Here is a 72,089-nt window from a genome sequence, read left to right as displayed (position 1 = left end):
ATGTCTGAAGGTAGAAAGAAACCCTTCATAAATTTGCTGTTCTTTTTTATGACAGAACTTCTAGTAAAACGGAATCTATCAACACTGATTAAGAATTAACCATCACCAAAGGATTAATGAAGAATAGAAAAAACACAGGACACTTTAAACACTTAACTTTTACAAATAATAATGGAGCTGGAAAGGGGCTCTTGTGTCATTTTGTCAGCCACACTGAGTTGTGCCCCTCAGTTATTATGATTCTGGACCATGGTCAGGGAGTTGGATTGTGAGGATGAGGGCACTGTGTTGCATGTGGGAGTTACCTGAGTATTTGCCACATGAATAAGTAAATGTAGGTGCAATTCTCTGGATGCTAGTTCAGATATGTGAACACATCATGGCCAATCCCAGGGACCGTACTTTTTTTGAGTTCTCACATGAATTTTAATCAAATTTAATATATGAAATGCATCATTATGTTGTTTGACTGCTGACAGCTATTTAGCTTCAACTCTACCACTTTTCTTTTACCTGGCATCTGGGCAAATGGATAATAAAACCTGGGTGCTGCATTGCCACAAGTCATACTTCTTCAAACCTGCCTCAAAACACACACACACACACACAAAAAGAATTCAGTCTCCTATCTTTGCATTTTCAAACTTTTAGGTTTTTTTTTTTTTTTTTAGTCCTGGGGATTGAACTCTGAGCCTTATGCATGCAAGGCAAGCACTGTGCCAACTGAGCTAAATCCCCAGCCTTCTTAAGTTGTTTTTACATCAGGTTTTGTCTTGTTTGTTTGTATGTTTGGTACTGGGGATTGAACCCAGGGGTGCTTAGGTGCTTAACCCACTGAGTCTCATCCTTATCCTTTTTTTTTTTTTTTGTTTAGGGATTCACTAAATTGCTGACTGAACTTGCAGTCCTTCTGCCTCAGCCTCCCAAGCCCACGGATTACAGGTGTGCACCACTGTGCCCAGCATTTAGTTCAGTTTTGGGGAGTTTTTTTTTTTTTTTGATCTCAGATGTCTCCATATGTGAGTAATAAACTTCCTCAACTGTTTTTGATCATGTTGTCATCAGTCTCAAGATCTAGCTACATTTGGGGAGGGGAGGTATTCTTCCTTTTTCCTATGGCCATATACAGTCATGTCTATGACTTGCTGCATCTTGGTGTGGGTCTTGGGCTTCACTCAGTGCCTGCCCTTTTCTTAGGATTATTTGACCAGTTTTGCCTTAAGTTCTCATGAAATGTAGGTAATCTTCCAGAAAATTCGTTTTGCTGATGTTAATCATAGAATATATCATTTGTTTGTATCCAAAATACCTAATTGATATATGCAGATTTTGTTCTCCTCTCTTCTCACTGGTTTGATATTCTAAAAGAGACTTATTTACTTATTTCTAATCAAGAAGAACACATATACATGCTAATATGCATCATTTAAATTTTATTACTACACAATAGTGATAGTTGTTTTTATGTGTCCACTGGACTGGGTCACAGGATACCCAGATATTTAGATAAGAATTATTCTAGATGTGTCTGGGGGGTGGTTCTTGATGCGACTAACAATTGAATCTATAGATTGAACAAAGTAGATTGAGGGTGATTCACAGCCAACAAGCTGGGTACATTAATTTAAAAAAAATACTCCTACCTGACTGCCTTTGAAATGGAAAATTATTTTTTCCTTACTTTGAACTAAAACAGAAATATTAGCTACTCCTGAATTTCAAAACTCCTGGCCTCAGATTAGAAATATATGATCAATTATTCTGAGTCTTATGCTTTAGCATGTGAACTGGAAGTTATGAGTGGTTTATTGGATTGCTCTTCATCTTGACAACAATAGGTCTTGATACATCTAGCTCCCATGTAGTATAGCTAGTTCCTTACAATGAACACTTTCTATTTGTAGACATGTACATGCATGCACACACAAACACACACATACACTATTGTTTTGGCTCTAGAAGGTGCTAATTCCAAAGTTTAACTTCCATATTCAATGTTAATATTTTTCCCATTTTCATATTTACGTATGTCATATTTACTATGTTACTCTAAAAAATTAAAAGTATTAGAAATTGATTAAATTAGTATGAGTACAGATTGGCTACTGAAATCAGATTGTTTAGAGACCAAAATCAAGAGAATTAAAAATTGGGTAAATTAGTAGTATATTAAAACCATTTAACTACTTTAGAGTCTTGAAGGCACTATAATCAGGAATCTTCCATGTTTATGGAATAATATAGTTGGTTTCATGTGATATTCTATTTCAAGGTTTGCATTATATAATATCTACTGCATATTGTTTGTTCTACAAGAATATAGTTCCAAAAATATATTTGAAATTAAAAATGTAATTACTGTGTACTATTAACAATACTCATGGAATTGTGAATACTTAATCATGCTAACTCAATTGTAATATAAGTTAGTGTTTTGTTTCAAATTGATAAAGAGAGAAAAGATAAATGAATGCATTATGCATTCGGAATATGACAATTTTAACAACATACCAAGAGAAGGTTCTCAGGCTTTATTTATTTTTAATATATTTTTTTGTTGTAATTGGGCATTTTAAATTTTATTTTTATGTGGTGCTGAGGAATGAACCCAATGCCTTGTATATGCTAGACAAGCCATCTACTGCTGTGCTACAACCCCAGTTTCAATCTTTATATTTGATAAAGAAGCCATTCAACATATGATGGATTCATAAGATGAAACTTATAGTATCTTAGAACAAATTTATTTATTTTCTATTTCTTCCAAATTATGCCAAACAATTTCTGCATCATGCCCTTCACTATAGAGCTATGTTTTATGACAATATACAAAAATTATACACATTCTCAAGACATAATCTTCACAATCAAATCCAGCACATATGTTCTTAGGTATTAATGTCATAAGAAGTAATATTCCTCCTGTAGCACATTTTGAGAGTCAGACTATGATACACTTAGTCTCTGAAATATCAAAAACATATATCAAGTTTGGGATTTCCTCAATCACCAAGATTTGAAGAGTGCTTGTGAAGTAGACACCCACAACAAAAATGTGACTAATGAAGTGTTCAGGTGGGTTGTTAAAACTCAACCAATTGTAGATTATCTACTTGCTATACATATTTCTACTAAATCTCACAATTATATTATGACATGTTATCTCTAAATATAAAAATTAAATAGATCTTTTTTCTATTTTAAAAGAAGGTAAATAATATGTAACATCATATTTATATAATTTTTATTTATTCTGTAATAAAGTTGATAGAATAGTAGAACTACATCAAGGGAACAAGAGCTCAGGTAACTAAAATGTCTGCAGGAATCCCTTCACAGGGAAGACATATTTAAATTGGACCGAGGAAGATGACTTAATAGTGATCAGATAAAGTAGAATGGAAGGAACTTCAGAGAATATCAACAAACTCAATATTGTCAAAAGTAGGGTGTGTTCAGGTGATAAAATGCATAGGTGAGAAGAAAAAGAATATTAAGTGTAAGGTCATGGTGATGTATGAAACTTGACCACAGATGACTGTGCCATTTATTATGTCATTTATCTCTGGTTCCATATTTTAGTGGACATTTCTTAGAGCGAAACCTTACAATAAAAAACTATTATGAAGAATAACATCCTAAATCAGGAAATATAAGCCTACATTTTAATAATCAGGTATCTTTATGAGAATTTGTTTCTTTTAATTTTCCATTTTCATGTCAGTTGCTATTTTCCATTGAAAAACACTACGTTTTTACCCCTAAGTATTAAAAGTAAGTTTGTACATTGATACATATTTTTTTCCTAAACTTCAGGACTGAATGTGGCAATTCAGTTGAAAGCACTGAACGAATAAGTAATACCATAATTGCAAAAAAAGTAGTAAACTGAAAAATAGTAATTACACTGAGTAATTTGAAAGAAGAAAAAAAAATGCTGCACAAAATTTCAAATGAGGAAAGGTCTGATATTAGATTTGAAAAGTAATTTCAGAAATTTAAGAGGTCATTTTTTAATGTATCATAATTAAATCAAGATTTTAAAAACATTAAAATATGACATTTCTATACATATTTTATGCATGTAATTTTTTATTAAAACAAGATCAGAAAGACATTATAAGCAACATATCATCACACTAATACACAGGGACACACACACATTCACATACATAAAAAAATTTAAATGTATTTTTTAGTTGTAGTTGTAATTATTTATTTATTTTAAATGGTGCTGAGGATTGAACCCAGTGCCTTGCAGGTGCTATGAAATTGCTCTGCCATTGACCCACAACCCCAGCCCCCACAAGCCAAACTTTTAAAACATATTTGACAAAAATAAATACAGTTTTTTTTTCTAAAAAGAGAGATGATTCAGGAATACAAATAGACTTAAATATGCAGAGAATATATTTTTAAATTGAACTCTAATATAATTATTAATAGCATTAACACTATATATAAAATGAACATATTTTTAAATATACTGGAAAAATATAAGTTTCAAAGCTATTAATAAGATGTAAATATATGTCTTAATTAGGTTTTTAATTGCTGGTACCAAAAATATCTGATAAGAGCAACTTAAAAGAGGAAAACTTTATGTAGGACTGTGTCTGAGGTCAGTCAACAGATGATTGACTCACTTGCTCTGGACTTAAGGTGAGGAAGCATGTCATGGGGAAAGACCACACAGCAGAAAGCGACTCAGATCACGGAGGGTTAGAAAACAGAGACAGAAAAGGGAGGGAACAAAGGGGATTCAAGAAAGATGAGTCCTTCCAGGGCACATCTGCAGTGACACACCACCTCTAGCCATGCCCCACCTGCCTATATTAACACCCAGTCATTCACGCTAGAATGAATTTATTGTTACAGCTCTACCAATCCAACACTTTACCAGGAAACATTCCTACATTCATACAGGAGCTTTGGGCGAACACCTATTATCCAAACCAGAGTGTTCTAATGTAGTTAGTTTTATTGTACAGAATTAGGAGTATTTTTGATTAGATTATATTTATCAGAATTTATGTAATATCAGCAATAATATTAAAAAAGAAACAGTATAAATACTGAACTGATAAAGATAAATAGGAGCCCAAGCACAGAGACACCTACCTATAATTCCAGAAACCGGGAAGGCTGAGGCAGGAGTATCTCAAGTTGTAGTCTAGCCTTGACAACTTGGCATGACCCAATCTCAAAAACAAAAAAACAAACAAAATAGAGGTGTGGGCGGGGGAAGCTAAGGATTTAGCACAGTGATAATGTGCTCCTGGATTCAATACTTAATATTGGGGGAAAAAGATAATGGAATAATTTATCAAAACTCAGTATATTTAAAAGAAGGCAATAAATTATGTGTGTTTGTGTGTACTTAGATATATAGATCCATAGAAGAATGAATACTTTAAAAAGTAATCAAACTAAATTCCCCAAATAAAAGAAAGAAAATCTGTTAATAAGATTACAAAATAACAAAAAAAAGTGAAATCATGTAAATGGCCTTTACAAAAGAGATTTACTTGAAACACACATACAAAAAGTAGAAGGAAAATCTAAATTACAAAAAAATCTGCACATTAACTCGTTACAATGTCATTTAAAAATGCCACAGAAATATACCTGGGCAACAAGCAATACTAATTTCTCGACAAATGCTTATGCTTATAGCACTTACATTATGCCATGGACTCTTCTAAGTGCTTTATATATTGACTTGTTGTCTATGAAAGGAGAAGGTGGTTAAGGATTCAAGCTCCATTCATTTAACTGGTAGTTTCAGACCCAGGGTACTAGGGTAAGAATAGAAAATAATGACAACGGAAGAGACAAGGAAATGTGATGTGGTACTCTGCTGATTAACAACAACAACGAAAAAACTGTAGAGTAAATATAATGAATGAGCATTGGGTTACTCAGCAGGTATTTTGCTCAAAAAACAGGATTCTGCAGAAGGGCTACAGGGTTAACAAAACTGGGTGTGCGCAGTTATAGAGGGACAGAGGATGGCCTTTGTTGCGTTTGGTACAATGATGGAGAAGTTCAATTATTCAGAAGAGATTATAATTTTCCATATATATGGAACTAGTAATTAAACTTTAAAATTCATGATGCAAAATGTAGGAGAAAAGACAATGCAGAATAATAGCAGGAACTATCTCTCTGCACAACTGCTAGAATAAGAAAGTAAAGAATCAAGATAATATACCTGAATTAGAGCAACAATTTTATGAGCTTGCACTCAATTACATTAATAAAAAAATCAACACCCTAGCAATTACAAAGCAAATATTTTTCCTCCAAATTTCCATAGAAATTTCAATAGAAAAACAAAATACAACCCCGAAATACAAAATGATTGAAATTCTACAGATCTCTGACGACAACAGAATAAAATTAGATAAAATTGCAAATAAATTATGTAAACCCAGAGTTATTTAAAAATTTTAAAAAAAAAATTCTTCTAAAAAACCATTCTCTAAAGTGTTTTATCCAAGATCTTTACTGACTTAAAGATAAAACAAAAATCTCATGAAAATAATTAGGCAACTCATCCATATTTGTATATGGTCATATAGTCTGAGAATAAAAACAAAAGAAGAAATGTTGAAAACAATAATATTTAAGGTCGTAAAAAAAATTGGTACCTGCTATTGGTTAATCGATTCTACCAAAAAAAGATTGAACAAGTCAATAAAAATATTAACTAATGATAAAAATATGGAATAAGCTTAATATGTCCATAGAACCCTGCCACAGTTTGGCTGGGCACAAACCACGAGCCACTGAAGCAGGAACAAACTTTATTTTTTAACTCCACCAAAACCCTTCACACACGCTCCAGGGGAATTCTCCTGAATCCCATGTGGCTCATCCAGGAACCAGCAGCTGGAAATATCTCCTCTGGAAATCCCTCCTCCTGCACTTCCCCAACCAATGGGAACTCTCCGGGAATCCCCACGAGAATGCCAAAGTAACAGCCGAGGTGGAGAGTAATGCCTCGCCTGTCAATCAATACTATTGGCAAAATGCCAGGGGCCATTTTGACTAGGCTGTGGCTCTCAGCATCTCCCCCCTTCTGTTTAATTAAACCACAAGCAATGTGGCTTAGGGACCATGCCTGTTAGGTTGTCCAATACAATAAATGCTCCTTACCTGTCATTGGATGAGCTGGCCTCTTGGCATCAGCCTTCTGTCTTAAGTTGGTACCACTGCAATTGCATCATACCCGTCACTGACTACCAGTCCAGCATACAGCTATACTTGTGGATAGGCCTTTGCACCAGTGGGGGGATGAGGTTCTTGGCCTCACCTCTGTTGGCCCCCAAATTTGGCCTTGGTGCCAGTGGGGGATGAGGTTCTTTGCCTCACCTCTGTTGGCCCCCAAATTTTAGACCATCACTAGCAGAAGGGAGGAGGATACAGAAATGCCATGACACTAAGCCAACTGACGGCTCCTTTGAAAAAATGTACCTCCGGTGACACCATCAGCAAAGAAACGCCAGCATTACCACAATTCGCTGCACCAACAGATAGTTCACAATATACACAAGTGATACATAGTCCAGGCAAGTTCTACAAGCAGTTCAAAGCAGAGGAATCTATCAATATGTCCATTTCCTCCCAAAGTAAATTGACTCCTTGATTGAGCATTACTTGTTGAGTTATATTCATTGATGCATCAGTTTATACAGTTTACTGTGATAGCTATCAAAGAAGCTATAGTTTGGTTTTATCTTATCTTCACCAGCACTGGAATGAAGATAGGAATTCTGGCAATGATGGCTAAAAAAAAATTATGTAACATTCCAACAGGTACTAAGAAAACAATTTTCTGAACAATTTACCTAATCCTGAACAGAATAATTAAATATAATGAAAAGGAAAGGTGGAAGTAAACAAACAGATCTGTTAACCTCCTTATTTGTTCACATATTAAAACAATCCTCAACAGCTGTTTACCCAAATTAAATTAAACCATTTAAATCACGTGTATAAAAAAAAATTCAGATCCATTTTTTCATGAGCGCTCCTCATATATGATATATTGACATACGCACACACAGACATACAACTCAAAACACAAGTGTGCACACAAACGTACAACACATAAGACAATAGTAAAGGCCTTGTAGCTTTACACAGGTGAAATCTCCATTGCATTGTTTAAAACTCCACAGTCAAAAAATAAAACTGATCAGAAAAACATTAACCTAGGTCTGTATGAGCTCAAAAAATAAAATAGAACTTTATGATGTGGGAAAAGGCAATAATAAAATAGATATTGAAAAAAGCATCCTGGTTAATCACTGTCACAAATGTAAGAATAGCCAAGGTAGAGCTCTGGATATCAGCTGTTATGGATTTGAGTCAAATCATCTTCTTTTTGATCTGTAGAAATCTCTTTGGTTAGTCTCTCTGGAATTCAAATCGACTGTTGTTCTCCCTGTGGAAACACACAAACAGGACTCCTGACTCCTGACAATCACTGGGTCAGGACCTTTCCATTGTCCTGTTAGAATATTTTTCCAAAGTACCTTAGCCTTATATACATTTTTTGGACACATATGCCTTTCCGCAGCACTAAGCTCTGATGAATCCAAATTTAAAAAGTTTAGAGTAAATAGGATTATTTTAAGTTTATCTTTGGGGAATATATACCCTTTTCCAATTCCCTCTTTTTGCTTTAATAAGTACATTTTAATAGTTTGATGAGCTCTTTCAACTATGCCTTGTCCCTGTGGATTGTATGGGATTCCTGTTATGTGAGTAATGCCAAATGATGAGCAAAATTGTTTAAAAGAGGTAGAGGTATAGCCAGGACCATTATCTGTTTTTAACTATTTTGGAATGCCCACAATGGCAAAATTTTGTAAGCAATGAGCTATAATATCTTTAGTTTTTTCTCCGGCATGAAGGGAGCCCATCAAAAATCCGGAAGAAGTATCAACTGTAACATGCAAATATTTGAAATTTCCAAATTCTGGCAAGTGTGTGACATCCATCTGTCAAATATGGTCAGGTATCAATCCTCTAGGATTGACTCCAAGATTAACTTGTGGTAAAAAGGTCACACAATTTTGACATCGTTTTATTATTTGTCTAGCTTGTTCCTTAGTTATTTTAAAACACTTTAGTAAAGTATTAGGATTGACATGGAACCTTTTATGAAAATTTGTAGCTTGTTCTAGTGTAGAGAAAATATGTATGTCATGTAGAGAAAATATGTATGTCATGTGTGGTTTTATCTGCTAAATAATTGCCCAAACTAAGGGCTCCACGCAATAATGTATGTGCTCTGAAATGTCCTATAAAGAATGGATCTTTTCTGTCTCAGATTAGACTTTGTATAGTGGAAAACAAAGAGAAAACAGTAGAGGAAAAAGAAATCCTACCAGCGTCTTCAAGGGATACTATAGCATTAACTATATACTGACTGTCAGAAAATAAATTGAATACAGAATCTTTAAACATCACAAAAGCTTGTAATACTGCATTAAGCTCTACCTTTTGAGCTGATTGTTTGGGTACTAAAAATGTAAAAGTTTGATCAGGTGTAACTACTGCTGCTGTACCATTATTTGACCCATCAGTGAATACATTTGGAGCATTCATGATAGGTGTTTTTATTGTCATTTTTGGAAAAACTACAGGATGTGAAGACCAAAAGACAATAAATGATGAGATGGTAAGTGATTATCAAATGAAACATTAGATTTACACATGATTATAGCCCAAGTATTTAACTCATTAGCTAACTCATCAATTTGATCCATAGAATATGGAGTAATAATTTTACTGGGAGAAATTCCAAACATTCCCTTTGCTGCTTTTATTCCATTGAGTATTAATTGTCCTACAGCCTCAGGATACCTAGTAAGGATAGTGTTAGGAGAATAAGATAAATGTATTCACAATAATGGACCTTTTTCCCAAAATACTCCTGTAGGAATATTTTTTGTTGGTATTACAATAAATAATAAAGGTAAACATATCAATTCTATCCAAATGCATATTTTCCATATATGTTTCAATAATTTTTAATGCCTTTCTTGTTTCAGGTGTTAACATGTGGGGTGAATTTGGATCTGATGGACCTTTTAGGATATCAAATAAAGGTCCCAACTCTCCTGTTGGTATGCCTAGATAAGGCCTTATCCAATTTATGTCTCCCAATAACTTTTGAAAGTCATTAAGTGATTTGAGTTGATCTACTCATATTTGAATTTTTGGTGGACGGACCATGGTTGAGGATAATAGAACTCCTAAATAATTAATTGGAAAATTTAATTGTACTTTGTCTATTGCTATCTCTAGATTATAATTTTTTACTAAATTTGTAAGTGTGGCATATCATTCTAGCAATGTGTTTTTATCTTTATGTGCTAATAATACATCATCCAAAATATAGTGAAATATTTGTAGTTCAGGATTTTGATTTCTACGTGGCTGTATTGCTTTGTTAACATAAATTTGACACATAGTGGGGCTGTTAGCCATCCCTTCAGGGAGCACTTTCCATTCATATCTCTGATCCGGATCTTCATGATTCAGTGCAGGGATAGTAAATGCAAAATGTGGACTGTCCTCAGGATTAATTGGAATTGAAAAAAAAGAACAATCTTTAATATCTATTGCTAAAATATACCAGGTTTTTGTCAAAGCAGACAATTGAGGAATCCCTGATTGAGCAGGTCCCATAATAACCATCACATTATTAATGGCTCTTAAATCTTGCAATAATCTCCATTTACCAGATTTCTTTTTAATGACAAAAATGGGAGTATTATAGGGAGATACAGGGAGATACTGAAGGTTGTGTATGTCCCTCCGATAATTGTTGTTTGACCAGGTCATGGGCTGCTTGTATCTTTTCTTTAGTCAGGGGCACTGAGGAACCCATACTGGTCTTTCTGATTTCCAAGTAATTTTTATTGCCTCAGTGACCCCTTCTGAAAATCCAATCCATGTCTATTTATTCCTTGATCTATTTGAATTGGTGCTGCTATACCTTGTTCTTGTTCTCCTAATCTTTTTCCTTTCCTGAAACCTTGTCTAGCCCTAATAGTGGGCGCATTTGGATTGATATTATTTTTTTTTAAGAGAGAGGAGAGGGAGGGAGAGAGGGAGGGAGAGAAAGAGAGAGAGAGAGAGAGAGAGAGAGAGAGAGAGAGAGAGAGAGAGAAGGCGAATTTTTTTTTAATATTTATTTTTTTTTAATTTTGGACGGACACAGCATCTTTGTTTGTATGTGGTGCTGAGGATCTAACCTGGGCCGCACGCATGCCAGGTGAGTGCGCTACCACTTGAGCCACATCCCCAGCCCCTTGATGTTATTTATTAATTTCAAACCTAATTGATCTAGGACATCTTGTCCCAATAAATTTATAGGAAGATGATCCAATACATATGGTTGTATTGTTCCTTCACATCCTTCAGAATCCTTCCAATCTAATACCATTGCACCTCTCTGGGGATTAGTTGCCACTCCTAGGCCACGAAGCATTTGAGTGGCTTGTTGTAATGGCTAATGTTTTGGCCATTCTTGAGGAGATATGATGCTAAAGTCTGCACCTGTGTCCAGTAGCCCATTAAATTCATGTCCTTGAATATTTAGTTTTAGCATTTGGCGAGAATCTAAATTTAAAGACAGCATTGCCCAATCTACACTTGTGGAGCCTATCCCTTGGAACCTCTTTCTATACTACTACTGGAAAATTTATCATGTATGCTGGGTATTATTAATAACTGTGCTATTCTATCTCCTGGTGAAATTACTGATATACCCTTTGGAGAACTAGCTAAAATTTTTATTTCACCTTCATAATCGGGATAAATTACCCCAGGACTTATCTTAAGTCCTTTTAAAGTAGAAAAACTGTGTCCTAACAATAAGCCTACTCTTCCTTGGGGAAGAGGTCCTTTTACTCCTGTGGGAATGATTTGAACTCCCATCTCTGGAGTTAGTACTGCTATGGCAGAGGCACAGATCACAGATGTCCAACTCTGTGCTCCCTATGGTTCGTCTGATGAGAGATCTGATGGATAATGTGTCCTGGGCACTACCCTGATGGTGTTGCTGGGTTCCTCCATGGTGTTTCTCGGTTCCTCCAGTGCCCCGTATATTTTTGGTCATGGGCCCTGGAGCATTGGGCCCCCCTGTCCGTTTTTTGGTAATGAAGCCCGATGCCTTTCTCCACGGTATCGTGAGTAAACACCTGGTCCTTGCCCATGTTTTGATAATGGAGTACCCTCTATGGTGGGTTAAGAATGCATTCATTAGCCCAATGTCTCCCTCTACGGCAAATACCCGGTATTCTACTCCTGTGATACCTACCTTTGTTAAACCCTCCTCCTATGGGGCAACTCCTTTTAAAATGTCCTGTTTGTTCATAATTGTAGCATGTTTTTGCCCTGACATCTAAAGCCTGTTGTACTGCAGCTGCCATGACTTGCCCTTGTTCATTAATGTCTCTACAAAATTTAATATATGTTTTTTAAATCTCCATGTTTCCATGGTTTAATGACCTCTATGCACCAACGATTTTTTGGTCATAAACCAGTTGTTTAATTAGTGGCATTGCTTGTTCTGTATCCCCAAAAACTCTGCTAGCTTTTTGAATAAGCCTATCTACAAATTCAGTGTAAGGTTCATTAGCTCCCTGTATTATCTTAGATAATTGACCTTGTAAATCTTCATGTCCTTGTAAAGTCTTCCATGCCCTAACTGCATCTGCAGCATTTTGTGCATATATAGCAGGATCATATTCAATTTGTTGCCGTTGATCCTTATAAGGTCTTTTTCCTAACAACATATCTAGATTTCTTCGAGGGTAACCGGCTGCTGCATTTCGCCTAGCCGTCTCCATGCAAAATTCCTCATTGGCAACCTTCCATAACAAATATTGTCCTTCATTTAGCACAGATTTACACATGCTAGCCCAATCTGCTAGTGTCATGTCCAAGTTGGTAATGGATTCGACCATGCTTACAGTTTTGAAATCTAAAGCACAGTGAATTTGCTGCCCTCCTGCCTACTCAAGTACAGGGCATGCTAATCTTTGAGGCCCTGTCTCAGGATCCCATCTATCAGCTACGGGGGTTGAGGGAGACTCAGGTGTCTCCATAGGTGGAGCTGTTGGTTGAATTACGCCCTCTGGTGATCGAACGGTGTTAGTAGCAGCCTCCCATTGTAGCTTTTTCCCTAATAGCTGTTTCTCCTCTAAGCTTTCTTCCTTTAAATTTTCTTCCTCTGTCTGACTAGCTTGAGAGACCTTCTCTTTTACTTGATCTAAAATGTCTTTCTCCATGGTCTGAACCTCTAACAATTTACTTAACACTCTTTCAGTTTGTTTTTTACTAATTTCTAATCTACTATAAAGATAACGCAACACAATAAGATAACACAAAACAAAATCAAAACAGAATGAAACAAAAACGGAACAAAAAATCATTGTATCAATTTTTCTATTTTATTGACATGTGCATTTGTGGTCTATTTCTATCTCTTCCTCAGGGGCGAACAACTTCAAACCTTGAGCCAACAATTTTTCCCAGTTTGCCTGAGAAAGTTCTAGGGATAGGCAGGTTGAAACAAAAACAAAACAAATCAAAACAAGAATACATTGTTTTTTGAAATGGTCACCCACTCTCTCACCTTCCCTTAGTGGAGAGCAATTTCACTTACCCCCAAGATTCAGGTGTTCCCCGCATGGGCCGCCAAATGCCGCAGTCTGGCTGGGCACAAACCACAATCCACTGAAGCAGGAACAAACTTTATTTTTTAACTCCACCAAAACACTTCACACATGCTCCCAGGGAATTCTCCCAAATCCCATGCGGCTCATCCAGGAACCAGCAGCTGGAAATATTTCTTCCCTCAATCCCTCCTCCTGCACTTCCCCAACCATTGGGAACTCTCCAGGAATCCCCAGGAATCCCCACGAGAACTCCAAAGTAGCACAAGAACTCCAAAGTAGCAGTCAAGGTGGATAGTAATGCCTCACCTGTCAATGAATACTATTAGCAAAATGCCAGGGGCCATTTCAACTTGGCTGTGGCTCTCAGCAGAACCCTACTCTTACAAATCAGCAAATACAAACACACACATGAACAAAGATTAGAAATTAGGAATTTTCAACAAAAATTTCTACTTTAAAAATTTCTTTATTTCAAATATAAAAAGTCATTTGATACTTTATATAGAAGAGAACATTTCAAAACATTTTGTGAAATAAAAATAACTTAATATCCAAAACATCTAAAAAATTTAATTTATTTTTAAACAAAATGGTAGGAAGGTTGCATATAGTAACATGAAGAGAGAAAGTTTCTTTTTTTTCTCTTTTTCACTGAGTAATTATAAGCACAATTCACCATGTCTGTTGATTAAATTTTAAAAAAAATAAAAAAGGAACAGTTTTTAAATGTTGATAAATTTCAAAATACATCGTTTATCATATATTTAGCCATCTGGGAATGGGGGTAGGAGCCTCTTGTAATGGATACTTTCAAAAATTAATAGCTAACTTAGTAAAGAATGGTGTAATCATTTTGTTTAAAATCAAATATAAGGTATTATCAATGTTTTCACAATATATATGATTTCCCAGTTTTTACATTGGATAAGAAAAATAAATAAAATTCACACAAACAGGAAAGAGAAACAAAGTTCATTTTATTCACTAATAATAAGTTTTTTAAGGAAGAAAGAGAAGAAGAAAACCTATTAGAACTTATGAGATTGCAGCAGTGTTGCTAGACATTATTAGCTAGACTCTATAGCAAACAAACTCATTATTTTTGTTTATTATAGAGTGTGATATTAATATAAAATACTGAGGAATTAAGCTATTACTTTCTCTTTATGCCCAAAATAATAACATTGTATTGGAAGGTACTGAAGATTAAATTAATGGGAAAAGAGGTGGTGAATGCAAGCATGCAACAAAAAAAACAGACCTGCAAAAAATTAAGAAACAAATTTAGAAATAACTATAGTTGTATTGCATATCAGTGGGATAAGATGAATTAACATATCCTTACCTGGTGCAGGAACATAAAGTCATTCTTATGAGAGGGGAAAAAACAAATAATGATTTGCCTCATTCACATTCATTGAGTCCAAATAGAATGACAAAAAATAGATTAAAACTATAATTAGGAAACTACCAATTTTAATTTATATTATATAATTATGCAAGATTACAGAAGAATGACAATAAATGATGTTATTTTATTTTTATTACTGGTAAAGTTTATTGAATTTGTAAACATGATAACCAATGATCTGTGAACTTCCATTCACATTGCAAAGTGAATCTATATTTTAAAATACATGTATTCCATAACCATGAAGATGAAACAGAGAGAGCATAAGCTGCTCATAAAATGTTATCAATGTGACAACCTGCAACACTTTTTTGTCATCAGTAATGATCTTGTGCTCAACTATTCCATGCATAGAAATATACTCCTTATAAATTTACTAAATATGCACACAATTTAGCTTATACAGATTACTCCACAGATTACAAAGATGACTTGTATTGGCATTAATTTAATGCCAAAAAAATCTGTAAATAATTTAAATATGATCCATATTTATATAATTAAATATAAATATTTATTAAGTATGATTAAAGATTAAATATTTATTTTTAAATATAAGACCTAAACAAAATGAAATTCATTAGAGCAGTGAGATGGATTCATCTTGAATCTAAATATTCACATTGATAAATCTTCTAAAAATCATAGAAAATGTAAAAGGAAGTTCAAAAATAATATATTAACCCTATGATCTCCTTTATTAATCCAGTTATAAAATAAAGTTTTATATGTGTGTGTGTATATATATATATATATATATATATATATATATGTGTGTGTGTGTGTGTGTGTGTGTGTGTGTGTGTGTGTGTAAAGTAATCTACATTCTAGGGAAAAATATATATATATAAAGAGTAATATATTTTCTAAGAACATGTACATATGAAATTAACAATAAATGCAAAAATGCATATTTACATATATACACAAAGCAAATAAATAAAAAAGTTAAGATTTTTCACGTTCTTCTGGTTAAATGAGCAGAGAAAATGATGTATTTGTAACATTCAGAATATATGTTTATAATGGTTTATGTAACACATTAAAAAGTTTAATATTATGTGAACTCTATTTAAATAAATAAATATATGCATGCATAGATACATATTTTATATAAATAACACATCTGGGTTACAATATCTTTAAATTTTGTTTGATAACACTTTCATTATATGTGTATACACATTATATATTTCACACTACATTTTTCAAAAATACATCCCCACTAAATTTTTGTCTACAAATAAATGTGGAAATAAATAATTAGTGATTTTTCTCTACTTTTCAATAATTTTATAAATTCTAGTCTACCTAAATTAACCGACACATAGTCATCTGATACTTGATAAGGCATAAAAGACATACATTTGAGAAAGTATAGCCTTCATAATGAATGGTTTTGAGAAAACTGGATGTCTTTATATAGAAGAATAAAACTAGATTTTTCTTTCTCATCATGCAGAAATATCAATTCAAAACAGAACAAAGATATAGTGTTTAACAGAACTTTATTCTAGGTATTTCTAGAAACTATAGGGCCAATACTCCAACATATAGGTAAAAGAAATGACTTCCTCATTAGGAATCCTGCGGCTCACAAAATAATTCAAGAATTAATAAATGGAAAGGTAGGAAAATTAGAAAGCTTCTGAACAGCAAGGGAAACCAGATCATAAATAGCCTAAAAATTAGGATAATTTTTTTCTTATAACTTTCTGACAGAGGAGTAATATTCAGAATATATGAAAAACTCAGGGCTGGGGCTGGGGCTTAGTGGTAGAGTGCTCGCCTGGCATGTGTGAGGCTCTGGGTTGGATCTTCAGCACCAGATAAAAATACATAAATAAAATAAAGGCATTGTGTGCAACTACACTTAGATAAATGGATATTTTTTTTAAAAAGAATTCAAAAACAGTACCCAAAACAAATAACCTAATAAGTAAATAGGCAAATTAACTGAGCAGACATTTCTCAAAAGAAGAAATGTAAATTATGAAAAATAATTTAAAAAATTGGCATTTAAAAAAATATTTATTTTTTAGGTGTAGTTGGACACAATGCCTTTCTTTCTTTCTTTCTTTCTTTATTTATTTATTTATTTATTTATTTATTTAAATGTGGTGCTGAGGATCCAACCCAGGTACTTGCACGTGTTATGCGAGCACTCTACTCCTGAGCTACAACCCCAGACCCCCAAAATATTGGCTTTTGTAACCCATGAGAAAATGCAAATCAAAACTGTACTGAGATTTCTTCTCACTCTACTGAGAATCTCCATTAACAAGAATAAAATGACAAAAAGTGTATACAGGAATATGGAGCAAAGGAATTTTTGTTTACTGGTTGTGGTATTGTAACTGTACAAATATGAAAATCTATATTGAGTTTTTTAAAAAGACTAGGAATGAAATCATCATATGATCCAACTATAGCACTCCTCAATATTTATCCCAAAAAAATGATGTCACCATACTACACTGTTGCATGATAGACATTTTTATAGCAACATAATTTACAATATGCAATTTATGTAATCAACCTATGTGCCCAAAAATAGATGAATGAATAAAATGTGAAAAATACATTCAATGAAGTTTTCTTAAGCTATAAACAAGTTCCAGGAGCAAACCAAAAATATGTAATTTTCAGGAAAATGGATGGAGCTAAAGTGCATCATGCTAAACAAAATAAGACACTCTGAGAAACTATTAAGGGCCATATGTTTTCTCTATGAAAGTTGGAGAGAAAACAGGAGGAAAGCATAGAAGGGAAAAATTAGGTTTCTAGTGTTGAAGAATGAATTTTGGGGGAAGGTGAAAGAAAGAAAAAGGAGAGGTTCTGGGGAAGAAAAGTCATCCAATTTGTTATGTGCTTGTATGAATATGTCATAATGAGTACTACTATTATGTGTAATTATAATAAAAAATAAATATTTAAAAAATATAATACTGACTGTTTTCATTATGAAGATAATAATGCTTTCAAACTAGGCATGAAATTATCAACATTTAGGTAAAATTTTATGGGGTTTAATTATTCAACATATAGACATAAAAATAAAATGGTACTGGATTATTTTCAGGAGTATTAGTTGAATTTTTTTGTTGTTGTTGTTGTTTTTTGTATTGCTACAGATAAAACTGAGGGACTCAGGCACAAAAGGCAAACCACTACTGATCTCCATTCTCTGTCCAAATCTGTCCAAATATCCTCTATCTTAAAACCATTCATTATTTAGAGGAAAAAAACACAATATAATGTGTATAATATGTTTGTTTACTTCTTAAGAAAAATATTACATGCTTCTTGACAATAAATATTGCATTTATCATTATTTTAATTTTATTTCTTTTGGTATGATAAAATATTCAATCACAAATGTCTCTCATGATTATTAGAAATATATAAACATTGTCATAGAAAAATTAGTTTGTCCCTCTTAAACAGTAATATTGAATGTAAGTTTTTTTAAAAAAAATTTTTAATTGTCAATGGACCTTTATTTTATTTATTGAGGTGTGGTGCTGAGAATTGAACCCAGTGCTTCACATATACTAAGCAAGCACTCTGCCAGTGAGCCACAACCCCAGCCATGAATGTAAATTTTTAATGAGGAAAATTTTAAAAATATCAGACTCCTATATTTTTCATATAATTCTAAGACATCTAATTCAACTCAAACCATCCTAAATCAATAAGAAATATGTTGTTCACACAATTTACTCATGAATTTACAAAATATAAAACAATATGAAAGAAGAACAGGATAGACACTAGGGACATAAATGTGCAGTTCTGCAAATTTATTTAAAAATACAGATATTTGAACAGCATTTGGATTTGTTCCTTCTTTTGTAATTGGTTCTTTTTAGTTATACACAACAGTAGAATCTATTTAGACATAATTTTTCAAGCATGAAATATGTCTTTTTTGTAATTCAGTCCCAAGTACTTCTCCTTCACCTTTCTTCTCCCCATTCCTGGCTCCCTTCCCTCTATTGATCTTTCTGTCATTTAGGGGTTATTTTTTAGTTAATTTCTTCTAGATGCACATGATGGTTAACAATTAAGATGCAAACTGTGCTTTCAGCAGATTACTTGCAAGCTCCTCACCTCCATTTCATACAGAGCATATTTAACTTTTTTGAAATAGATAGTTCCATATTGATCTTTGAATAAAATAATTTTTAAGGAGAAATTTCATCATTAACACAAACACACAATAATAGTTTAAGAATCTGACTTCAAAGATGTTCCAGCTGCATTAACTATATCAGATAGATATGTGAAATATATGGATGTAATGTACATATTTATGGATATATGTATATATGCATATATATAAATGTTTGTATCTATAATTTACTTTTCAGGATAGCCAAAAAGAAAATCAATTTAAAAAGTAATAGATTCCACTTCTTAAATAATTGTGTCTATGTGTACATTACTTTATTCATTTATGAAATATACAGAAATGAAATATGAATATAAATATATGAATTCCTGAGACATATTCAAATTATCTTTAGGGATTTAACAATTATCTAATATTAATTATTGCCTTAAAATTTATGCTGTTATATTTTTCTTACAAACTGAGGTAATTTGCAATATATGTTTCAGATGAATAAAGTACATTGAATTATGTTTAATTTTCCTTCCATGAAAAAACAGAAATAATGTTTTGATATACATACCACACTATGAAGTTAATATATTTATCTGTTTTAAAATAGGGAAACTGAGATCAAGGGTAGAAACTTTAAACAGATTAAACATTGATTTAAAAAAAGGTACAGGAAATATAAAGAATCTTTGCATTCTAAACTTGTGATAAAGAATTAGAAGTCATTCTCTCATATTGGCATCTTTCACTTATCCTTTATTTAATTTAACCATTAAAATTCTTTCTATCCTTGTATTATAATTCTAATATTGCGTTACATAATAAGGGGTTGTTGATGAAAGGCAGTGTTTCATCTTCAAGAATGTAGCTTTCTACTGAGAAACAGTTTAATTCTATAGGGATTAAAATATGCAGTTATATAAATAGATAAAAAATAATAAGAAAGATATCTCAGACTAGTTAAAACTTCTATCAAGTCATGGAAAGTATTTAAGTGAATATCTAAAGAAGTATAACTGAACTAGGATTATCAAATTAACATGTGCACAGAAAAATGAGAAGGCTGGCAAGTGCATTAAATGACCATTATTTTCCAGTGTGCATTGCAAGAAGGAAGTCAGAAAAGAACCTGAAAGAGATGGGGGTGGGGTTGGAGTGATGAATTGGAGAGTTATTCAAATTCCCCACAGGTCATTACAGCATTTTGTTCACAGTGAATAAATTTGATTTTCATCTTGTAAAGCATAGAAGTAAATAGAAACAAGTATAAACTATTAAAATTAGTGTTCTGACCATGTGTGCACAGGTAGCAGTGCAAGGGGTGGTTTTGAGGGAGAAAAAAATAGTAAAGATAAGAAAGAGATGGGTAGAAAGTTTATAAATCAATTAACTGGAAAAAAATTACTGGGGAAATAAGGACAAAAGGAGCTAAGCATTTTGCAAACAGAATTAGAAGAGCTTTTTTTTTTCTTTTATGAGTGGAATAGCTCAAGAGGAGGAGAAAATCTATAGAGTCGTGTTTCTCAATTGGGCAAGAGACAAATGTAGCTATCATTCCTGTAATTATCACTTGGAGAAGAAGAGAGTGAAATAGATGCTGAGTTAAGTTTGGATTTTATTAAACTTAGGTTCTCATGAGATTATATATAATAAGTAAAGTAAGTAAAGCAATTTTGCAAGTTAGGAATCAAATTTTAGAAGGAGTTATAGATTTCACAGGCATGACATTACAAAACAGAACTGGAATTACATAGTTATCATTTTAGATTTCAGAAATTTCTTTTAAGAAATGGATTAAGAGAAAATGAAAACAAATATTTTACTAAAGTGGTAGGTAAATGGCACTGTTCCTAAAAATAGTTGGGCTTTAGGAAGAAACAAACAGTTAAAACATCATTCCATTTTTTTTTTGTCAAACTAAATGACCTAAGTGATAATTGTCTTTTTCAGAACTTGGCACATTATGGTCTGTAAGGTTGCTATCTATTTTCATAAATAAGTTTTGTTGAAACATTTACAAAACCATGTGTTTTTCAATGTTCCATGGATGCTTTTATGCTGTGGCAGTATAGTTGAATAGTTGTGATGGAGACCACATGGCACATGAACTTAATGTAGGGCTCTCTGCCCCTAGAAGAAATATTCCCTGGCCTGTTGTTTTTAACAACTTGTAAATAACTGCTTTTTAAGTTAAAGAATGAAAAATAACTTAGATTCCAATATATCAAGCCATTATGCATTGATTTATTTATATTTAAGTTCAATTTATTTTCAGTGACTCCTAAAATTATAAATATTAACTGGGTAACAGGTGACATTTCAACATATGTAGTGTTGTGCAATACTTAAATAAGGTTGAATGCATCTATTTTCATAAACGTTTATAGTGTGTTTATAGTGGAAACTTTAAAATTCCTTTCTTCTAGCCTGCTAAAATGTACCATGCATTATTGCCATCAGCAGTCACATAAGCATGCAATAGCATACCAGGAACTTAGTACCCGTTGGTTGACTTCCTCTCCTTCCATCCTCCTTATTCTTTCCTTGCTCTGATAACTACTATTCTATATTAAACTTCTATATATTTTTCAACTTTCACATATGAGTGAGATAAAGTTGTGCTTGTCATTCTGTGCCTGGTTTACTAAATTCAACATAATGTTCTCCTGTTTCATTCATAATAAATCACATGACATTATTTTTCAGCTAAATAAGAATTATTTGTGCATATTTACTAAAATTTTTTAATCTATTTGTAAGTTGTCAATTACATAGTTTTTCTGTCTTGACTGTTTGGGTTTTCTAACTACTACACTAAAGCATGATTAAAACCATGAGCTAACATAAACTATGCCTCTGGCACTTTGTTCTTGTTTTTTATATTAATTAGCTTGATTTAATTATCCCACAACACATACATCTATCAAAACACCACATTTTACCATAAAAATGTATATAAGTATTAGCTATACCTAAGAATGAAAAACTGTTACATTTTAAAGGGCACTAACTCAAATTCTTAATAATCAATTTTTGAAATTTATTTATTTTTATGTTCTAATTAGCTACATATGACAGTAGAATGCATTTTCACACATCATTCATAAATGGAGTATAACTTCTCATTCTTCTGGTTGTACAGGATGTATGTCACCCTGGTCACATACTCATATATGCACATGGGTATTAATGTTTGATTCTTTATGCTATTCTTCCTACCCCCATATCTCCTACCCTCCTTTCTTACCTGGATGCCTGAATCAAAGTACCTCTATTCTTCCCTAGCCTCTCCATCTCATATTATGAATTAGCATTTGCATGTCAGAGGAAACATTCGGCCATTGGTTTTCGGAATTGACTTATATCACTTAACATGATATTCACCCATTCCATCCATCTACCAGCAAATGACATAACTTCATTCTTCTTTAAGACTGAGTAATATTCCATTTTGCTCATGTACCATGGTTTCTTTATCCATTCATCTGTTGAAGGGCACCTACATTGGTTCCATATTTTAGCTATTGTGAGTTGAACTGCTATAAACATTGATGTGGCTACATTACTGTACTATTCTGATTTTATGTACTTTGTGTATAAAATGACAAAAGAGCTGGCAGGGTCAAATGGTGGTCCCATCCCAAGATTTGTAAGGAAACTCCATACTGCTTTCCGTAGTGGTTGCACCAATTTGAAGTACCACCAGAAGAATCAACCAATGGGATGGATTTAAACTAAAAAGCTTCTTCTCAGCAAAGAAAACAATCAATAATGTGAAAAGAGAGCCTACAGAATGGGAGAAAATCTGTACAGAATGCATCTCAGATAGAGTACTAATCTCCAGGATATATAAAGAGCTCAAAAAACTTAACATCAAAAAAAATCAAATAACCCAATCAATAAATGGGCTAAGGAACTGAACAGACACTTTACAGAAGTAGAAATGCAATCAATCAACAACTCTGAAAAAATGAGCAACATTTCTAGAAATTAGTGAAATGCAAATCAAAATTATTCTAAGATTTAATCTCACTCCAGTCCAAATGGAAATTATCAAGAATACAAGCAACAATAAATATTGGCAAGAATGTGGGAAAAGGATGCTACATTGCTCTTGTTGTTGCTCTTGATGAAAAAGCTAACTGAAAATCATATGATTATACCTTGTGGCAAAATTGGAAAATATATTTTAAAGAGACAGTAAAATCCAATAAGTATGACAATTATGATAAAAGTAAACAATAAATATTAAGGTATTCCTTCCCCTTATATAACTTAAATTGTGCAATTTGTTTATTATTATTATTTAATAAACAAAAGCCTATGGAAAGGGCATGGAAAATGGGGGAGAGGTCATTGAATAGAAGTTATTCTGAAAGAGACCAAACAAATCCCTTGTCTGAATGTTGACAAAAGATGAAGTGAAGTTGGGCTGCTGTGTGCTAGGATTGAAACCAACTCAAAACCTCCCAAATAAAAAGCATGTATATCATCAAGGGGGGTTTCACTAAATCACTGTTGTAAATATTTTATATTTCCACTGTTTTGAATGATTTAATGATATCATATTTTAAATTAATGATATAAAATGTGCTGCATAAGTGAAGTTTTAACTATTAATTACAAATATACATCCTTTTAAATTTTATATATCATATTTATATAGATAATGAATAGATAAACTCCTGTCCTTCAGAATTCTATTCATTTAGTCTATGGGCATATTTGGCATAGAATATTGAGGTTTGTGTTTGTCAGTATACTTCATTGAAAAAATGTATTCTAAAGAGAGCATTTACAGTTTGATTTTATTTATTTTCCAAGTAGAAAAATCATGTCCATAGTAAATGTTTTTACATATAGATATCATTACATATAGAAATCACTTTATGATGCTGAGGATTGAATGCTAGGTCACAGCATTGTGCTCTACAACTGAGCTAAACACAAAATATTTTATCATATCTTATGTATCATACTTTGCAGGATATAAAATTATTTGATGTAGCATAAAGAAAAAGAAAATCCTGAAATTTGAGGTACTACATAATGATTTCTCAGAAGTCATATATTAAAGTTAGTAAATTTCACATGAAAAGCACATATCTTAGAATTAGTGAAATATTCTAGTTTAACAATAAAGAATTAGATTTCACATATTAACATATTAGGAAAATGATGTTTTCTGCCATGACAAAAACACTGAAATGAAAATTGACAAAAACTACTTTTAAATTGTTTGATCTCTGTTTTGAGACTTTGTAGAAGATTAATTTAACATGTCAAGGCAGAAATTTTTAGAATTGTAGATACTGATTTGAAACATTAGTGGATCTGGTAGGGTTTTTTTCCAACTTTCTCCCAGGTAAGCCATAAATACTGTGTATTAAATATTTATTTAGCATATACATCTTTGTTTTTTTAAGATTTATATGCTAAGGTGAAGAACAATTTTCAATAAATTGAGACGATAAATACACAAAATTTAAGAAACCATTTTCTCTTTTTTTTTTCCCTAAAAAGTTAAATTTCTTCACTAAGTGATTTCCAATTAATATTTCCTGGAACATTGGGATACATAAAAATATAAATTGAGTCATATTATCAGACATTAACATAAAATGTCCATGTGGACTCTGTCAGATGTGACAGGTAGTTTTTATATGATTTATTCAAAATACATTAGCTCTTACTTTAGACAGAGTGGTGTAGTATTAATGACTTGTTCTAAACACTTCTATTGACTGCAAGTAATTCTAAAATGTTCACTGTCCACACTTCATAATTGCTTTAATCTCATTTGTAATTGAATATCATGTCAGGAAAGGAAATAGATATGATCATTGGCATGTGAACCAAGCAGCCTGTCTCATGCTTCTGTTCTATGAGGATGGTCACATTTCCAATATGCTGCTTTCCTCCATAAGGTAAAACTATGTTTTAATTTGTAGGACTCTAGGCTAGTACTTCAGTGTAAGGCATAGGCATGGGCATGAAATTCTAAGTAGATAAAGAATTTGTTAAATACATTATTTTGAGAGTGTCATTAAATTTTTCACTTTGCATCATCTGTTTGAAAAAGTACAAAAATTAAAACGACTTGACTCAGGAGTTGTGCATAGGAAATGAAGTTCTTTGGAATAATGTTTTGAGTTAAGCACTCTAAACTGTCAGGCAAAGCTTGATATGGTTGAGCTACTATGGGAACAGTAGTTGATACATTAGCAGCAGTAGCAATGGGGAAAGTAGACAACTGTCACCAGAAAAAATATAAACCTAGGAATAACTGTAATTAGTGTAAAAATTTGTGGATATTGACAATATGGGTACTTTAAATCATCACATCTTATTTAATTTAGTAATCACTATGAGCATATGAACAAGGAGGTAAGATGCTTATTTTACTGAATATTTGAAGATTATTTTCAACAAACAGATTTCTCAGGAAAGATTAATTGCACTTGAGAACTTAAAATTTGTAGTAATTGGTTTCTTGAAAATTCAAACCATTTAGAACTTCCTTTTTTAAAGAAGTGAATTCAGAATACAGTGATGATTTAAACCATTATTTAAAAGAAAAATAGAAGTGAGCTTTAAAAATGCCTTATATATTTCCCTCAGTGAATATTATCTAGATTTATTTTCATACTATCAATGTGATAAAACAATCCATATAGATAAAGCATTATTATGGTTTTCAAATGGTTTAAAGATGGAGCTGGTGCTATTAAGTTTTCTGGCTCTTCACCTGATTTTTTTTTTTGTAAAAAAAGTCCCCAAAGAATGTCATAATCTAGATTTATGAATGTATTATTATTGGTGGGTCTTCAGAGATCCTCTTACATTGCTGTATGTCTCATAAATCTTTAGGCAATTGAATTCTTTCACCAAAAAACTGCATGTATTCATCTCACAGAAAATATACCCAGTAAAATTTTTCATTTTTTGCCTTTCTTACTGTTCTGGTGAAGATGTTGTATTATAAAAATATGTATCTTTCTACTAAGATAGTGGACATACTTTTCAAAGATGGACACTTCATAATTCTATTATTTTTGCAAATTTTTCTTTAGAATTTATTAGTAAATGCTATTTTTTTCTTAATTATTGTCATGAACATTATTTTTAAAAAACATTTAGATCAAATCTCATAACTTTCTTGCTTTAAAAATACTGAGATGAAATATACATTTTTCTTAAACTCTAATCTCCAGGTTTAGATATACATCCAAGAAGTTAAATAAAATGATAGATAATGATATGAATTCCCCAAATCCTTTTATGATGAATATGCAGCAAAAAGTAGAGATGGCAACACTTTGAGAAAATTTGACATTCTGTCTCATGGATTTACTATAAAATCCCTGCCATCATTTGAATTTTTTGAAGTTTATATATATTTCATTTTATGAAAAAAAGTACTTCACAGGAACTTAGGCCATGGATGCTTGAAAACCCTAAATTCTTCTAAGAATATTAGAATCATATATATTGAATTTCTTACAGAATCACATCAAAAAGAATGTATTGCTATGTTTTACTATAATATACAGGCATGAGTCTTAATCTTGGTAGTCATATCTCAGGAAATAAAAGAATATCTCATAGTTTATTAGATATGGTGCTGTTTTTTATGAAATGTAGATTAAGTTAGTGCTCTGCATGTCTACCATGCCATGCACCTTTAAAACTTAGAAACTAAATGCATTGCTTATCATTAGCAATCAGCTATGGGAATATGAATTTGAAGCTTGTACAAAGTGGTAACATTAAAGTTACACTGAGCTACAAAAAGAAGAGAATAATAACATTCAAATGTTACAAATGAAGGTTCTTTCATGTACAACCTTCCTCCCCCTACAACTAGCTATAATAATTCAAGTATTACTTGCTATAACACAGAATTTGAAAACATCTTTTTTTTGGCAGCAAACTGTCCATGAAAATGAAGTATCTTTCTTTGAAATTTCCTTAATAATAATACAAAATAAAAGGAAATATTTTGATTATTAAACTTTTTCAATTTTAATATGATTAGGAAAACAAAAATAAAGCATATACATATAAAATATGAATTCATTTATGTGTTTGAATTTATTGTCCACAAGTAAACTGGTTGTATCTTTTGAAATATTTCCACATAGGAAAATTATTTGCACCTTAAAAATAATAACAAAATTTTAAAAATGTCATTGTGATAAGGAATATATTTAAAACTCAATTGACATTGCTTTTGGTTGAGTTCTTTCAAATTTTCTATACTTTTGTTTCTTGTGAAACTTCAATGTGATGGTTACTCACTTCTCTTTTATTATCACACAGGAAATATTAGTATTTTTATGGTAATGGCATAGTAAAAATGAAAAGAATGAATATTTATTAAACTATCTATTCTAATCAACAGAACAGTGAATTAAATCACAGAATTTGTATTCCAGGATAAATACACACCTCTGCACATAAGTTGAGAAATTCCTCCGGATTAAGACTAAGTATTAAATTACTCTTTATGCAATCTTGAAATAATTCCCCCAAATCTATCAAGTATGTGAATCAAAAACATAGTTAACTTCTAGACTTTTTTTTCCCTATAAAATAGACATGAAGTAAAGTGCGCAATGCCTGTTATATATTATAGTTAGAAACTATATGGAGATACTTTCCAAAGTTCAAAAATATTGTGATACTGCTTATAAATATTAAATAAAGTCAATAAAAAATGTTTATTTCAAAAGGATATCTTCAGTCTGGCATCATAAAATCAAAATTTTATGTGACACATTACAAATATTTACTATTACAAATAAGTGACATAAAATATATCAATGATTTATCCAACAATATTGTATAGAATATGTAATATTGTAATTGGCTTATAGTTTCAGAGAATAGTCAGATCATAAGGCATTTTTTAAAAACAGATACCAAGAAGTGAGAATTTAAGATCAGCTTTTACTGAAAAATCTCTTTCCAGGAGGAGGTTTTCCAGTCTTAACTTTTAATCATGAAATAAAGTAAAATGCACATTAAATAATCACAAAACAATTTTCATTTAAATTTATTTATGCCCTCAAACAAAATATTTCCAGCATGACACTTATCCAAAAGGGCTTAAAGCAATAGTCTCATTTATGCAGATCTTTAGAGAGCATTGAAAACATTCATTTTTAACACTAATTTTAGCAGATGAAATGCAAGATGGTAGAGTTTTTCTTCATAAATTATGTAAATCAGTCAAAATATTATGCCAAACCTCTCTCACCATATGAAACTTTACTGTTGGCAAATTGTTGAATTGTTATGGATAACATTTTAATCCTGAGGTGAATTTATCTATGAAACTTACTTTTTAAAAAAATTCTCTAAAGACAGCATTCAAAGGGTTACAGTATTTAAAATAGTGTCTTATAATCTATATGCTAAATTTTTAAAATACATATCACAGTAATATTTTATTTTTTTAAGGAAGTCTTGTACTTCATTGCTCACACATTTTTCTAGCTCAAAGATATTTTGCTGGTATTTGAAGTGTCATATTTGATTAAATATTAGTACAACTTTTCAATCTTTCCTTTTTTAAAATCTTTTTATAGTTGTACATGGACACCATGCCTTATTTAATTTATTTTTTAATGTGGTGCTGAGGATTAAACCCAGTGCCTCATACATGCTAGGCAAGTGCTCTGCTACTGAGCTACAACCCCAGCCGTCTTTCATATATATATATATATATTTGTATATGCTCTTGACTAGATTAAGAAAGTTAATTTTTTCTACTGTACTTACAATATTTTTAATGTTAATTTATAATCATGATCTAATTGCTCATTTACCTGAGGTATTCCTGCATCTACTTTGCTTGTCATCATTTTTCTCCTTATTCTGTGAAACTAGTGAATTATTTTTGACAAAATTTTAAAATGTTAAATCATAACTGCATTTCTGAAATAACTTCATCATGTCTGGGAACGTTTTTCATAGTTCTGATATTATAATCCTCTTTTCCACGGGGTTCCACAAGGCTGCCAAGAGCACTGCTAAGCCTCCCATTTCCCAGTCCAGGGGATGTTAGTGGATGTCAGTACTGGTTCAATTCCACGGTTCTCTATCCTTCATCAGAACCTGCCCTAGTCCATCTTTCATATATTGTTAACTCTCTAGTGCCTTCAAGTAGATTTTATTTTTTTAATTATAAAATACCAAGATATGGAGAGGAGGTATCTAGGTTTATAGGATAGAGTGGTAAATAATTTGAAATCTAAAGTGACATGTTTATTGCAATTAAATAATCAGAATCAATTTAATTTTATTAAAATGGTTTCAAGAAGATTAACTTATTAATTGTTTTGCAAAGTTGATAAATATAACTAAAGTCATTTAATAGCAATTAACTTAATAAACACTTTCCCATCTGAATTGTTTTAGTCAGCTTTCTCATTGCTGTGACCAAAAGACCTGACTAAAACAATTTTAGAGGAGGAAAAGTTTATATTGGGGCTCACAACTTCAGAGGTCTCAGTCCACAGACAGCTCTATTGCCCTGGGCTCAGGTATGGTGGGACATCATAGCAGAAATATATGGAGGAGAAAAACATCTCAGAGAAGAGTGATTCAAAGTCAGGCCTAAGGGATCCACCTTCTCTGGCCACACCCTAACTACCTAGTTAATCCCTATTAGGATATTGATACTCAAGTAACTCGGGGGACCTCTGGAAGATGCACAGAGATGTTTTCATTGACCCTGATCAGATCTTTGAACAACACCTCATAAATGTGAGGATTTTACATGATAAAATTAGCTTGGTGGTATACCTTATTCATGCATAAATTAGATACTGTATATATTTAGATTGTCTATAGGCTTTCTAGGCAATTCTAGTTTTATTTTTAATGTGAAAAGTTAGCAGAACTGTTTTAGAATTTGTCAGTAAAGAACTTCCAACAACTAAAACCTGAAAGCACAAGATCAACACAGATCTTCAAAATGTCATGGTGCCTCTCTGGCTTCTTTCTTTTTCAACTTGTCCAAGAGACTGTGCACATGAAAAAACAGAGTAACACACAATATTGGTAGATTTTTGTTTATGTAGGAAGAGCAACAGAAGTGCATATCAAATGCCAAAAGGCACTGAAAGCTGTTGCTGGGGATGGTACAAACAAAACTTCAGGAAGCTAGTGGTGACCTTTCATGATGTGTTCCCAAACCAGGCTCCTTTTGCCCACATAACAGCATGCCAGTCATTGAAATGAGTTTCGTAAAGGAGCAAGAGTTTATCCACAAGTTGGCCAAGCATGAAGATGGGAAGCATAAGTCTTATATTGACCTCCTGGGCATAGAGTTTGGGGACATTAATGGGATTTGGAAACAGGGTATTTAAGATGTGGGCATAATTGGAGGTGAGGTAATCAGTGGTTTTTATAGGTGTAATCAATCTTCATGGCTCTTCCTGGGTTGTGTGTTCAGAAAATGTCAGCATTAGCATGATATGAGAGTGGAGGTTTGGCCTTTTGACATCAATAGGACACCCGTTGCATACCTGAACAGGCCCATGGGAAGAGTCCTTTTTAAAAAACAAACAAAAAAATAAAACAAAATTAAAAACAGCCTTCTCATGCCTGAAAAATAAACTTGGTAACCATTATCATTGTAACACCTGTGTCAGAGGTGCTGGCTGCAGCAAGGCTAGTAGGAGACTAATATTATTTTGCTAAACTGAGTGACCTTCAGAGTTAGTGATTTTTAAAGATAACTAAAAGAAGTAACTAAGCAGGGAGTATAGGGCCTCAGAGTCAGAGAAGTACAAAGGCTTGATTAGTTTAAGTGAGAGTAGGCCAGCTGTGTTTGCTGTAGGCTAGTAATTGTCAAATTTAGGGTTCTTTTTTCCCTTGGATACTTGGGAGACAAATTCTTCTGATGGTTAAGTTCTTGAGAATGACCTGAGTGGGGAATAGGAGGTTGACCTTGATGGAGCCTTTGAGCTACAGAAGATACATATTTACCATTGTAGGTCCTTCTTTTACTACATAACCAAGGGATGATTGTGGCCCATCTAGCAAGGGTTTGGTTTTAAATGTACTTTTTTGCCTCAGTATTTCTGACATTTAATGAACATCTCAGATTGATCAATATAAACTTATTTTCAATTTATTTTTGAGTTGCTTATTTGCAGAGCCACTGTAGAGTATGTATGCATTTCATTAGAAACTGTTTTACCATTAGGTTTTTGAGTGTGATTTTTTAAATTATGGATGTACTTTTTGGGAAATTGCACACCAGCTCAGGTTTCTGGAAAATTGCAAGAAACATGGAGAAGGGAATCAGAGCACAGCTAGATGGATCTAGAGATAAGATTCTGCATTTTCTACAACCTGGTAGCCAGAAAACATGCATGTAGATAACTGGAATTGTTCACTAAGGAATGAAAGATAAAGTAAATACTTTTGTATTTTCCAGGGTCATGTGCAAAACCTCAGGTGTAAAGCCCAGAGATCTCTGAGAGAGTGAGCAAGTACCATGCATCCAGCTGCGTGCATCTTCCTGTGAACACTGCCTGTTCTCTGCCCTTCAACTCGCACTGGTTATCTAGAAACCCAAATGAGACACCTGCGAATTCAGATGCAGTTAAGTGAGGAAAGATACAGAGCTGGTTCCAATGCAATTAGAAACAATGTTAACAGTGGGGGAAAACATACCTTGGCTACAATTCCAATTTAGCATGTATTTGAGTGAAATCTGGATGCCCTGAAGTTGGGCAAATCTTTTAATTTATCTGTGCTCTTATGCTTGTTAGTGCTTGCTTTGCAGGCACAAGGCCCAGGGTTCAAACCCCAGTACTTACACACAGACAAAAAAAAAATAGAGGAAGGCATGCAGTTATTTTCACCTTTCATCTCTGAGTAATTTTCCTCTCTTTAAAAAGCTGACACTCAATAGGGCAGTGTATTCCCAGGGGCCACCAAAGCATTGGCCAGTGTAATCATCTTTGGCCTGAGTAATGAAGGCAGGGAAAGTCCTGAGCTTTTCACATGATTGTGGCTAGTTTTGTTTTCTTCATTTTCTCATCTTCTTCTCCAAATTATTCAATATTTTTGAGTTACCTCCTGAGGAACCTGTAGTAAAACTGGCAGATGACTGATGACTAATCATGGAATTGCTACAGATTGCAGCACTTGGTGTGACCTCTTGCTGTAATTGCCATGAGGGCAGCAATACCTGCTGCAGGCAGCCTGACTGTTTTCCATCAGCTTATGGTACCTGGAGGGGAATTATTAGGCACTTCACACATGTTCTTATTGGATCTTTACACAGGTGGAAAAATGTTGCTGTGGCAGATAGCCTCCCAGACTTTAGGATCTTGCTCTGTGCAATGGGGGCCCTGTGGACATGTTTTTATTTCTATAAATAGGTTTTTGTTGTTGCTGCTTTTGTTTTGTTTATTCTGCCAAGTTTTCTTTGAAGAGGGTGAAGGTGGTGAAGAGGAGGCAAGTAGCCTATGCTGTGGGCAGTGGGAGAGCTGTGGTGATAGAAATAGGTAGTTTACAAAATGAAAAAAAAAGAGATATGTTAATAATATGTTCATTTCCTCTTACTCATGAAGACATGCAAGATACAACAGTGTGCTACACAAAATATTTGCCAGTACCATTGCTTAGAACAGTATTTTCCCATAGTAAAAACTGCTTTTCATTTTAAATTTGTGCATCTTGTTTGAAATTTCAGATTAAAATGTAAATAGCATATGAGATCTATTATATCACAGGATAGCAAGAGCATAAAAATAAAGAAAGAGAATTATGAAACAAACAAAAGAAATTAACGTAGCTGAGTGCCTGGTGAATGCCAGAAACCATGCTCTGTGCTTTACATACATTTATTCCCCGAACCCTCACATGGGCCCTGCTATGTAAGAATAAAGAGATTGTGTGAGAGTGGACTCCAGTTGTAACCCAGATCATTATGAAGTCACAGGCCATCAGCTGCAGGCCTACACAAAAAACTTTCTTGTCACAGCCAGCATGGGGGATTCAGGTCAGAGATGCAATTGTGACTGTGAAGTTAAGATGATTCAGCATGTTGATTCTCTTCCTCAGGGCACAGGGGAAGCAGGTTCTCTAAGTGTAGGCAGGTGCATAAAAATGACTACACCCTTTCAAGGTTTGTTTCTGTGAAATTAAGTCAGTGTCTAAAAGCATCTGTATTTCAATTCTACAAGAAATGAGAATCAAAAAGGATTGTTTTTTTACAGGGCTATGGGCCTGTGCAAGGCCTTGTGCATGCTAGGCAAGTACTGTACCACTGAGCTCTACTTCCAGCCCCAGGATCAGTGCTTTAAGTTCCCTAAAGATACTATCTACACCACATAACACACCCACTGTTTTGAAATTAATCACAAGGAGACACAGAGGTGAACAGATGCTGTGCGCGAACTACCTATTGACTCATTCTTTTTTAAAATATTTTTTAGTTGTTGATGGACCTTTTATTTATTTGTTTGTATGTGGTGCTGAGGATTGAACCCACATGCTAGGCAAGTACTCTGTCACTGAGCCACAACCCCAGCCCCACCCCCCCATTGCCTCATTCTTAACAATCATTATCCAGCTCTTGTAAATAGATGAACACATGACACATCATGACACCTACCTTTTATGGAATACTGGAATATGCAGGCCCTTTCTGTTAAAAGAATGAAGTAAATATACTTATTGATAAACAAGGTTTAAGAAACATTTGGTAAAGCACAGAAAAACAATGTACTACTGTTGAGAGGTGCCACTCAGGAAACAAGTGCCCATTAGCCTTGAGTGATGAGAATATGGAGATGTGGCAAGCCAGCCATTGTCCATGTGTGTATGAACTATGGGCATCAAGAATACAAAGTGAGGGGGCAGCTGCCCGAGCTGCGGCGGGCGGGAGCGCCTCCCGGAACCTGGAGTCTTCCGCATGGCGCCTCCCCTCGGCGCCCGCGCCACTCAGGGAGGACGGCGCCGCCGCCTTGGAGAGGGCACCCCGGCATCGGAGGGGGCATCCCCGGCGCGAGGGCCGGCGGCGCCAACACAGACTCGTTCCCAGCCTGGGGCGCAGCGCTGGCGCCGGAGGGGACTCCCCGGCCACCCGCAGGTACTGCTGCGCGGAAGGCGCGCTGCTAGCTGCGACGCTGGGCTGCTAAAAGCCCAGCTAAAGGAGAGGAGGCTAAAGCCGAGGGGCTCTGGACCCGGACCCATACGGGGCAGAGAGGAGCCCCGAGGGAGAGCGGGCTCCGATGGCGCTCTCCCCGGTCTGCCCGAGGCAGGCAGGCCCGAAGCGGCGGCCGGCCGACCCTTGAGCTGAGGGTCCCCAGGGCAGCCAGCCATGACCTTCGGGCGCAGCGGGGCGGCCTTGGTGGTGCTGAACATGGGCGGTGCCCGGTACTCGCTGTCTCAGGAGCTGCTCAAGGACTTTCCGCTATGCCGGGTGAGCCAGCTGCACGGTTGTGGCTCGGAACCCGACGTGCTCGAGGTGTGCGACGACGTGAGCGCAACGAGTACTTTTTCAACCGGCACTCGGAGGCCTTCGGTTTCATCCTGCTCTGCATGCTGCGGCCAGGGCAAGCTGCGCTTCGCCCTGCGGATGTGCGAGCTCTCCTTCTACAATGAGATGATCTACTGGGGCCTGGAGGGCGAGCACCTTGAGTGCACCTTGAGTACTGCTGCCAGCGCCGCCTAGACGACCGCATGTCCGACACCTACACCTTCTACTCTGCGGAAGAACCAGGCGCACTGGGCGGCGAGGAGGTGCGACCCCGCGGGGCCCAGGCGGCTCCCTCCAGGCGCTGGCTGGAGCGCATGCGGAGGACTTTTGAGGAGCCCACGTCGTCGCTGGCCGCTCAGATCCTGGCCAGCGTGTCCGTGGTGTTCGTGATTGTGTCCATGGTGGTTCTGTGCGCCAGCACACTGCCCGACTGGCGCGCAGCAGCCGCTGACAACCGCAGCCTGGATGACCTGAGCAGGTACTCTGCCGTCCCTGGGAGGGAGCCCTCCGGGTAGGACGCATTGCTTCTCTGCACGTCTGTCCTGTAGTGTCTGTCCGTCCCGTCCGTCCGTCGAGTCTCCGTCCTGTCTGCCTGATGAACCAGGCAGGGTTCAGGGCCCAGGGAGGCCCCACGGGCGCCAACTAAGGGAAGGGTTGGGCCCCGTCATCACCCCTGTTTTCTGGGCACTGACCAGATCTGATACCTCTGCTAGAGACTCAGCTTGAGGGCGAGATCCCCAGGCCTGGGTAGGGGCAGACGGAGATACTCAAACCTCTTCTCTTTGTAGCTTACCTCTGAGCAGATAGAGACCTGCTAATTAATTTTCTCTAAACTTTTGTTGTTATTATGCAGTCATTTAACCCTGAGCATTTAATAGCAGTTTCAAATATTTGCCAATTTTTGGTGGTGTTTGAAAAGATGAAATCTTGTTCTGGCGAAATGTGATCTGCTGTGCTCTGCCCACACATGCTATACACCCTACCCTCGGCATAATGTGTGCTGTAATGGAATTGCCATATGATAAAGGAGGCTAATTTAACGACAGACTCTAAATAATGGATATCTGTGCCCTTTTCTGCCTTCTTTCTCTACCAGGGATGCAGTTAGTGAAGCTCCTGTCTATCTGCTACCAAAGAATCACACTGTGACTTTCAGAGGGTCTTCAGTAATGGGGAGGGATAGAACCCTTGCCTCTGGAGAAGAGAAAAACCCAAACTGCCTAAAACCCAGAAACAGTATCTGTGTAGTTTGTTTTGTTCTTTCCACTTTACTAGATGAAAGGAGAATATTTTAATCTGATTCCTAAGATGAGGCTTACCTCTTAATGGTGATAACACTTTTCTGTTTTTAGTACAAGTGAGTTTATTTTGCATATGTAGTGGGAGGAAAAAGCATACTAAAGTTGGACTTTCAAGGGAGACAGCCATTTTGGGCACAAAAATCAAGTTGTATATTCTGTTTTACCTTTGTTTGGTAACCCTTTAAAGATTCTCCCTCCATTCACTTTTGTATTTTATTTTTTTCCTAGTTACTTTTTAAATTCAAATTTGCACCCTGTGATCTTTTTTTCCTGATAGGCCTGTGGATGTTAGGAATGGTGCTATGCTTCTTGATTTTGCAGTGGATTATTTTCACATAATATTCTTCCTGAGGGAAGCAAAGATTTCTCCATAAATCTAAGTAAATAAAATTGTCTAGTATTATGGAGAAAAAAAAAACGAACACAAAGTGAAATGAACTGATGTTGTCCCTCTGTTCTCTGGTCTTTTTGCTTGCTCTGCCATAATCCCCACACACTCATAAGATGGACATGGCCTCCCTAGATGTCAGTCAACCTGCTGACATCAGACATCATGAGACTAGATTCAATCCCCTCAAACCTGACCCCTTGCCTCATTTAAGTGTCCTCTCCAATAAAAGGGTTCAGTAATTCTCTCTCTATCTCTCTCTCTCTCTCTCTCTCTCTCTCTCTCTCTCTCTCTCTCTCTCTCTTTTCATTGACCTCTCTCTCTCTCTTTTCATTGACCTCTAAGATCAGAGGAGCCATCACAGGACCCAAATAAAAAAGGTATATTTCTGTCTCTGTGTGGTTATTTCATGCAGCTTAGTTCACCTGGAGTGACCCTGAGTGTTTAGTCATGAGATACGACATACTACATTGTGTGACGATTTGATATTCTTGAGATTGACATACATTTTCATGCACATAAATGTATGGAGTTTTTCTGGAAAAATACTTAAGAAAATATTAATGGAATTTCTTTTTCTGGGTATAGAAGTAGAGGTAAAGAATATAAAATTATTTCCAGTTTTAAACAACATGCATGCATTGCTATTCAATTAAATACTAGGATTTGAAATGAATAAAGAAAAAAAATACTTTATAGAATTTTAAAAAATTATAGCATTCAATTTTCTATTTTAACCTTTTTTAAAGTATGTAGTTCAGTTGTTTTAAAAAGGCTTACATTGTTAGACTACAGCTCCCTGGAACTTTTTTATCTTGCAAAACCAAAATTTTGTACCACTGATCACTAATTCCATCCCTTTGTCTTTTGGAAGCAACTTCTTTGTTTCTATGATTTTGAATATTTTAAATACTTTCTACCAAGTGAAATTATACAGTGTATATCCTCTTATTACAGACTGATTTTGCTTAGCATATTGTCTTTAAGTTTTATCCATGTTACAGCATGTGATTGGATTTCCATTTTTTATAAGGCTTCCTATATTCCACTATATGTACATTCCACATTTTCTTCATCCATTAAATGTGTTCATGGATACTTTGGTTGTTTCTACTTCTTTGCTACTGCAAATAATGCTTTGGTGAATATGGCTATACAAATATTTCTATGATATCTGGATTTCAATGTTTTTGATATATATATATATATACACACACACTCAGAAGTAGGATTGCTGGATTACATTAATTTTTTAAAAAAAAATTACATTAATTCTTTTTTGGGAGAAACTTTCATGTTTTCCACAGTGGTTGCATTATTTTGCTTTTATCAACAGCACATATGGATTATAATTTCTTTGCACTCTTCCCATAAAATTGTTTTCATTCATTTTCTTTACCCATTGAAATATAGTAAGTAGTTCTTTCTTATCCATGTTTCTCTTTCTGTGTTTTGTTACTATGGTCAACCATTTCTTAAAAACACTAACATTTGTCTTTTTTCTTTGAAGAGAGAGATACCACAATCATATAAATAACATTTATCACATCATTATAGTTGTTCCATTTTATTATCAGTTGTTGGTAATCTCTTACTGTGTCTAATTTATAAATTAAACTTTATCAAAATTGTGCATGTATTGACAAAACATAGTATATTTAGGATTTGGCATTATTGGGCCTCCTCTGGGGTGTCCAAATTTGGCTCCCTTTGGGATAGGGGGACTATTGTACCCCTAGGATGTGTAGGGAAAGGAAGTCTGCAAATGCAAGTTTTTTGGGTTTGAGCACCCTGATTTATTGTTGCATTTTCTTGTTGATATCCCAGAAACACAAGTCTCTGGCTTCAGCTTATCCAGGCCAGGTGTATTTAAAACAATAGTCCTGAGAAGTGAGGTGCTGTTGCCCCTCAGATGAAGGGAAGGCCTGCTGCTGCTGTCGTTCCTGTGGCTCAGCATTCCTCTGCTGTGGAGCACCCTGCTGTGTGCACCAGCACACATGCTGCACTCTGGGTCATTACTTAGGGAGGCCCAGAAAATCCACATGATCTTCACTGAGCCTAGTCTCCTCTGTTATGGGATGGTTTCTAAAATCTTGCCACTGTCTAGAGAGTTTCTTGGATTGGCAGATCTACAGCTTCCTGCCTAAGCTTTCCATTTTGCATCTAAAGCACTTTCAGTTATTTTTTTTTCTCTTGGTCTTCCATGTTGATCTCTTCCTTCAATTATACATTTGACATAAATTTTGTCATATATAACATATACATGATAATGGCTAGAAGACATTATTTCTACTCATTTTGCAAAATTTAATAAATTAAAATTAAATTAAGTTGATACATTTGAAAAACTCATTGCTTTTTGAAATTATTGTTTAAGTGATGATTTAGTCTTGAGTTTCCTTCATATCAATACAATCTAAATCATTTATCTCTACCGCGAATATATTCCTAATACAAGCTCTTTGATAAAAAATAAAAATAAATACCACTGCATTTAAAAAAAATGTTTTTGTTATGGTACCAGGGATTGAACTCAGGGACACTCTACCACTGAGTCACATCTCAGCACTGTTTTGTATTTTATTTAGAGACAGGGTCTTCCAGAATTGCTTAGCGCCTTGCTTTTGCGGAGGCTGGCTTTGAATTCACGATTCTCCTGCTTTAGCCTCCTGATCTGCTGGAATTACAGGTGTTTGCCACTGTGCCCAGCTACCCTTTTTAAAAATAAATGAGTACATTATCATTATAAATAAAATTGGGGTTCATTTTGACATAATTATACAAGCATGAGTATAATTTGTTTCAATTCAGGCCCCAGTACTTCTCCTTTTTCTCCCCTTCTCGCTTCCATTTCTTTTTCTCTACTGGTTTTCTTCTACTTACTTAGAGTTTTGTTAAAAATAGTCTTAACAGATATAAATAAAATATATTTCTGCTTAAAAGATAAAAGGACAAGTCCTCTAGGGATGTATCTAGCTATTTCATCTGATATGGTGTCTTTCTAAATACTTACAAGGACAGTTTCAGGACAGCAGCATGCAGCTCACCTTCTGTTCATATCCTAGGTACTCTCTTCTCCCTGATTTATGATTGAAAAGACTTTTTTTCACTTTATCCTCAAGAAAGAACACAGGTCTTCCCTCGCTAAGAGCTGAGGGAGAGCACAGCTTTGAAAAAAAAAAATTAAAACATCAGGGCACAAAGAAGAAGGGCAGGCAGAAGAAATGCCAGAACTTGTCTTCAAAATATGTCTGCAATACACTGAGCAATGCTCAAAATAAATCACACTTCCTGTTCACCAGGCAAATGCACGTTTTTTGGGTTTGAGCACCTGTATTCTATTTCATATTTGTTTGTTCTTTTTAGAAGTTTGAATTTTAAGAATTCTATACAATTATGTATTGCAAAAAAGTTTTAGAGCTATCAAAAAAGATTCTAAAAAGTTAATACAGGGGCTGGGGTTATGGCTCAGCAGTAGTGTGTTCACCTAGCATGAGCGAGTCCCTGGGTTTGATCCTCAGCACCACATATTAATAAATAAACAAAAATGAAGGTATTGTGTATAACTAAAAAATAAATATTTTATAAAAAGAAGTGAATACAGAATTGCTGTGGTACTATTTTTTAATCTGTATATGACTAGGTAATGAAAGAAAGGGTGAATTAACTATATATCCTTGAAGTAGATCAAAAGTGTATACACTCAATTAGCTTCCAGCAATATCCAGGCTTTATTGATACACCTGCCTGTCAGTCAGAGCAATGAATCTTAAAAATGAAAGAAAAGAGTTCTGTCTCAGTTTCCTAGCTGTCCTGTACCAAAGTACCAGAAACTGGATAGTGTGAATGACAAAAATTTATTACCTTATGGTTCTGGAGTTAGATATCCAAAGGCAATGTGCAAGCAGGGATGTTACTCTGAAGGTTCTAGGGGAATATCTGTTCTCAGGTTCTAATGCTGTCAGCAATTATTGGTGTTCCTTGGTTTGCAGATGCATTACTCCAATCTGTCATCATGTGGCACTCTATTTGTGTTACATCATTGTTTTAGTAAACTGTGCTTCACTGTGACCAAACGACCTGACAAAAACAACTTAAAGGAGGAAGAGTTCATTTTGGCTCATGGATTTATAAGCTCAGTTCTTGGTCAGATAACTCCATAGCTCATAACTCAGTTCATGGTCAGATAACATGGTACAAAGGTGTGGCAGAGGATGTTAGTTCAGGACACAGAAATAAGGAAGAAGAGGGAGAGGTCTAGTCACCAGGGAAAAATATACACTCCAAAGGCACATCCCCCAGTGACCTACTTTTTCCAACCACATTCTGATGTGCCTACAGTTATCACTCAGTTAATCCATACCAATGGATCAAACCACTGATTAAGTTAAAGCTCTCACAATCTAATTATTTTACATCAGAATATTCTTGTATTGTCTCACAAATGAGCTTTTGACTTCATGTCTAAATCATAACATTCAGCCCAAACCCCTAAACGCTCATGTTTATTTCACAGTGCAAAATAGACTTAGTCTATTTTGACATAGATAGAGGGTTGGGACCAAAGCAACAACTAAATTCACCTGGGAAAACAAGTTCTGAAGCTCCATGTCCAATATCTGGAGCACCTGGCACCACAATTCTTTCCAAAGGGCTTGTATAACGTCACCTCTGGACTTGCTATTTGTAGTCCACATGGACTTCTTCTTTACTTTTTCTGATATGTTTCTACAGTTTTCCTCAGCAGATGCTCCATGTTACTAACACCCTTGATGGTCTCCAGTGCAGCTTTGGGTTCCTTCTCACATATTCCTGTATTATCCTCTCAGGGATAGCCCTCTAACTCCAAACCTACTGCACTCTGCCTGGTCTCCCAGGTCTTCCTTAGAAATCCCAGTGGAAGCCTCCATGAATCCCTAACTCCATTATCCTAAAGTCCTTCAAAAAAACAAAGCACCATATGCTTGAAGCCAAGGTCAGCCATCATCTTGAGCAGTACCTAATCCTCTTACACTATTGGCTAAAGCAGTCTCTGAGTTCCTGGGCAATTGAGCATGCTGAAAATATTTCTTAGACCCCCACCCTATGCAAGCAGGATGCCCTTATGGCTTCTTCTCAATGGAATTTTTGTTTTACACCCTTGAATCTGAAATGGGTATGGTCTTTCCAATTTCCAAAGTTCCCTTAGTCTATCTTCCTGTTTTCTCTATGCCAATTCCTTAGCATCTCTTTAGTGACTATAAACTGTTTAACAATCACAACTATCTCAGTCCCAGTTTTATTCACACTTTTCTGGTCAAAGTCTATGATTTTCAAATCTGTGTGCTTCGCTTTCTGTTTCTGATTATCACAAAAATAAAAGTTCATTAAAAGCCACCAGCAGTATCCATGCCGCCACCTGAATGTGTATTGCTTTGAGATTTCCTCCACCAGATTAATTTAATCACATTTAAGTTAAGTGTCTCAGAAAGTCTCAAGGCATTGGCAAAACATAGCCAAGTTTTTTGCCAAACTATAACACTAATGGCCCCTAATCAAATTTCCAATAAAATCCTCCTCTACTGAAACTTCATGAGCCCAGTCTTTACTTTTCACAGTTCTATCAGCATTCTGGTGTTTTAAATTCCCAGCAGAATCACCAATTAAATTCTATTTACAGTATTCTGAAGCTTTTCCAGCTTGTGTCTCTAAACTTTTCAAAATCCTCCCCCAGTGAATCAGCTTTGTAAACCACAGGTTCACAGCAATGCCCCACTCTCATTACTGATTTCTCTTTTAGTCAGCTTTGTTTCACTGTGACCAAAAGATCTGACAAGAACTACTTAGAATAGGAAAAGCTAATTTTGACTCATGGATTCAGAGATTCAGTCCATCATTGGACAACTCCATAGCTCTGGACAACAGTGAGTTCTTGCTCTCATGAGATTGGATTAGTCAGTGGTGAGGCAGAGGTGAGGCAAGAGGTGAGGCAGAACATTATGGTGGACAGGCATGGGAGAGGGAAACAACTCATATTATGATAACCAGGAAAGGGAGAAATAGAGAGGGGTGGGTATTTCTGATTTGTTCCCAAGGGACAAAATATAAATTCCAAAGGCAAACCCCCCAGTGTTTCCTTCAGTCACTAACTACCTGTCTAGAGTTACCATCCAGTTAATTCCTATCAGTGGATTAATTCATTGATTGAGTTTAGACTTTCATAATCTAATTATTTTCCCTCTGAACTTTCTTTATTGTCTCACACATGAGCCTTTGGGGGACACCTCATACCTAAACCATAAGAATTCTTTTCTGTCTATTTGTGTTTTTCCTCTTCTTATAAGTGTACTGGTTATACTGTATTAGAGCTCCCCCCAGTCACCTCATCCTGATTATATCTGCAAAGACAATTTTTTCAAATAAGATAACATTTAAAGATTCCTGGAGTTGCTAGGGTTTGAATACACTTTGTCCTCACAAAAACTCTTGTTGAGACTTGATCCTCAGTGTGGTGGCTTAAGGCCTAAAAGGTGATTAAATCCTTAGGAGTAATTAATGCTTGTCTTGCAACAGTGAGTCCTTGCTCCCATGAGATTGGATTAGTCAGTGAGAGAGGGTTTATTCTAAAGCAAGTTTATGCAAAACTTTTTGCCTCTTTGCATGTACCCACTCATCACTCTCCTAAGTGACGCCATCCTGCATGTTATAATGTAGCATAACTTTATTTTGTACTTTATAACCTTCAGAATTATGAGTCAAAATGAAATCTCTTTTCTCTATGAATTATGTGGTCTTTGACATTCTGTCATAGCAATAAAAAGAATAGATTAAGACAAATTCTTAACAACATGACAACATTTCAACATGATAGTGGTCACTGTGATGGTTAATTTTATGTGTTAAATTGACTAGGCTAAGGGATGCCCAGATAGTTGTCAAAATATTATTTAAGTATGTCTGGAGGTTGTTTTTGAAAAACATTAGCATTTGAATTGGTAGACTAAATAAAGAGGATTGCCCTCAACCGCATCCAATCTATTTCGGGCCTGCCCAGAATGGAAAGTAGTAGGAACAGCAAGTTTCCTTCCTGTTTGAGCTGAGATATTGGTATCCTCCTGCCCTTGGACATTCAGGCCTGGTTCTGAGGCCTTTCAGACACAGGCTTGGACTTAAAACTTTGGCTTCCTTCTTCATAGACCTTCAGGCTTAGATCTTGCACACAACAGATTGTGAGACTTCTCGGCTTCTATAATGATGTATGTCATTTACTAGAATAGCCTCCATATATATTCATCTGTCTTATCTGTTTTATATATCTGTCATCTGTCTGCATCTCCTGTTGATTCTTTCTCTGGTGAGTCTTGGCAAATGTAGCCAGGAAAGACAGAGGTGGCATAAGTGATAGTTTTCTAAGAGAAAAGGCATTTTCTCATTTTGTTTGATTTGTTTTTTAGAAGGGAGGAAGAACTAAGATATGGGGGTTAATAAGAAATTTATCACAAAATGCTTTGGACTCTTCATCAAACAGAATGTGTGTGCATGACAGAACAGCAACTCTGAGGGATATGTGGCATTAGATCAAGAAAGGAAGCCCAAGTTTGTATCAAGATGAAGAATAGTGTCATTTAATATAGTGTGTACCAGGCTTTGTTTTAATCATTTCAATAGTACACAAGCATGAGGACAGTGGCCAGAGGAGTCCTGGGCATTGCTCATGTGAGGATGCTGAGTTATGTCATTTTGCTGTACTCCTGTTTATAGATGACTGTCACCTTTTCTCAAATTTTCACAAGAAAGCAAAGATCCCAAACTGTGTGGTGCCTATATGGATTCTGTCTTCCTAGCAAGGGTGAGACAGAGAACAGGCATGGTTCCCCAAGTTCATAAGGCAGCATCAAGGAGGCATTCAGGGTTGGGCAAAATGCTTTCTTTGTGATGCAGGCCAAGAACCAACAAAGCAAAGGGAGAAATGATAAATTCAGGATACAGGCGAGAAGTTGCAGCGGTATAACCCACCAGAAGAGGAGGGATTCCACCTGATTGCTGCAGCCTTATTTCACTTGTCCTCCCAGATGGTGGTCAAAGAATATGTCTAGACTGATCCTTATCTATTTATAATTTATTATATCATTCTCAAATTCCATTTCAAATTTATTTTCTCATGTAAGCTTAATTTGCAGTTGAGCTTGCTTTGTTTTTGTTTTCTGCTTTGTTTTCTTTCTCCTGATTTTAGCTGTATTATTCCAAGTTATTTATTTATTCAGGTACTATTTTCCTTATTAACATCATTTTATTCTGCATGCCAGAGGCTGACTTTGTAGTCTTCATACCTGTTTCACCTATTTGGCAGCTCCATTTTTTTCCCAAGGAATCCAGTCTAAAGGGCATTTACCTGGGAAAACTCTGCTCTCAGTGTTCTCTTAATTGCCTGATTTCAGTTGGAGGTACTTTCAATCAAAACCAACTGACTGTAATTGGTTGGTGTAAACATTCAAATCATAGTCTAGGAGGCTGTGGATCCTTCGCTTTCTTCTCAATGGAATCCTGGGTGTGAAGCTTTCTGGGTTTTGTTTATTTGTTTGTTTTGTTGTTGTGTTTTTTGGTACCAGGGTAATTTTACCACTATGTTACATCTTTATCCCTTTTTATATTTTATTTTGAGACAGGGCCTCACTAGGTTACTGAGGCTGGCTTTGAACTTGTAATACTCCTGCCTCAGCCTCCTGAGTCACTGGGATTAGAGGGGTGTGTCACTGTACCCAGTGCTTTTTGTCTTTTAGTATTCATTAGTTTAAGATGGAAAGGTATTAGTAATGGCAATATTTTGAGTAAATAGTGGGACTCTTACTGTGTGAAGTTTTTATTGGTAGAGAAATTCTTGTTCACATTGCCTGGTGGTTAAGTAGGATGAGGCCTTGTGTCCTGCCACTGGATGGCTCCATATGAAGTGCAATGGCAAGTGTCTTCATGGCCTGCAAATGAGGATGAGGACAGATGGCAGAATCCCAGAGTGCACAGGAAGTCTGTACTTGTGTGACCAGGTGGATGGGGTCCCATCACCACAGGAAGTTTATATGCCAGAAGTTCTAAACTGTTGGCTAATCACTGTTGGCTTCATTGGCAATCTTCAGATATTCTTTTGTTTGTTTAATTTTTCATGGTGGTCAAATACACATAATTGACAATTTAAAACCAATTTTAAGTGAATAGTTCATTGGCATTAAATACAGTCTCATTGCTGTGTCATCATCATCATTATCTATCTTCAGAACTACTTGTTTTCCCAAAGGGAAAATGTATGGCCATTCAATACTGACCTTTTTTTTCTGAGCTCCTGAGAGTACCATCATTCTTTCTGTCTCCATGAATTTGGCTGCTCTTTATACCACATAGAAGCAGAATCATATGGTATATGTCATGGAATGATTGGCAAATTTCACTCAGCATAATATCTTTCATGTTAGAGAGAGAGGGGGAATTACATTTTATCTCTTCACTTTATTTTAATTTAATTTTGTCAGCTCTTAGTTTAATTTGTTCTTTTTCCAGGCACTTTTGGTATAAAATTTTCGCATGGTATCTTCTTATTTTCATCAATCTCATTATATTTCTTTTGCAATTTCTTCCTTGACTCATTGGTTGTTTATTTTAAGGTATATTGTTTGATTTCCACATATTTGAACATTTTCCAGTTTTCTTTCACTCCTTTGTTTTCTTTGAATTGTGATAAAAAAGATACTTTGTATGATACAGATACTTTGAGTTTTTCAAAATTCATTAATTATTATCTTATGATTTATGGTCCTGGAATATGCTGCATGTGCATTTGAAAAAAATGTATACGCTTATTTTTAGGCTGAGTGTTTTCTATATCTTGTTATGTCTAACTGGTTGATCATATTGGCTAAGTCTTTTAATTCATTTTGATCTTATTATATTCTGTCCACTATTGAAAGTGTGCTACTGAAGTCTCTGACCATTCTTTTGGGTATGTGTAATTTATGTTAAATTTTTGTTCTGTTCATATTTTCAATTTCTGTTTTTCTATTTATTTTGAAGTGGTTTGATATTTGCTTCATATATATTTATTATGATTTTTACATAATTTTGGTCAATAGATTATGTTATTATGTTATTTCCCTCTTGAAACAATTTTTGGCATAGACTGTTTCTGTGTGCTGTTACTAATAACCATGCCTGACTCTCCTCCAAATTTCATAAATTATCTTTTTCTATCCTTTTACATTCAACCTGTACTTGTATCCTTGAGTCTTAAGTGAGTTCCTTGTAGGCCATTTAGTTCAATCCTGTTTGTTTTTTAAACCATTACTATATCGTGCACCTTTGGATTGGATAATTTAATCCTATTTTATTTAAAGTAGTGACTTCTACTGATGGCCTTACAATTGGCATTTTTTTTTGGTGGGGGGTACCAGGGATTGAACTCATGGACACTCAACCACTGAGGCACATCCTGAGTCTTATTTTATATTTTATTTATAGATGGGGTCTCATTGAATTGCTCAGTGCCTCAGTTGCCACTTGGAATTTTGGTTTCTTCATTTTACATTTATTTTGTTTAGTGGCTTTCTTCATGTTTAATTGAGGTTTTGCTGTACAGAGATTTTTAGACCCTTATATTTTTTTTTTGTAAATTCTGTAATTTTTTGTAATTATCATAGATTTTATATGTAACATCCGAAAGGTAAAACAATCTACTTTAAATTGATACCAGCTTAATATCATCACATACAATACTCTTTAGGACTGACTCCTTCATTTTTTATTACTGGTGTTACGTATTTTTTACCCAGCAACATATATTTATAAATATTTTATGTCTTTGGCTTTCAAATCTTATAGAAAAATGAATTGTAGCTACAAACCAAAATTTTAGTAATAACTGGTCTTAAATTTAATCATGTCCAGTTTATCTATAGCCTAAGTGTTCCAGGGTACTGGGGTCTTTATAGACAGACCAAAGAAAGTGACTGAGTCCAGTATGGGAGATATGTGGTTTGCTGGAGAAAGCTTGTGAGAGATCAGTGACTGCTCCAAGAAGAGTTCATTGCTGACAGGCTGACAGTGCTTCTGCTAGTACTTAACTAGCTAATGGCTCTTCTCTAAGTGTTTTTTTCACTGGTGGGTGGCTGGAGAAGTGATATATATCCTTTCCACAAAGCTCTGTGATCCATGTCTGTCCCCACTCAGAAAACGTTTTTTGTTTGTTTGTTTGTTTGTTTATTTTATGTTAAGCTGCAGAAGCAGTGATGTCATCAGCATTAGCAGGCTTAGACTGACTACATCCTGAGGAGCAACTGGCCTGATGTATATGCAAGAAAGTAGCTTTCTACAGATAGCACTGGTGTGCTGCAGTTTCCAGTTTGCCAAAGAGAAAGCCAGTGTCCTTTGAGATAGTATGCATCCAGACTTTCCAGTTCTCTCTTACTTTCATTATTCTCTTAACTTGGTGAGGTATTTTGGGAACAGAGAGGGGACATTCAGGGACATAATGTATCATTGAACCTCTTTGCTTTAGGGAAAATGCACCATGTACTTATATTTACTAGAGAACTTGATACTCTTATATGGCTTTGAGTTACTTTTTAGCATCCTTTTCTTTCAACTTGAAGAACTCTCTTTAGCATTTTTTGTAGGGCAGGTAAAATGAAAATGGACTCTTTAAGCCACTGTTTACGTGAGAATGATTCAGGAGAATTGCAAGTTCAAGTCTATACTGGCCAACTTAGTGATGACATCTGACTCAAAATAAATTCTAAAAGGAGTGGGCATGTTAGAATACTGTGTTAGAATCCTGGCCTAGCATGAATGAGGACCTGTGTCCTATCCTTAGTACAGCAAAAAAGAAAATAAAAACAACTTTTTCTAGAAGGTTCAAAACCTATGATTTCAGGTTTATTTTGTTCTTTTGAGTAGACCAAGTTTTATTGTTTCTTTGTTGAAAATTTAGCATTAAAGTAAACAGCCACCACACTAGTTCTGTTCATGAGGAGCCCTCACTAGCCATCCTGCTTGAAGGCTTGGGCCTTCTGAGAATTCTTATGCAATAGCTTCCCTACCTGTTTGTCTCTCTTGCCTCCTTTGCATGCCTGTATGTGCTTCCACCCTGCTTGAATTTCCCTGGGAGTCTACTCCATCTTTTCCTAGGGATTTGAGCTTTTCTATCATGTTACTCAGTCAGTGGTCTCCTGACTAAGCATCTGTACTTTCTATAAGATTATTTTTCATGAATTGTACATATTACTTCCAATGGTTTCTCCTGTTCTGAGCCATTTCTGGGTCTTTAAGCTCTTAAGTTTGGTGCTTCAGGGACCAATTGCTCAGTCAGAGTTGCAAATCATTCTCTGCTACCTCTGGGTTGTGGAAAAAACTGAAGATCCAGCTGCTATATCCCCTAAACTGCAAGGTAGGGCAGGGGCAAATAAATATATATATATATAGATAGATAGATATAGATATAGATATATAGATAGATAGATATAGATAAATAGATAGATATAGATATAGATATAGATAGATAGATAGATAGATAGATAGATAGATAGAGATGTATATTCCCCCTACAAAAAATCAATACTGTTTCCCTAAGTTTATCCAGACTTCAAACATGGCCAAAAGCTCTGAGGAACTTAATATCTGAGCATCTATAGCTGCCTCTTCATTATGAAGTCAAACAACAACAAGTGCTGGCGAGGATGTGGGGAAAAGGGTACTCTTGTACATTGCTGGTGGGACTGCAAATTGGTTTGGCCAATTTGGAAAGCAGTATGGAGATTCCTGGGAAAGCTGGAAATGGAACCACCATTTGACCCAGCTATTACCCTTCTCGGACTATTCCCTGAAGACCTTAAAAGAGCGTACTACAGGTATACTGCCACATCGATGTTCACAGCAGCACAATTCACAATCCCTAGACTGTGGAACCAACCCAGATGCCCTTCAATGGATGAATGGATTAAAAAAAATGTGGCATCTATACACCATGGATTATTACGCAGCACTAAAAAATGACAAAATCATGGAATTCGCAGGGAAATGGATGGCACTAGAGCAGATTATGATTAGTGAAGCTAGCCCATTCCTAAAAAGCAAATACCAAATGTCTTCTTTGATGTCATGAGAGCAACTAAGAATAGAGCAGGGAGGAAGAGCAGGAAGAGAAGATTAACATTAAACAGAGACATGAGATGGGAAGGAAAGGGAGAAAAAAGGGGAATTGCATGGTAATGGAGGGAGACCCTCATTGTTATACTAAATTACATATAAGAGGTTGTGAGGGGAATGGGAAAATAAACAAGGAGAGAAATGAATTACAGTAGATGGGATAAAGAGAGAAGATGGGAGGGGAGGGGAGGGAGGATAGTAAAGGATAGGGAAGGTAGCAGAATACAATAGTGACTAGTATGGCATTATGTAAAAATGTGGATGTGTAACTGATGTGATTCTGCAATTTGTATTTGGGGTAAAAATGGGAGTTCATAACTCACTTGAAGCTAATGTATGCTAATGTATGAAACATGATATGTCAAGAGCTTTGTAAGGTTTTGAACAACCAATAAAAAAAAGAAATGAGAAAGAAAGAATATATATATATATATATATATATATATATATATATATAGATAGATAGATAGATATAGATAGATATAGATATATAGATATATAGATATATAGATATAGATATAGATATAGATATAGATATAGATATAGATATAGATAGATAGATATAGATAGATAGATAGATAGATAGATAGATAGATAGATAGATAGAGATGTATATTCCCCCTCCTCTGAGGAACTTAATATCTGAGCATCTATAGCTTTTCCTCAGAATCAGGGCACTGACCAGGGCAGGAAATTTGGGGGCAGCACCTCTGAGCAATCTCACCATCCTCAGTTCTTCTACTCTTCTGTCATGATAACAGGACCCTGTGGGTGTTCCTCTGGTTTCCAGGTTCCTCCAATATATCCATCTTAGAAACCAGTAATCTGTATAGAGACCCCTCAAGGCCTGTGACCAAAGGCACACAGGGTCTGAGGCAAGTTCAATGACAAAAAAAGTCGATGCAACTGAAGACAGAGGATATTATTTGGCTGAAGTGAACCTCTGAGCAGTGGACAATGAATTAAAAATGCCAACCTTGCACTGGAACATCTACCATTCTTATGCCAGGTTCAGAACATATCACACGCAATATTATAAACTAGAAAGCTTCTTCAAGGCTGAGTTATTTCTTCCATTGTTTCTATAGTACTTCAAGTACTGAAATACCAAATAACCATGAAAATAGGGATTTCAGTAAAATAGAGCAAGGGGATCAAGGGGAGGGAAGAGTAGATAAAAGGGGATATGCTGAGAAATAAAACTGACCAAATTATGTGCATTTATAAATATGTGAACAATGAAGCCTACTATTCTATGTAATTCTAACATACCAATATAAAAGTTAAAAATAAATAAATAAAAATAAAAGATAGAAGTCAAAGTTTTCCCTTAAAGTCACCTCTTAAAAGCCACTGTAGAAATGCTTACGAAAAAGCTCAGGACAGAAATACAATGGAATTTGCTCACATTCAGGAATTTATTTGACTTCTAACAAGCCTCACATGTGAAGTGTAAAGCAACTTTTATGTTAGAAGCTATAATTATTAACTGATAAAATAATCACTTGATCACACTACAGTACATTTTTATGGATTTAGCTGAATCTCACTTAAGAATTTTCTCTCTGAAATGTACCCAGAAATGACACAGTTGTACAATAAATGTGAAAAGTGGTAAGACCATAACACAGTCTTAGAAAGACTTGGTGTAAAAGAACTTACCCCAACACAGTCTTTCTGCATGGTTTACATTCTTTCCACAGAACCAGCCTGAGTCAAAATAGGACAGGGGTCATAGAAAGCCCTTTGTCGTCTCATTTCCTCAGAGATGAGTGTTGTTTTTTTTTTTTATGATGCATCAAGTCAATTGGTCTTAGGTAGGAGTAAAGGATGCTGGAACATAAGCTTCTCCAGGAAAGCAGTCCCACCTGCTATACTTGCCCTGGCTCTGCAGCCCAGTCAGCACCTGTCCAGGCTGGTAACTGTGTGAATACCTGTGGAAGGGCATATGGATGTGAGACCCTAACTTGTGAGAGGTCCAAACCATTTCAGCTAAAGACTTCTAAAGTTTAAATAACTTTAAAGACTCGGGTAAATCAAGATTTTAACATAATGATAGCCCCTCAGACACTATAGGGAAGATGGGAAGGGACATTTAGAGACAGAGAGACCATTTTCCTGTGTACTAAAAATCATACATTGTGATTTGCTTAGGAATTATTAAATGGATTTTGTTAATCTGTATAATCTTCCTTCCTTTTTTCCCATTCTTCTTTCCTCCATAGTTTCTTCAATCTTTTTCTTCTTTCTACCTTTCTTTCTGTTTCTTGAAGTGACATAATGGCTTTTTTGAAATAAATTTTATTTCATTTTTATTGATGTGATAATTGTGCACACTTGTGAGATAGAGTGTGATATTTTCACATATATACACTCTAAAGATAAAAACAAGGTAATTGCTGGGTGTGGTGGCACACACCTGCAATCCCAGTGGCTTGGGAGGTAGAGGAAGAAGGACAGCAAGTTCAAAGCCAGCCTCAGCAACATAGTGAGGCCCTAATCAACTTAGCAAGACTTAGCGACATCCAGCCTCTTCTTTTGTAATCCTGTCTCAAAGTAAAATAAGTAAATAAATTAATTTAATTAATTAAAAGTGCTGAGGATGTGGCTAAGTGGTAAGAAACTTTCTTCTATTCCTAGTGTGCTAAGACTTTTTCCATAAATAAACATTGAATTTTTTAAAATACTTTTTATACACCTATCATGATTTTCTCCTTTTTTCCTATTATATGAATTATAATGATTGATTTTTTTATCATTTCAGTACCCTTGAATTCCTGGATTATAGCTCACTTGGTCATGAGGAGTTATTCTTTGTATATATTGCTGGATGCTATTTGCTGATGTTTTAAATTTCACTTTATTTTGTTGTACTTGTGAATTCTAACGCAGGTGATTGCAAGAAATAATACAGAGAGATCCTATGTACCCTTTTCTCAGTTCCTCCCAAGGATAACATCTGGCAAAAATATGTCACAACCAGGATATTGACATTGATATAGTCAAGTTACAAAACAGTTCTATCACCACTAGGACCCTTTCAGATGGCTTTCATAGCCACACATACTTCCTGCCGGGTCCTATGTCCTTTTTAACCCTGGTTAAATCTAATCTGTTTTCCAGTTCCAAAAGTTTGTCATGTCAAGAATATTACATGATGGCATCGTAACTGCATGTAACCAACGTGTGATTGCTTCTTCACTCAACAGAATTCTCTGGATATTTGTGGAAGCAGTCACATAAGTTCCTTCTAATTGCTGGGTAATATTTTGTGATGTGGTTATGCCATTGTTTATTTAATCAGTCACTCTTGGAAGGACATATGGACTGTTTCCAGTTTGGGGTTACAATAATGAAAGCTGCTATGAACATTCATACACAAATTGTTGTGTGAAGGTTTGTTTTAAAATCTTTGGTACAGCTTGGCATGGTGGTACACACCTGTAATCCCAGCAACTCAGGAGGTTGAGGCAGGAGGATTGCAAGTTTGAGGCCAGCCTCAGCAACTTGGTGAGGTCTTAAGCAACTTAATGAGGCCCTGTCTCAAAGAAAAAAAATAGTACTGGGGATGTGACTCAGTGGTAAAGTGCCCCTGGGTTTATTCCCTGGTACTGATAAATAAGTAAGTAAGTAAATAAGCAAATTTGTATAAACACCTAAGAGTACACTTGCTGGGTCATATGGTAGTTGCATGTTAAATTTTATAAGAAACTTCCACAACAATTTTTTGCAGAGTGTACCATTTTATATCTCCAACAGCAAGCAATGTATGATTGTTCTAGTTTTTCTGCATTTGGTATTGTCACCATTTTCTTTTTAAATTTTAGCTATTGGATGGCTATGTAGTGATATCTCATTGTGGTTTGAATTTGCAATAATCTGCATTAATGATGTTGACTAACTTTTCATGTGCTTACTTGCCATCTGTATATCCTCTTTGGTGAAATGTCTCTTCGTGTCTTTTGCCCATTTTCTAATTGGCTTGTTGGTTTTGTTTTATCTTGTTTTACTTTTGAGTTCTAAGAATTCTTTATATATTCTAGATATGAGTCCTATGTCAATACATTGTGTGTAAATATATTTTTCTCAGTCTGTAGTTTGTCTTTTCATCCATTTTCAATTGCAGAGTTTGAAATTTTGATAAAGTTCAATTTATCCATTTCTTTACTTTCATGGACAATGCTTTTGATAAAAGCTGTCATGTATTTTTTTTTTTAGTACTGAGGAATGAATTCAGCAGCTCTCCACCACTAAGCTACATCCACAGAGCTTTTTATTTTTTATCTTTTTTATTTTGAGATAATAGTCTCACTAAATTGCCCAGGTTGGCCTTGAACTTGTGATCTTCCTGCCTCAACCTCCCCAGGAGCTGGGCCTTTAAATTCCAGCTGTGTTCAGTTTATGTTTTATGTTTAATTCTGTGATTTGTTTTCAGCTAATTTCTTTCTAAGGTCTTGGCCAAGATTTTTTTTCCTGATAAATGTCCAATTGCCTCAGCCTCATTTGTTGAAGTCTCTTTCCTCCATTGAGTTACTTCTGCATTTTTGTCAAAAATGTGTTGGGTAGCCAGGTGTAGTGGCACATGCCTGAAATCCCAGTGGCTTGTGAGGCTGAGGTAGGAGGATCGCAAGTTAGAGGCCAGCCTCAGCAATTTATCAAAGCCCTAAGCAACTTAGCAAGAACATGTCTCAAAATTTAAAAGTGCTAGGATGTAGCTCGGTGGTTAAGTGTCCCTAGGTTCAATCCCCTGTACCCCCCCCCCAAAAAAAATGAGTAGGGCATATTTATATGGATCTGTTTCTGAGTTCTATATTCTGTTCCACTGACCTATCCATCACTCTCTCTGTCAGTACTACAGATTTAATTACAGTAGCTCTGTAATAAAACTTAAAATCAAGTAGAATGATTCCTCTCACTGTGTTTTTCTTTTTCAAAATTGCCTTAGCTATTTTAATTCCCTTGCCTTTAATATTAATTCTGGAATAATCTTGTCTATATCTATAAAGAAGCTTGTTGGAATTTTGGTAATAATAGTATTAAAAGTGTATATCAATTTGAGAGAATTGACATGTTTATTATGTAGGGCCTTGCAACCCATAAACACCTGCATGTGCCTCTCCATTTATTTCAATCTTCTTTGATTTCATTACTATTTTGTGATTTTCAGCATACAAGTTCTGGATGTGTTTTGTTATATTGAAACCTAATTTTTTGAGGGGGGTAGCAGGGATTGAACCCAGAGGCACTTGACCACTGAGTCACATCGCCAGCCCTTTTAATTTTTATTTAAAGTCAGGGTCTCACTAAGTTGCTTAGGGCCTCCTTAAGTTGCTGAGGCTGGCATTGAACACAAGATTCTCCTGCCTCAGCCTCCTGAGCCACTGAGATTACAAGTGTGGTGACAACTGACTGAAACCTAATTTTTGTTATTGTTAGAGATATTAGAAATGGCATCACATTTTTAATTTTTATGTTTACACATTCATTGGTAGCATATAGGAATATAATTGATTTTTATGTTTGTCTTGTATCCTGTGACTTTGCTGAACTTATTTTTTCCATCATTCTAGGAGAGTTTTTGTAAAGCCCTTCAGATTTTCTATGTAAACAATTATATCTTCCATAAACAAGAACCAATTTACAGCCGAATGAGGTGGTGCATGCCTATAACCCCAGTGACTGGGAGGCTGATGCAGGAGGATGGCAAGTTTGAGGCCAGCCTTGGCAAGTTGGAGAGACCCTGTCTCAAAATAAAAAATAAAAAGGTCTGGGGATGTAGCTCCATGGTTAAGTGCCCCAGATTCAATCCCCAGTATCAAAAAAGGGGAGGGGGGTGAACTGTTTACTATCCAGTGTCCAATCCATGTGCCCTTTCTTTTCTGTCCCTTGATTTGCTTTCTTTATTACTTTAAATCTTCCAAGATTATTTCAAAGAAAAGCAATGACACCAGACATCATTGTTTTGTTTCCCAATCTAAGTTGAAAAGAATCAAGTCTTTCACCAGTAAGTAGAAGTATAATATCAGCAGTAGGAATTTGTAGATTGTCTTTCTAAAACTGAAGAAGTTCACCCACCTCCTAGTTTTTTTTATTCTTTTTTTGTTAGTGTTGTTATTATAAAAGGGCATTGCATTTTGTTGAATAATTTTTATGCATCAATTGATGAATTTGTGGGATTTTTCTTTGTTGGTCTGTTAATATGGAGGGTTACACTCACTTATTTCTGATCATTAAGCTAGCCTTGAAGTCCTAGAATAGGCCACTCTTGGGTCTGGGGTTGTGGCTTAGTGGTAGAGTGCTTGCCTAGCATGTGTGAGGCACTGGATTTGATCCTCAGAACCACAAAAAAATAAATAAAGATATTGTGTCCATCTGCAACTAAAAATATTTTTAGAAAAGAATAGACCCCACTTGGATGTGATATATAATTATTTTTTTTCAAATAAATATCTTTTTTTATTTTATTAGTTTTTTAAATACATGACAACAGAGTAATGCATTACAATTCTTATTACACATAGAGAGCAATTTTTTATATCTCTGTATATAAAGTATATTCAAACCAATTTATGCCATTATACATTGTCTTTTTTTGCATTTCAATTCTTAATACACATATATACCACGATTTTTCATCTCTGTTTATATATAAGATATGTTGACACCCAATTCAAGTCTTCATATATGTACTTAGTATAATGATGACCATCACATTCCACCATCCTTGCGAATATCCTTCCTCCTCCCTTTCCCTCCCACCCCTCTTCAAAATAAATATGCTTTATTTTTAAAAAAATCAATATTGTTAAAAAGTTTATATGGTTTCACTGCATGTAATATATGATTTTTAATATATTGCTGAAGTATAATTGTTGATACTCTGTTGATAATTTTTCTATCTTTATTTATTTATTTATTTATTTATTATTAGTTGTTCAAAACATTACAAAGTTCTTGACATATCATATTTCAAACATTTGATTCAAGCGGATTATGAACTCCCATTTTTACCCTATATACATATTGCAGATTCACATCGGTTACACATCCACTTTTTTACCTACTGCCATACTAGTGTATGTTGTATTCTGCTGCCTTTCCTATCTTCTACTATCCCCCCTCCCTTCCCCTTCCATCTTCTCTCCCTACCCCATCTACTGTAATTCATTTCTCTCTCTTGTTTTTTCCCCTTTCCCCTCACTTCTTCTTATATGTAGTTTTGTATAACAATGAGGGTCTCCTTTCTTTACCATGCAATTTCCCTTCTCTCTCTCTTTCCCTCCTCTCTCTCATCCCTGTTTAGTGGTGATCTTCTTCTCTTGCTCTTCCTCTCTATTCTGTTCTTAGTTGTTCTCCTTATATCAAAGATGACATTTGGCATTTGTTTTTTAGGGATTGGCTAGTTTCACTTAGCATAATCTGCTCTAGTGCCATCCATTTTTCTGCAAATTCCATAATTTTGTCATTTTTTAGTGCAGAGAAATACTCCATTTTGTATAAATGCCACATTATTTTTTATCCATTCATCTATTGGAGGGCATCTAGGTTGGTTCCACAGTCTACCTATTGTGAATTGTGCTGCTATGAACATTGTTGTAGCAGTGTCCCTATAGTACGCTCTTTTAAGGTCTTTAGGGAGTAGTCCAAGAAGGGGAATAGCTGGGTAAAATGGTGGTTCCATTCCGAGCTTTCCAAGAAATCTCCTGGTTTTATGACCAGGAATATAGTATCTATTTTATTTGCTTTTAAATAGGCATGATGTGGAAATCCATCTTGGATTAAGATGCATTTGAGAAATTTAATTTATGAAAAGCACAACATATGCAACTATATTTATTGAATACCTAGATGCAGTATGGATATTTAAATTGTTAGACTTTATGAAAAGTTTGGAAAGGTTGTTCAGGTTTATGAATAGCTTTAGCAATGCCTGCCCTCTTTATGTACCTGTCACACTGTATGAATATGGTGAGGTCATACTCCCTAAGGCTCTCTTTTCAGGTTTATTTTTATAATGTTTACTTTTAGAACAAAACAATAGCTAAATTAGAGAAATAGCCTGTTGTTCCTATTGAAGCAGAGAGAAAAGATATCGTTGTACATCTTTATTATAGTGAAGATTTATTGGAACTCTCCAGTTGAAGGATGAATATGCCTACAGTTACAACTTTTGAATGAGCATTCCTCAGAAGTTCATTCTAGGCAAGTTCCACTCAACATCAGACCAGGAGGTTCTGTCTATTAATACTACTAATCTAATTTTCTCAGATACAATCAATATATAAGCATAGGATGATACTTCAAAACCAAAAATCCAAGGTTCATCTTTAATAGCCACTTAAATAAAATGTCAAATGGTTTAAATTGGGCCAGCTTAAAAATAGGTATCAAATCCAAAACTGCTGCAATTAAGAGTATAAAATTAAAAGGACAAAATAACTTTTTAGAAGGCAATATAATATAATTGCAGCTAAAAATCTTACAGTGGGAAATGAGGATATTTAAACTGGCTATTTATTAAACCATCAAAAGAAACTAATAAATGAAAATAAAGGCATTTGGATGGCCTAAGATATTAATCAGTCAGCACCTGTGGTTCTTTTACTTATATTTGCTGTTGTGTATCTTTGGTTTTCAAATTGTAACCCAATTTTCCTGAGTCCTTTTCTTTCTGCCATAGCAGAGTCAGGACCTTTACTTCCCTCCCAATACCCCAGTGTCCTTATATCTACCCTAGAGCAGGGATATAAGCTGTGTCCAAATGGGTTCTGAATCCTGCTTACTCATCAATTTTAGTCAATGACTCATTAAAAACCACTTCTGTCTCCTTTGGGAGAAGGACATATTTCAGTGTTTCCATAGCTTACTCTTCTATATCTACATATGCACAGCTTTTCTTAACAGTAAAGGAATATGCACAGTGGGAGGAGTCAGACCTTTGCAGGTAAAGAAAAGCAATTTTAGAAATGAATTATTTTCTTTGCTTTATTGTTTTTACCAAGACAGATAAGTATTGTATTGAGAGATTCTATTTTCATAATCAATATGTGCCTAAATAATATTTAAATCATTTCACTCTATACTACATTTTCAATAATTATAGAATGTGTTGTTCTTTCACTTAAGGGTAACTCTATAGACAAACCTAAAACTGCAGAAGGTTCTGAAAGATCTAAACATGGTGTTTTGAGAAACTGCAGGCTTGGGATCTAATGTATACTGCATTAATAAATGATATAAAATAATGAAAAAAAAAGTAAGACTCATTTATTGACCTCGTACCATGTACCAGGCACCACGCTCTGAGATCAGCATCTGCCATAGCACTGACTCCTTCCAGCATCTCAGAGAGATAACAATCATGTCTTTTTCATTGTTGAGATGAGGAAGTGGAGGTTCAGAGAGGCTGAGGAACTTGTCCAGAAGTAAACAGCTAAGATGTGATTACAGCTAGTCTCCAGGGTGCTCGATTGCTATTCTTCAATTGAAAAGTATGTTCTTTGTGTGCTGTAGCCAGAATGTTTCCTTCATAGCAGGGAGTTCATTTTTGTTCATTAGTGACTGCTGCTATTGTTAACAGCTCAGAAAAGAGAAGAGCAACATGATCAGAATAGTGACTGGCCCCAGACTCGAGGCAAGCAAAGAATCAAAGTGGAATGCCCAGCACAAGGACACATGCCTGTAATCCAGCAACCTGGGAGGCTGAGGCAGGAGGATTACAAGTTTGAGGCAAACTTCAGCAACTTAGTAAGACACTGTCTCAAAATAAAAAAATAAGAGGGCTGAGGGTGTGGCTCAGTGGAGAAACACTCCCAAGCATGTGCAAGGCCCTGAGTTCAATTCCCAGCACCAAAGTCTTTTTAAAAAATTAAAGCTGAAAACAAACTTAGGAATAGATTGCTGGGCAGTGGAAGAAAAGACCCCAGGAGGAGGGCTCTAAGTGTTGAGGCTGGGAGACTGGCATGTGGCTTTCCAGACCCCACACACAGGCCACCAGATGAACTGAGGGCTCAAGTAGTTCAGTGGAGGGCTGGACTTTGGTTGGCCCTGGTGCCTGCTCCCTTGTCATGGGAAAGAGCTTCCTGGGCTAGACCTGGCCAGACTGGAATTCCTCTGCCTCTGTGCAGACTAAACCTAAATCTCTAGTGACTGAAGTCATGGGAAAGGACAGATTGATAGGGTTAGGAAAGAGAGGTGTCCTGAGGCCCTAGCCTCTGACCAGAGGCACAGAGGGGGCCTTGACTGAGGCTAATATAGCAGAGCTGGGAACATGTCCTTACAGATCAGTGGGTCCAATTATTCCATTGTGTAGGGGCAAACCAAGGCTTGGAGAAGGGTGGCTCAAGTGATGGGCTTGTCCAAGGATACACAATCTTGAAGGGCCATGTGAGGGAGAGCACAAGCCTCAGTTGAGCTGTGTCGAGTGGAGGGCACCCAGGGGATGTTTGTGCCTGTGAGATTGCATCCTTCCTTCTAACCTTTCTATAGAAATGCCTGTTATGCACTGTGCTGAGGATAAGTGTGGCCCTGAGGCCTGCCTTGTGTATTAGCTAATTTGAGTATGCCTTAAGGAGCAAGTGACTTGAGTACTCTGACGTTCAGATTATTCATTTGTACCTCATGATAGTAGCCACCTCATAGTACTGAGGTTCAGATTAAATGAGAAAATATACTCACAGGAAACACTTAGGACAGTGTCTTGCATGTAGAAAATACTGTGTCAATGCTATTGCTATTATTGGAGGCCTTTGGGTTGGGTTGAAAACATAGATGCTCAGAAGTCATCCGCCCGGGCCAGGCATGGTGGTGCATGCCTGCAACCCCAGCAGTTTGGGAGGCTGAGGCAGGAGGATTGTGAGTTAAAAGTCAGCCTCAGCAACTTAGTGAAACCCTGTCTTTAAATAAAAAGGGCTGGGATGTGGCTCAGTGATTAAGTGTCCCTGGTGTAATCACTGGTACCAAAAAAAAAAAAAAGAAAGAAAGAAAGAAATAGCTGCCTTTTCTGATTGCACTCTAGATGGTGCGGCACTGGCTGTGCGAGTTTGGGCAACTCTCTTCCCTCTCTGAGTTCCAGCAGCTTCTTCTGCAATATGTGTAACATGAGACTAATAAGACTCCCTCCTTGTTCTCAGGGGTGTTGGAGACATTCAACCCAACCACAGGGACAAATCACCTGGCTCACAGAAGGTCAATGGTAAAGGGTGGCAGACATTCTAAGTGCTGTTGAGACCCAAGGAGAGAAAGAGAAGCCCTCTCTATGGTTTCTATCTCCCAGGGCCTGTTCCTCACACACCTAAAGCTGGCTTCACCGTCTTCCTCACCAGAGTTGGGCAAGAGCTCTAGTCCTCCAAGTTTCAGGCCCTGCTGTCTCTCTGTTGCTGCCCCCAAGCCAGCTTGCTGACTTAACTTCTACTTTTCACATAACAGTAGGGGCTATGAAAGGATTTTTTTGGTACCAGGAATTGAACCCAGAAACACTGGGCTGCTGAGTCCCCATCCCCAGCCCTATTGTGTATTTTATTTAGAGACAGGTCTCACTGAGTTGCTTAGCACCTTGCTATTGCTAAGGCTGGTTTGGAGCTCACGATCCTCCTGCCTCAGCCTCCTAAACCACTGGGATTACAGGCAGCATGCACCACTGTGCCCGGCTTGTGAAAGCAATTCTGAGGTAGCACTGAATCAGGGACAGAGCCAGCTGCAGGCCCACCCTCCCACAGATGGCCTTCAGTGGAGACACAGAGCCTGCTTGCAGCTTTCCCTCCAACCTGGGTGGACCCATTTGCCTCAAAGCCTCCCCTGCATCTGACCCTGGTCTTGGGCTCAGTGGCAGGGAGCAACAGTTGGAATGGGAATCAGAGACACCCAAGATTCTGAGTAGAGTCCACTGAAGCCCCTCCACTCCATGTCCCCACACAGTTGAGTTTAGGGGAGGGATAGTATAGCTCTACAAGAACAAGGAAGGGAGCCAAGATTGTGTAGCAATGATCCCCATTCTACAGAACAGAAAGCTGCAGCTCAGACATGTTGAATGCAGAGTTGAGATCACAATTCTTCTTAGTGAGGCCCTAAGCAACTCAATGAGACCCTATGTCTAAATAAAATATAAAAGCATGGGGTGTGGCTGAGAAAAAAAAAGGGGGCTGAGGTTGTGGCTTAGTGGTTAAGTGCCTTTGGGTTCATTCCCTGGTAACCCCCCTCCCCCCCAAAAAAATCACAATCACCGTCTGTTTTTTTTTTCCTACCAGGGATTGAACCCAGGGGCACTAAAGCACTGGGCCATATGCCCAGCCCTTTTTATTTTTTTCTTTTGAGATATGGTCTCACTAAGTTGCTTTGGGTCTCACTAAGTTGCTGAGGCTGGCTTTGAACAGGCAATCCTCCTGCCCCCAGCCTCCTGAGCCACTGGGATGACAGGTGTGCACCACCCGTATTGCAGGTTATTTAAATGTTATCTTTTCTAGAACTGGAGTGTGCTGGAGCTCGAAAAACAATCCTTGTTTGAGGGATATTTAAGTCTCCTTCCATTTTGTCAATGAGTAACAGTGGGGCCCAGAGTGGAAAAAGGACTCGTCCAAGATTCAAAAAGAGCTAGTAGCTGCTGTGAGACCTAAATCCAGACTCTTGATTCCTTGTCCAGGCTCTTCCCAGCCCCCAGATGCAGGAGAGGCTCTAGGTTCAAAGGTTGAAACTGGGGTGAGGGGTCTTTAGCACAGTATGGGATGCTCTTAATTCCTGCCCAATCAGAATTCTGTCTTCAAACTATTTTGTAGCTCTGAGGACCCTCTCACCTCCCTCGTTGGTACTCTGAGGAAGTCCTTTCCATGGGACTGAGCCCTAAACAGATTCATAAACCTGAGTTGAAGGGTGACTCCTCAGCTGAGCCTCTTCTCTGTGGGCCTCTGCTTCTGCAACCTTAAACTGTCGTGTGTGGTGTGGAAAGCAAAGTAGGAGCAGTTGAGTGTGAGCATTCGACTTCCCTCAAGAGCTGGTGAAATTCCTAATGCCCAAACCTTACCCGAAATTGCTGAAGTCAGAATCTGTTAACATAGGGCCTCCTCTTGGGGTGGGGAGTATGTGTCCAACCACGAGGAGATTTCAGTGAGTGGCTGGGAGAGGGAGATATCTAAGGCCTCCTCTGCCTCACTTTTGCTGAAATTCTGTGACCCATTCAGGGTGTCTTGGGATGGGGCAGGGAGGAGGCCTTGTCAGCTCCCCTCCCACACCCTCCACACAGAGCATGCCAGCCCAACCTCTAGGCCATTTTCCCAGGGTTAGAAAATTGCTGTGGGGTTTCTGGCACTGTCTGCTCCCGTGGCAGGAGTCCGCTTGTCCACGGCCCTCTGCTGCCTCTTTGCCTGACATCCCCCTCTTCTATGGCTGACTCCATGTGGCAGGCTCCAGAATAAGAACAGACTCAGGGTGTGAGTCCTCCTTCCTCAGCCTCCGTTTTCTCATTGATAAAGTGGATTAGTAATGGCGCTTGGAACTACTGTGAAGATGGGCTGAACTGAGGCCTGGAGCGTGCCTGTCACTGTGTGGGGCCCAAGGGAGCACGTAGCAAAGTAAGTCCCCTCCCCTGACGCCCCCTGCTCAGGCCTGGGGACAGCCTGGTGTCTGCCTTCCTCAGAGAGACCTCACAGAAACTGATTGGCCCTCAGTCCTGCTCCATGCCATGTTCTGAGAGAGAGCAGTGAAAATCTGCGACCTGCTTTTCTTGCGTCCTAGTTGGGGGACATGTTCATTTCCACTTGCTTTGTGCCACCTTCCAGCAAGCCCAGGGGGAAGGCGGTGAAGTCGGAACTCAGAACTAGTCAGCTGCCCAAAGGTGCTCTGCGTAGAATGGGCAAGGCTGGGATGGAAACCCAGAGATGTTTGGCTCTGGAGGCCCAGATTAGGGAAGGCTCTGTTCCATGTGAGGACCAAAGCTAACATAAGCACCCCTCATGGAAGGCACAGATGCTGTTGAAGGTGCTGGTGGGGCCACCAGGGCCAGATATTAGCTGCACATCTGTGTGAGTTCACGATCACACCTGTATGCACACCTGCATAGCTGAGGTCGGGAAGGACTATAACAAATACAAACAATACTTGGTGGGCTGACCATGTGTGTGTGTGTGTGTGTGGGCTCGGGGAGTGGTGGACACCCCTCTGCACCCAGCCTCCTGGTGGGCCCCAGGACACCCACCTGCCCAGCCGTCCCTGCTGGCCTGGGGGTCTGGCCAGGGGTGGGGCAAAGGGAGCCGGCCTATACCCTCTGGGCAGGATCGTGCCTTGCAGCAGGACGTCCTGGCAAGGTGGTGTCCTCACCCCTGTGAGGTGGGTCCTCACTGGTGTCCGAGTCTGGGGCTTGTGGGGGACGTGGGACTGAGATGGCCCGCTGTGTCTCGGTGACTGTCTCTGTCCACAGGGTCCTTCCTGTCACCTCTCATATGTCTCCAGGGACACAGATGGGGGACCACACTGCTCCTGCTCCAGGTGGGAATGAGGGGTGGGTGACCCACACTGGGGGTAGGAGGTCCCCCAGGTGGAAGGCTCGGTCCCTGGGGCAGCAGTCTTCAGAGGTGGCTTTGGGGAAGGGACAGGACATGAGGGTTCTGACCTTGATGGAGCTGGGTGAGTTAATGGCTGCTGGGCGCATGCCCTGAAGGGGTCCGTCCCGCCCACCCACCAGGGGCCCTGGGCTGGCCGATGCCCCTCACCACAGCCCTCTGTGTGACCTCCCTGGCCTTTGGCTGAAGCAGAGGAGACAGCCTCCAACTGGGAGGCAGAGTAGATCTCCCCTTGCATGTCCTCGGCCTCAGCTCCCCCTGTGGTGGGGGCGGTTCCCAGCGGTGCGCAGTAGGTGCTCAGTAAACCGCTTCCTTCCTCCCAGACCAGCCCAGCAGCTCAGGCAGGGCTTCAGGCCCCTCTCCACGTCTCCCCCTCCTCGTCTGGAATAAGGTCAGCACAAAGCACACCCTGAGGCCTCTCGGTCAAGCTGGACTGGACTGGGGTCCCTGGGGAGGCTGCGAGTCCGTGGTGACTCCACAGTACTACCAAGCGGCCACCGCAGATCACCATGAGGAAGACTCGAGGTTTGGGGTCAGGGACAGGGGTGTGCCTGACCTCTCCAACCCTTCTGGAGACCCCAAACCCTTTATGGCCATGTAGCAAGGGCCACAAAGGAAGGAATCTTTTTGGGGACACATGGCCACCATGGGAAGACAAAGACCAGAGCTCCAAGTCCTGTGCATGCCTGCCTCAGAGTGCTGTGTGGCCTTGGGGCAGTGTATTACTCTCTTTGAGCCTTGCTTTCCTTACCTCAGACCACCCAGGAGACCTCTGGCCATCGTTGTCCCCTGTGTCCCTGTGGGTGTGTCAGGGCTGTGTCCACTTGGCATTTCTTCTCGGTTGTGCGGAGCCTACTCTGCGGTCTACACAGGACAAGCAACAGGACAACTCACTAAGTAACTGTGAAAGTTCCTCTGGGTCAGGTCATGGGCTGGGCACGTGGTCAGCGCCAGCTCATGTGACGGACATGAGACTGACTTTTCTACACACCTTAATGCCACTCACTCCTTTATCCACAGCACAGAGACCCAAGCGCTGACTCCGCCCATCAGCGAGTTCACCCAGCATTCGTTTTATTGAGCACCTACATGCTAGGTCTGTGGGTAGCACTGGAGCCCTGGGGAATAGTGTGAGTACCATCTTGGACCTTGCTGGCTCCCTGTTGAGTGGGAGGACCTACAGTGAGCAAAGAAGACACCATGGAAGTCACATTGGGAGGTTCAATAAGTGACCCTGAGGGAGTGAAGAAGAACCATAGGGGTAGGGGAGGAGAGAAGCCCGATCGGAAAGGTGGCTGGAGGGTGAAGAACGCAGGCAGCACTAGAAGTCTCAACATGAAGGCCAGGGGAGCAGCCTGTGCAAAGGCCCTGTGGCAGGAATGAGCTTACATCACTGAGGGTTTGAAAGGAGGCCCACAGCACCCCCTCTGAACCTCCAGATTCCAGGGGGTGCTTATGACACTAGGGCTTGATGAGGTCCCCCAGGATACTATCAGAAGAGCCTGGGCCTTCTCTAGGGCCACCTAACAGGCCCTGTGGACATAGAGCTGGCTTGGCTGTTTCTGTCAACTCCTGGGTGACAACAGTGGGTAGATTGAGGTCCCTCAGACCCCAGATCTGGGTTTAGCTAAACTCTCTTGGCCTGATGACTGACTGTCATGTGGCTGAGACAGTTTTATTTATCTATTTATTTTGGGATAATAATCAGTATTTTTCTCCTTATTGGCCCCACTCTGGCCTTGGGTCCAGTCACACTAGGACACTTCTCTATGTAACACATTGCAGGTAACAGTGTGGCTGGTGAGTTAGTCTTGGGGACCTCCTGGGCCAGTGTCTGCACAGGTAACCCCCAGGGAGGCTAAAGACCCCCCAAGCATGACTCAAATAGCCTTAGATAGGCCCTTCTGAGCTGAGCCCAGGGAAAGCTGTTCCCTGTTGGCCCACCCAGAAGGTGCCCAGCTAGAGAACAAGGTGGGGCTGATGGAGTGCTCTGGGAGGGACTGGCAATGTCTGCCCAGTTCTGGGGAACCACCTCAGGGTGAGTTCCGCTGCACTTAGGTCTCACAGTGGGGTCACCCCCAAGAGGTCAGAAGGATTCACCCCTGGCTGGGTGACAGCCTGAGGGCCCACTAAGGCACGATCCTTCACACTTTGTCTTCCACCAGGAAATTGCCTCCCGGGACTGTATGAGTTTGCGAGTGCTGCTGTAACAGAGCATCCCAGGCCGGGTGGCTGGAGCAATGGGGATCTATGTCCTCCTGGTTCTGGGGGCTGCAAGCCCAGGGCCAAGAGCTGACAGGGTGGGCGTCTTTGGAGGCCTCTCTCCTTGGCTTGTAGAGAGCCACCTTCTCCCTCGCTGTGTCTCCTTTTTAGATCTCCTCTACATAGAAGAACCTGTCATGTTGTCCTCCATGACCTCACATTACCTCAGTCACCTCTGAAAAATCCAAACGCAGTCGCATTCGGGGGTACTGGGGTCAGGACTTCATCACAGGGTTTGGTGACAGTTGGAGGAACCTGATTCAGCCTATAAAGGATGGAGCATTCTCCTTGGAAGAGGGGGGAGGCCCTTTGAGAACTGCCCATCCACCCAGTTGTCTGTCATGAGGTTATAGACACATGTCCCCAAAGTCAGCAACTTAAAAATGTGATTCATGTTTAAATTAATTATCTTAAACATATTCAGTGATTTTTCATTATTTTATGTGTTAATTTTTCTCTGGGATATGTGAGTTGCCTCTGTCTCGGGAGGCACCTCTAGGGTGGCCCCATGGGTAGGAGTGGGAGGTTCTGGTGGCTGGTTCACTTGCAGCCCGGGAGTCGACCCTGACAGGGGCTGTGGGGTCAGACGCTCGCGGGTGGCCTCTGCGTGTGGTCTGGGCTTCCTCACAACATGGTGGCTGTGTTCCCAGGACTGTCTCAGGGGAGGACACCAGGGGGAAGCCGTGCACTCTTGTGTGACCTCACCTCATAGCATCCCTTCTGCTGCAGTTATCCAACAAAGAAGTTGCCGAGAACACCCTTACTCCTGGGGAAGGGGGGATCTGTTGGCACTTCCTATTTTGCAGACTTCTGGAGACGTCTCTATACTCCTCTGAAGAATACAGCTTTCCAGGGCAGAGGGGACTTGGAGGAGGAGATTCTGCCCAGGCCCAGAATGGGATGCCCTCGCTCACCCCAGACAGTTCCTAGGAATGTGGGGCTCCCCATGCAGGGCCAGGGAGGTGGCCTCCTTCTTCCAGAACCCACCCAAAGGCCTACAGCTGGACCTCAGTCAGTCTGTGGGATGGATTGTCACCTGGGAGGACAACACTGATTTTCTGCTTTCTTTTCCTAACTCCTATTAACATGTTGGTTAGTGGGGAGTCCTCAGGAGTCAGAGGTCCTCCAGGACCCCTTCCTTTTCTTTTTCTCCTCTACTTTCTCCTTGTCTCCCTCCTCTTCCTCTCTGATATTAGGGTCCTGCTCAGACCTGCCCCCTGGAGGCAGCTCCTTCCTTGGAACCAGGCTTTATGGCCACTTAGCACCTGGTATAGCCACTCAGGACCATGTCCCACCCAGCTTTCAGTCAGCCAGGCCACATCCAGCAGAAAGCAGGGAGGAAATGAACCAGGTGCATCATTGCTTTGTTGCTTAAGGACTTAAAAAAATAAGATGAAATTCACATAATATAGAATTAAAATAGGCTTTTACCACATTCACAGAGTGATACAAACACTGCCTCTATCCAGTTCCAAAACTGTGGCGTTCAGCCCTGGCAACCTCTAATCTAAGTTATTTTTCTCTGGATTTCCCAACTCTTATATATTTTGCAGAAATAGAATCATGCCATATCTGACCTCATGTGTGTGGTTTATTTCATGTAGCATAAGGTTTTCAAGGTTTATCTAATCATAGGATGCATTAGTACTTCATTCATATTCATGGTTGAGTAATATTCCATTGTATGGATATACCACAATTGTTTATCCATTTGATTGTTTTTGAACTTTTGGATTATTTCCACCTTTTTCAGTGAACATCTGTGAAAAATAATTTTTGGAGGGGGAAAGTTCCTAATTTTTATTGTTTATTCATATGATAATTTTGTGGTTAACTTTTCGGGGGGACATCTAGACTTCCTTACCATATTGCTGTGCAGAAATTGATCATGTGTTTAAATGACTCAAGTTGCATCCTGAAGTCTTCTGCCTACAGTCCTGCCAGGTCTTATCTGAGTGAAAGCATTTAGAGCCTTTAAATGTGACATAACTGTTCAACAGTGAAACCCTGGATGGACCGTGAAGGTGAGTTTGGTGCAGCATAGGAAAGGGGTGGAAAGTCAAGACTCAGCCACCCCTCCATCCACTGATTCACCATCCACTGATTCACCAACCACTGATTGACCATCCACTGATTCACTATCCACTGATTCAACATGCACTGATTCACCATCCACTGATTCACCATCCACTGATTCACCATCCACTGATTCAACATGCACTGATTCATTAGTTGAATATTTATCACATACCCACCTCACACCAGTCCCTGTGCTGGACACAGGAAGAGGTGCTTAAGGTATAGGTGACTCCTGAAGAGGCTGATGACCTTGGGGTGGGGGAAACAGACACACAAATGACAATCAGGCCAGGTGTGGTGGCCTCCACCTGTAACCCCAGCTCCTCAGGAGGCTGAGGCAGAGGTCACACAGCTGATTTCTGGGAAGGTAAAGCAAGGGACAGCTAACAGGGGTCTCTTCTGGGGACAGGGCGGGGTCAGGGATGTGGTTCTGCTTGCCTCTGTAACTTGAGAGCCCAGCACATAGTAGGTGCTTAGTTTTGCCTGGCATATAGTAGTCACTCAGTAAATGACTGTCAGTTGTGTGGATTCATGTTTCCAGAGAGGGACCGGACCTTTATTTTTCTGCCCTTCTCTGTGGTGGTGATTGGTTTTCATCATGGGTGAATACAAAACAAAGGTGATTCTCAGTTTTTGAGTGTGATCCTTTGTCTTCTGACCTTCCTCACCCATCACTGTGCCCAGGAGGATTCCGGCTCCCATTCACATGATAATGAACAGCCATCAGTACATAAGTGTTGCTCTGAAAAACGGGGAGAGAACTGGCCGGCCAGCCACAGGTCTGTTTATTAAAAGGGGAAACTCCCTGCAGGTGAGCTAGGGCCTCCCGGCCTCCCTGGCTCCCACCTCCGCTCTGGGTTCTGTGTGGGGATCTGGTGCCCAGAGCTCTCCCAGACCCTGGGTCGCCTCACGGAATGAGCCTGGCAGGGGACGGGGAGCTCCTGGCAGGGATGGGTGGTCCCCACCAGCCCAGGCAGGACCTACGTGACATGCAGGGGGAGGCTTGAGGGGACTTGAGGCCATGGCCAGAGGGCCAGCAAGCCAAGGGTGTGCTGGGGGAAGCTGCGCAGGGGACACTCCTCCTCCAGGGGCCCCTCATTTCTTCTCTCTCTCTTTCTCTTTTTGGTCCTGGGGATCGAGCCCAGGGGAGCTTAGCCACCTACCCACCTCCCCGTCTTCTTGACTTTTATTTAGAGACAGGGTCTCACCAATTTGCTTAGGATCTCACTAAAGTGCTGAGGCTGGCCTCAAACTCACAGTCCTCCTGTGTCAGCCTCCGCAGAGCAAAATACAGATTTCTTCTCTCTTCACCGGGGTTGATTACCTTAATTACTTTTATTACCTTTACCTTTGAAGATCTCAGATTCCTAATTTCTGCCTCTCCTGTGAAAGGTGACCACAGATCTTCTCTTGGTACCTGTGGAGTGGGGACAATCAGAGGCACAGCTTTATGGGGAATTGAAAGGAATTTTGAATTGCTTCTTGTGAATGTCCTGGTGCCAAGGAGCGGGAGCTAAATCCTGGGAGAGGCTGGAGGCCGCGGAGCAAGCGGGGCCAAGCTCCGACTCTGACAGTCTTTCTTTTTTCTTCTCCCTCCTCATCCCCCTCTGCATTCTTATTTATTTACTTATTTATTTTTGGTGCCAGGGATTGAACCCAGGGGGGGGGGGCTTGACCCCTGAGCCACGTCCCCAGCCCTTTCTATATTTTATTTAGAGACAGGGTGTCACTGAGTTGCTTAGGGCATTGCTAAGTGGCTGAGGCTGGCCTCCAATTTGCCGTCCTCCTGTCTGAGCCTCCTGAGCCACTGGGATGGCAGGCGTGCGCCTCGGTGCCTGGCTCCTCTGCGTTCTTAATGTGATGTGGGAAAAAAATTTCTACCCAGCAAATTTTAACTTCAACTTGAGAGAGAAGAATTACAGGCCTGGACAACTGTCCCACTTAACCCAGAAAATGGAAAGGCGATTTGGTTTGAAATAAATCCACCCAAGGGGAACATTCTGAGGTTAAGGGAGAAAATCACCAGGTGCCTGGATCTGGGGATATTTCAAGTCAGGGGATTTGGGGACAGTCCAGGCAGTGGAAGGTGCCCACAGGCTGAGTGGGGACATGGTGTGGGGAAGGACTGGGTACCAGAGAGTGACCTCATGAGGGGCGGCCACTGGGTGAGTGCCCAGCTGTGGCCGAGGTGCCTCAAGGTTGGAAGAGGAGGGATCCAGGCCACAGACCTCTCCTGGGGCTTCTTGGGCCAAGAGCATGGTGGTGTTTGGAGACAATGTAGCACTTAGAAAGGGGACTGTCACCAGAGCAGCCACCAATGGAGCTCACCTGGAAGCCAAGGCACAAGTCCCAAGTCAACCAGGTTTCAAATGCTGGCTCTGCCAAGTTGGAGCTGTGTGACTCAGGCACACACCCCAGTGTCTCTGGGCCTCCTTTCTCTAAATTACATGGTGGACATGGTGGTCAGGGCACTCAGGACACTCCCCTCTCAGAGCCACTGTCAGGGATGAATAAAATGATGGCAGGTGTGTGACGCTGAGCTCCCCAGTGTGGTGGGAAACTAAAGCTCAGAGAGGTCAACTGCCTACCTCAGGCCACACAGCTTCCTGCAGTGAAACAAAGTCTTTACCCCACTGTCCCCTTCTGATTCTCTTTGGGGACTGGGAATCGGCACCCCCGGGGTGGGTTGCTTGAGATTCCCCAGGAAGGAGAGTGAGGGAGAGGAAGGGGGAGGTGGGTGTGGGGGACCCTCATACTCCCTGAAAGTCAAGGAAATTGTGTGCAATTTCCTTTGATGAAAAGCACCTGGAGAGGTGACAGAAGGTGGCCTTAGAGCAGGGCATTAGGGTGCAGAGAGGAAGGTCAGACACAGTGGCATTTGGGGGTGGCTCTTTGGGCTTACCTGGGCCAGAGAGACTGCAGCCCTGTCCCCACAGCAGTACTCACCGGCCTTGGCCCTCTCTGTCCCTGGACCCTGTCTGTTTGTCCCTTTCTCCCTCCACCAGAGCTCCTGCTGGTGCCTGCTCCTTCCTCTTCCTGTACCTCTCCCCCCACTTTGGACCCAAAAAACACGGCACCTGTTGAGGGGCCACCAGTCTGGAGATGGGGGGCAGGGCGAGGGGACGCCCGGCTCTGGGAGGGGACAGGCAGGGGGCACCCTCCAGCCCCCAAGGGATCCACTGAGGCCTTGGAGGTTCCACTCCAAGACCTGCTTTCTGCACCCTGAGCCCTGGGTGACCTGAGAGTAGGCGTCTGGGTCTTGTTAAATTATATTAAAATGATTTCATGGGCCCGGTGACATGGGGCCTGTCATCCCAGAGGCTTGGAGGCTGATGCAGGGGAACCGCCAGCTCAAAGCCAGCCTCAGCCACAGTGAGGCCCTGAGCAGCTCAGTGAGACCCTGTCTCTACAGAAAACCCAACATAGGTCTGGGGACGGAGCTTAGTGTTCGAGTGCTCCTGAGTTCAATTCCTGGTACCCGCTCCTGACCCTTAAATAAGTAAATGCCATGTTTTTTTTTGTTGTTGTTTGTTTGTTTTTAATGTTGCTTCTAGAAAATTTAGAAAGTGCCTGTGTGTGACTTTCACCCTTT

The 72,089-nt window shown here is 38.2% G+C and overlaps 1 pseudogene; it reads left to right on the top strand.

The window, feature by feature from the left end:
* Positions 1–34,595: 34,595 nt before the first annotated feature.
* Positions 34,596–63,536, top strand: LOC143410658 (voltage-gated potassium channel regulatory subunit KCNG3-like; annotated as a pseudogene).
* The last annotated feature ends 8,553 nt before the right edge of the window (positions 63,537–72,089 follow it).

The sequence above is a fragment of the Callospermophilus lateralis genome, chromosome 11 (genome assembly GCF_048772815.1).
Source record: "Callospermophilus lateralis isolate mCalLat2 chromosome 11, mCalLat2.hap1, whole genome shotgun sequence".
NCBI classification, from domain to species: domain Eukaryota; kingdom Metazoa; phylum Chordata; class Mammalia; order Rodentia; family Sciuridae; genus Callospermophilus; species Callospermophilus lateralis.
The sequence above is the reverse complement of the archived record's forward strand: the minus strand, read 5'-3'. Positions and strand labels throughout refer to the sequence as shown.